The sequence below is a fragment of the Ascaphus truei genome, chromosome 3 (assembly GCF_040206685.1).
Source record: "Ascaphus truei isolate aAscTru1 chromosome 3, aAscTru1.hap1, whole genome shotgun sequence".
Taxonomy (NCBI): Eukaryota; Metazoa; Chordata; class Amphibia; order Anura; family Ascaphidae; genus Ascaphus; species Ascaphus truei.
This window is the reverse complement of record NC_134485.1, coordinates 258950939-259023027: the sequence shown is the minus strand read 5'-3', so window position 1 is coordinate 259023027 and position 72089 is coordinate 258950939. Positions and strand designations below refer to the sequence as shown.

Here is a 72089-nt window from a genome sequence, read left to right as displayed (position 1 = left end):
ATTTGCCCTTAAAGCTTTAAAATAGCCTAATGCCACTTCTGTGACAAATTAGTTAATTTGTGTCCACAGCAAATTAAATAATTACCAACTTTGACTTTGCAGCACACATATGAGGCCTCTTTACAAACAAGCAGCTGAACTCTGCTCTGAGAAGGTGAAAACCTGTTTCCAGTATCTACAATTTTGTATTGATTTCTTGATACAGTGAGACTCTATAGCTGAGATTAGAGCTCTCCCTGTCCCCAACAAATACACGAGAATACAGAACATGAAGAGAAGTCCACCTTTTCAAAATTGGAAATCTGAAGTTTACATGTCAATTGCTATTAGATTTGGTGCTTAATTTTGAAATATGGCACTGTATCTGTCAAATTGTGAAACGTCTTTCTTTTTTTTTTTACTAGTTCATGCAGTACTCATGAAAGGTTTCAGATTGACAGTGTTGGAAATTGAACTTGAATTCTTAGCAGAGCTGAGAACATTATAAAGAGTAGCCACAGCAGGAGAATCCTTTTCCTCCCAGTGTGAAGCAATTAGCTGTGTGGAAAGTAAAGGAGATGTTATGTATTGCCCGTAGTGATGGAATTCCGTGTGTGAAGATGTAAATGAAAATTGCAGAAAACAGCAAGATCGACATATCAATATGAACAGGTAGTTTCTTTGGATTACTTTAAACCATCCAATCAAAAAAAAGAAAATGGTTTAAAAGAATTCATTGTTGTTGTCAATCATAGGTTGTTGTCAACAACTGAAATAGGTACACTATTTTCATGTGGAAAAATAATGTCGTGAGTTTGGTGGATATTATCAAATGTTAGTTTAAAGCAGCAGTTCAAGCAATATCCTAAATGTATGCTTTTTTTTTTTTTTTTTTAAATAAATCAGTTCTGTACGATGAGAAAATACTTGTAGCATTTAAAGAAAAAAGAAATTTGTAATGTTTCTAATGTGGAAGCATTTCAAAAGTGACAGCCCCTTCCCCTTCTGATTGGCTCTGGCTCTTAAGCTCCGCCCTCTCTCTAGCAGTGCACCAATTGTATCTAGTAACTGCCCAGTCAATCATATTCCAGGACTACATTGACCACAATGCTGTTGAAGAACTGAATTAAATAACCGGGAGCAAGCGATCGATTACAGGAGAACTGATCGATCTGCAGCTTAGCTAATCACTTGAGTGTGCAGATTATATTGATGCACATATTGAATGGGGAAAAATATATATATTTTTAAAAACGGCAGCTTGAACAGCAGCTTTGATGTGAAAAGTTTTTGCAAAGTAGATGTTTTTTGTGGAGATATTTGTGCATAGCTAGGTCTTAATGAAAATGGCAAAATCTCCTGATTTTTATTCAAAATCGCACTTTTTTTGGTAATGGTGCATGGCAAAACTTTGGGTTTATTAAAGAGGCCCTAATGTATTATTATGTATGTACTGTACTACAACTTAACCGTCTGCAAGTCGGTGTCTCTTCTCAATTAACCCAGTTTTCATTAGGTATGTTAAATTATGTCTGGTGTAATTAGATTCCTGTGGGTGGGTTCAAGCTAGAACTAGGTGTATACAGATGCAGCCAATCTTATTGCAACAAGTGGTGCGCTGCAGCGGGACATGCCCAATGTACCCGCGGGAGAAGCAGCCATTGTTTTAAATCCCCAGCATGTGAGGGCTCATGGGTTTAAGGAGGATGGAACCACAGGCAGGAGTAGGTAGTAGCAGGTAGTCCTTGAAGGAGTCAAGAGGCTGCAATGGCTGTAAGCCTGTCTGGTCCAGGGAATGCCGAGTTGAATTTGGAAAAGCTGAGGTTGACATTGGTGGTGGTGGCTCTTCTGATGAGCTTATGGAGAAGCATCTTGGAAAGGGTGAGGCAGAGGCTTGCCCTCCTTGCATTCCAGATTCCTCCCCTAGTTTACAGGCATCACAGTGGTGCAGTGTTCTACCGAGAGGGCATACTTCCAGTTGCCCAGCCATGGCTCATTGACCTTCTCAGAGGTGGTCCAGTGCATGCTATGTCATGCAGCAGTGCATAGGGGCAAGTGTGCAGAACGCCTGGGGGTGAGTGATCTGCCATTGCATTTGCATGTGATATGAGTAAGGAGGGAGAAGGGGAGAGAGAAAGCTCTTGCATCAATCTTGGTCACTGATAAAGTACGTTGCAAAGAGGGATAAATGTATATAGAATTTCAAACAATGACTGAATCCCTATAGATATGCAGTCTGTACTAGCATAAGTAAAAGTAATGTATATTTGAGTTAGTATAAAATAAAATAATTTTATTAAGTTAAATATCAAATTAAAAATAGATGATGATTGGTGGGGATGAAATGTGACCAATCATACGGATATGGACAATGACAAATACACACAAAAAAATGAAATAACTTAGAGAGGTACTACACTCACTTTAGGGCTAAGTGGGTGTGTATACAGGTAAATTACCCAATTACAGTATACTTAGATCAGGATACTGCAAGGACAAGAGTCTGTATGACTGAATGCTACCAAATGTGTAGGTGACCCCTAAGAACTGCCCAAGAGTGGTATAACTGGCAGACACGGGGTGTATCCCCAAAGCAATGATTACCAAACAACATGATTACCAAAAAACAGATCCTCAAAGCAATGTTACCAAACAACCTGGAGAGGCAGTTGTAAGGATACCCGATACACAGCTTCTCTAGAGTTGATTTTATCTATCATTTAGTGTGGTGTCACAAGGATACATATAGTTGTGGCAAAATGGGTGTGATAGAGTGAAGTCATCTGAGTCCTTCATCCAGCACTCAGAAGGTTAACTCAGTAAGAATAACTGGAGTCATGTGGGAGGGTCCACTGCAGGAAAGACTGCATGGCTAGTACCACATTAGAGGCAGAGTTGTCAGTCACCATTGTACTCTCCAAAGTCGTGCTCCACAATGCGTTGAAAAGTACTAAGCAAGGCATTGTGGGGCGTGACTTCGGAGAGAAGAGTGGTGTAGGGTTGGGCGATATCAATGTCTATCGTGATAAATTTGTTAAAATGTCTGAAAATGGTCTTGTACATCTAAATAAAATGTGTATCAAAATAAATACATTTTACTAGAACAAAGGGTCCTTCATTCCCAAACAATTTTCATGTCTGCACTTCACCTTTCCTCACCTACACTGCTCCCAACACCCTAAAATACCAGTCATACCCTACCCCATCACTCTCACCTTGGGATACTCCCTCCACATACAAATTTCATTTATAATAAATATGTAAAAAAATAGATTACAGATTTTTTTAACATAAGAATTGTCGAAAATTTTGATTTTATTTTTTCCGTTTTCATAAAGGGTTAGAGTGATGGGAAGAGGGGGATGGAAGCAGTGTATGTGAGCTATGGTGCAGTGCAGGCATAGTAGGGGGGGGTGGGGGTTAAAAGTCCCAAAGGGGGAGGAAGGCATTAAGTGTGTCATGCGGAGGGTAGGGGGATGGAGGGCTTAACAAAAGGAAAGTGAGGAGGGGTTCCTACCTTTCTCTACTGCAAAACCGACAAAAAAGGACAAGTGCTAACCAAGGGATGTCTAGATATCTAAGCTATATAGTGCATGGGTGCTGCAAGATGTAGACAAGCGGTGTGCAACTGTGGGGCACGATTTTCTTGGAGGGTTAGGGTGCACGGCCCTTACAGAGGCCCTGCGCTCTTCCCTAAAGTATTTACATTAAATGCCGGGGGACCGCGCGAGGCCTTTAAGTTCTCTTACCTCGTCTCCGACGGCGCGTCAGCATGCCGTCAAATGACGGCACGGGGTCACGTGATGGGGCGTGCAGGCAGGGGAGCACAGAGGAAAAGGTTTGCACACCCCTGATGTGGACAATTCCCAGTCCAGATGAAAATAGTTGGAGATATATCAGCGCAACCTCAAAATAAATAACAATTGATATGATTAAGTAAGTCCAAATTTGGAAAGCTTTCAGTATTAATGGTGTAAGTGTATATCTCACCATTAATACTGAAAGCTTTCAAAATTTGAACATACCTTACTATATAAAATGTTCTTTTATTTTGAGGTTGCGCTGATCTCTCTCTTGAATAAGGGTAATTTAGTTAAACCCTTTGGCCAAAGTGTTATAAGCCTGCAGCCACTTCACATTACATTGGATATCTTTGTCTTTTGTTGTTTGACATTTGGCCATGCTCAGCACTCCTTATGGACACACACACACACACATGGTGGGTTCTGGTGTTAGAGCTTGTTGGGATTGTGTGTTTATTAATCTCCCATATCAGCACTCCAGGAAGAGGTTATTGCGATGTTAATTATAGGCTAATGCTGTTAAAGTCCGGGCATTATTGAAATATCTGCTCTCTGATTGGAATTTTACCCAGTCATTAATTTAGTAATGGCCCGGAATTTTTGGTACCCTGCCAAACCTGTAGAGGGTGGAGGAGGGCTGTAGAGTTTTTTGTTGGTGTGTGTCTATCTTTTTTTATGAAAATTTAAAAAGCCAACATGTAACCCTATAATAGTAATAATACCCTCAGAACAGGGTATTATGCCACTAATGCCCTGTTCAGGGATTATTAAATTAAATAATTGATATATATCGCTCAACACCAGAGCAGTGACCAACAGCCTTGCACATGGGTACAAGTGCACAATCTCTCCTGTGATGAAAGCCACATGTACAATTCTGTATGAGGCCAATTTAGATGAGTCCCAGCAATTTTATAGACATTTAAGACACCTATATAAGTGTAAACTTGAGCTTTGAACACATCTCACTTCAAAATTAATTACCTCTTCAACTTTAGAATAAACTAAATACTGTATAATACCTTATGTTGTTTTCCTGTCATGTTGTTTTGAAAATCGGTTCAAGTTTGATCACCAGCAAGGACACATACATTCCCGGTCACCAGACGATAAAATGATTTAGCTGAAGAGCAGCCATATAATTCTCTACAATAGATTACATTGTTGACTTATTTTTTTGTTTTTAAAGAATTCTAAGAGCAGATACATATGTAAAATCGATCACTTTATTTTAATTGATCACATGATTTAATAATACAAGTCAAATTTTTTAAAAATTGCTTACAAAAATCAAGGACGAGTTAACAGGTACTTTTAGAAGAACAATATACTTGGAGATAGTTATGATTTATGTCATAATTGTTTAAAAACAAATATAAAACTTAAATTTTACTTAAACATTTAAAAGTGCACTTAGAATGGACGGTATTTAAACTTAAATATATCTTTCAAGCACGGCCTGCAAGAATATTTAGTTCCCCGAAATATGTATATGCAGGATGGTGAGGAATATATATATATATATATATATATATATATATATATATATATATATATATATATATATATATATATATATATATATATATATATATATATATATATATATATATATATATATATATATACATACACCACTATAATTATAGAATTAAAAGCATCTTTTTTGCGCATTGTTACTAATAAGTTGAAGTGTAAGCAAATCCAAGAGCAAGGCATTGCTTTCATTTAAAAAACACCAAGATAAAACAAAATGGTGCAAGTTACATCAAATATTGATTTTCATTCTGGAGTCTTCCCTTTTTCACTGAATCAATCACCCATGACTCAGACACAATTTTAAATTTTTTTTCAAAAGTCCTTCTCACTGTTTTAATTTCTCCCACTCGCGATAAGTCTTCACCAACAACTACATGCGACAGCCCTTCTTCTAGGTGGGTTACTACTTTTGCTCCATGAAAACGCAGCTCCAATACTCTTATGTCTATAGAGGAAGTATTGATTTTTGTGCTGGGATCATTAATAATTGCAAAATTGTCTACATATATCATACTCTGGCGGAAAATACTGTGAGAAGTGTTGTCCCATGAGTAACGCTGTTCTAAGTCAGCAATCATTTCCAGGGGTATTTTCTCCTTGATGTTAGACATTCTGTTAAACACATCTTTTAACTGATGTTCACTGGTATCTGTGGCATAACTGTCACCATAGCAGTCATATTCACAAGCAAAGATTTCTTTGGTGGATGGACTCATGTGAATCATATGGTGAGGCTGCCATGGTACACATGATTTATTTTCAAAGCACTGCAAGAGCCATGCTGCATCAACAACATCATGATTATCTGAGGAGATAATGTTTTTCACTCTCACGTTCTCATATCCTGCAATAACACAGTATGTGTCTTGCCCAGGATTTTGTACCACTATACCTCCACATGTAGCTATTTTGTTCTCTAGATCAGATTTTGAATGGTCATCTGTTCCACTCATTATGCAGAACTCTACATCTTCAAACATTGTGCTCTCTTTGTGTATGTTACTAAGGTCAGGCCCTTTCAAATGTGAAACAATTCCAACAACTTTCTTGACCTTTGGTGCAGTTTTTCTTTTCTTATCGTGTGGCTCATCATCAATATTTAAGTGTTTGGAAGCCAATTTCCCAGACGCTCTCTCTCTAAATTGTTCCAAGTCATTCAGAGACATGCATTCATACCATTCCTTGTCTGCTCTTATCTTTTCAATGCGAGGAAAACGTAGTGTGCAACCAGTTTTGTACATATCGCTGGCAATAATCTCTGCTGCTTTAATTTGTACAATGACAGAGTTACATGGCTGAATGCATACTTCAGGCTTCTCTGTTCCACAAAGAACATTAACAGGTGGATTTCGCTTCCGGTATGGCTTCCAGTGGGGTGCCAACTTTAAGCCAAGATCATACAACTCCTTCATCGTATAACCAGAGCCAACACGACAGACTGAATGAAAGACTGATGGTTTCTCACCAGGAGGTGGAGTCTCAGCAACTGCGCACAAGAAATGAGACATCATTCCGCCACGTAAGCCCTTTCCCCAGTAGCCTCCAATAATTAGAAGGTCTAGCTCATCCATTAAACCATTCACATACTCCGGTTTGATTTTTAACCATCCTTCCCCACGTTTATCTGGTTTATAGATAGACATGGGGTCTTTAACCATTATTCCTTCTTCCCTATTGTCAATTGCTTCATTTAATGCATCCACAACATTTTTTTTCGAACTGGCTTCTGTTTTTTCAACAACATGAATTCTGCCTGGAATTGGGGTAAATACATCACCAAGATTCTCATATCTTTTCCGAAGTGTTTCACGAGCCAATTTTTGATCATTAAACATTAATACATCAAAAACACAGTAGCATGTTTGCAGTTCTGAATCCTCTACCATTCTCTTTATGTCAAATTTGCTTCCTTTTTGCATAAATGTTTGAGTGTTTGGATTGTAAGCCATCATTTCACCATCGAGAATGCATTTTTGCACATTCGTTGTAAACGCATTATGAATAAATGGAGTCAAAGATCCTTCATGTTGAGATGCACCGAACTGCTGAGTATAATCAAATCCATTGCGAGAAAAATACTTATACACATCTCCATTTTTGTGCATTTGCATACGCTCACCATCAAGTTTTGTTTCAATGTAAAAACTTTGGTTGTTCATTTGCTTTTCTATATGTTGGATATTAGCGATAGCAGCAAGCATTGGTTTGAAAGCCGAAAACATTGAAATAGAAACATCGCTGAGACACACAGAAGGATCATGCAGCTGTAGGCACACTTTCTCTAGATCAGTTGTCACATTGTGCAGCTCAGTAGCATCAGGATGGAAGATGGAAAATATGGTTTGCTGGCTAATACCAAGTTTCATGTCTTTTATAATTATTCTGATAAGCCACTTCTGCTCCAGAGCAGTAGTATGAGTAATTAAATGAAGGAGGCTTTTTTCTATTTGGTCTTTCTTTCTTGCTGCATTGTTGTTAGCAATAGAGTCTAAATGATCATTTACTTCCTGTGTAGACAAGCTTCCGTGTTTTGGGCATCTGGACTTTAATACAAAATAAGCTATTGCAGCAAAATCTCCAGCATCACTATGTGAACCAGTGGGTGTCCTGTAATTTAAAAGCTTTACAGCATCTTTACCGTCTTTTGGCAACCCTAAAACCTTAATATAAAGCTTGGCAAGCGTAGTCTCTTTGATTCCATAAGCCATTCTCTCTCTTTCAAGTTGCGGAACAACAAGACGCATTGCTGCGTAGAAAGAGTCTGTAGTTTTCGATTCGTTTTTATGAAAGGCGTCATGAAATTTCCTCCAAGAATCTACAAACTGTTTAAAAGTCTTAGTTTTGTCAGCCCTGTTCTTGCTGTTTTGAACTTTTTCTAACGTAGAACACAGGTCAGCGAATGGTACTTGTGATGCCACTGTTCCTTTGGCCATAGAAACGGAAGACATTGTTGCAGACATCAAGATCTGTGTACGCCTGAAAATGTTTAAAATGAAAATTGCATTATTTCAAAGAAATTCTTACAATTAGATAACACTTTTAATTATCTTCAAATAATGAAAAACAATAAACAGTAAATGAAACAGCATAAATTAGGCACATTTGAAATTATGTGCATTTTCAGGGAACACTATTCGGCCAAGTCTTAAGCACAGTTTGCAAGCAAGAGACATAATTCATGGCCTGGAAAGTCAAGTGTCACCGCATATAAGAAAATAGTAAATTAAAGATTTAGTTATAAAAAAAATTTCTTCAAAAAAGCGTCTTAACTTTTAACGTTCGATTTCAGGACTGCATAATCATACAAATGTATCCATGGTCAAATCTTAACTGGTTAAGACATTGAGCAATAACTTTTCACAGGTTTTTTTTCCCTATAAATCGATGTGGGGGAAATCGATGAAAGGAGGATGCATAAATCTACAATGTGCTCACATTTACAGGTCTGGTCAATTACAATGATGTAAGCAACATTGAGCAAGTGCAAAGAAAGGCAGCAAGAATGATGCAGGAATATTTACTATATGAACAGGTGACATGATTAGGTCTTATTAGCCTTGGAAAGAACACTTGAGAAAGATAACAGTATAAACAGAGAAATTGTACTGAAACTGTCAACACAGGGATCAGAGGGCAGCTTTTAAATTCAGGCATCAAAAAACAAAAAATATTTTTCACTCTTGTAAGCTCTTCGGAGCAGGGACTCCTTTTCCTAAATGTTACTTTTATGTCTTTAGCACTTCTACCCTTGGTGTTATTTATATAATTTGATTGTCATGTATTACTGCTGTGAAGCGCAATATAAATAGTCATATATAAATACATACTCTGCACAATCAACCTGCAGAAATAATTACTATCCAATGTTGCGACAGAAAACTGCATACAGGCAAGTAGGTTTAAAAGAACACAAGACATTCATTGAGTGCAAAGTGCATAAACACACAACACTTACAATTTTCACACAGAGGTCAAAACACAAGGAATAAGGGAATATGTTACACTGTAGAAAGCAGATCAAGTAAAAAAACAACATAGTGAATAAGAAAACCCAATGAAAAGAGAAGCGCTTCCAACCCACTAGACAACACAAATACACATCAAAACAATATAAATACATCATAATATCGACATGCAGCAATGATGAAGGACATTTGTTCTTATCCCACACATCAGACATATCCCACTCCAAACCCTCAGACCCCTCCCTGCATCACAACACCTTAGGATTCCCTGTTCAAAAGTTATATCAAATAATAATGCAACAGGTTATTACCCTCATTCAATTTTATTTAAAAATTAAATGCAACATTCCTATTTTCTTGTGTATGTGTATTACAGGTGGTGTACTTAATTTTGTGTTGTTTCATAAAGTTGGGACAGGATCACTGCTATAGGAGTGGAAAACTCTTCCCTTACCACCTCATTCCCCCTCCCTTCACCTGCCCTCCTGTTTCCTCAGCCTCCCTTCACCTGCCCTCCTGTTTCCTCCCTTCGCCTGCCTCCTCAGCCTCCATACACCTGCCCTCCTGTTTCCTCCCTTCGCCTGCCTCCTCAGCCTCCATACACCTGTCCCCGATTCCTCCCTTCGCCTGCCCTCCTGTTTCCTCCCTTCGCCTACCCTCCTGTTTCCTCCCTTCGCCTACCCTCCTGTTTCCTCCCTTCGCCTGCCCTCCTGTTTCCTCCCTTCGCCTGCCGTCCTGTTTCCTCCCTACCCCACATATCCTGCGTTACCTTCTTGGCACGGTGCCTTAGCTTTCTTCTTGGGTAACCGGCGGATAAAACGCGTCACTGGGCAGCTTAGTCCCTTACTCGACTGGGGCCCGACGTCACACGACGCTAATCACTCGGGCGCCATGTTTGATTCGGTAAAACGAAGAAAGCAATATCAAATCTAAAGGTGTTTATAATCATTAGCGGAAGCAAAATACAATGTCAGCTTTTCGCAGTGCCCTCTAGTGCCTGTTTATCATTATAACAGCGCTGTACAACCCATAATGGCCTCATCATGTCCGGGCATGATCAGCGCGGTCTGTGATACGTTCGCGGGTGAGGGAGCGCCGTGCGTAAGGCGCGCATGATGCTGACGTAACGCGTTTGTTCCTCGCGCGCCGCGTGATGATGCAAAGCTTGATCCCGGAAGAGGAGCGGGCAGTGTCTGCAGAAGAAGGCATACAGTACAGCGATGGAATGAGAGGGCGCGTGGTGCCGGCCACCTGAGCAGCGCGAGGACACTCGCTGAGTAAGTGCTGAGGGCACGAGCCACTGTGCACGGGGTCCATGTCATTTACCACAGGAGGCGCCATTCTCATCCAGGAAGCGATTACACATCACCTGCCGTCTGGTGTTAGGGGTATAACATATGTTAGTCTATTTTGATGCTAATCTGTCCATGATTGTACTCTGTTTCATACCGATGGGTAACGACTGTCTGAGCAGGTCCATTGTGTATTTCCTTGTTCCAGGTATAGCAGTATAATGATTTATAGCTAATCCTTTTTGTGGTGTTGGCCAAGCTCTATGTATTAGCGTATAGTATTTCTACAGAGCTACTTGTATGCTTCTTTTAGCAAGTGGATCTTAAAGGTGGATAGTCTTGTATTGAGGGGAAGGGCATTCCAGAGGTGTGGGGCAGTCAGTGAGAGAGGTTTAAGGTGGGAGAGGGCTTTAGATACAAAGGGGGTAGAGAGAAGACATCCTTGAGCAGAACGCAAGAGTCTGGATGGTGCATAGCAAGAAATTAGGGCTGAGATGTAAGGAAGAGCAGAAGAGTGTAAAGCTTTAACAGTGAGGAGGAGAATTGAATGTGTGATACAGGCTTTGATAGAAAGCCAGGAGAGCGAATTCAGCAGGGGAGACGCTGAGACAGATTTAGGAAAGAGTAGAGTGATTCTGGCAGCAGCGTTTAGGATAGATTGTAGGGGAGACAGGTGAGAGGCAGGAAGGCCGGACAGCAGGAGGTTACAGTAATCGAGACGGGAAAGAATGAGGGCCTGAGTCAGAGTTTTAGCAGTCAAGTAACAGAGGAAAGGGCGTATCTTTGTTATATTGCAGAGGAAAAAGCGGCAGGTTTTAGTTACGTTTTGAATGTGAGAGAGTCGAGTCTGACCCCTAGGCAGCGTGCTTGGGCTACGGATTGTATTGTATCTTTATTTATATATGGTTGAATGATAGTACTTCCAAACAGTAATATGGAAGGAGGTAGTAAGGCCAGCTTTGGGAGGAAATGAGGAGCTCTGTTTTTGCCATCTTTAAGTTGGATGAGGGCCATCCAGGATTATATAGCAGAGAGACATTCAGAAACTTTGGGATGTTCAGCAGGTGTAAGGTCAGGGGTTGAAAAGTACATTTGTGTGTCATCAGCATAGAGGTGATATTTGAACCCAAGAGATGTGATTAGGTCACCTAGAGAAAGTGTGTACAAAGAAAAGAGAAGAGGTCCCAGAACAGAGCCCAGGGGTACCCCCACAGAGAGATCGATAGAGGAGGAGGTGTTAGCAGAAGAGACATTGAAAGTACGATGGGAGAGTTACGAGGAGATCCAGGTTAGAGCTTTGTTACGAATACCAAGAGTATGGAGAATGTGATGGACAAGAGGGTGGTCCACGGAGTCAAATGCTGCAGAGAGGTGAAGTAGTATGAGCAGAGTGTAATGACCTCTGTCTTTGGCAGCATGGAGGTCATTAGTTATTTTATTCAGGGCTGTTTCAGTCGAATGAGCAGTGCGGAAGCTAGATTTTGTCATACAGTGTTTTAATGGATGATTTGCCACTAAATGTATAAGGAAAAAGAAACTGTGTTTTTATACTTGGATTAAGTTCTTTCAGCACTTTTCAGGTTTAAAGCTGGAGTTAAAGCCACTATCCTATGTAGGGGTGTTTTTTTTAATTTATTTATTTTTAAATCAGTTTTGTACTAAGAGAAATTACTTGTAGCATTAAAAAAAACCTGTTAAAGACATTTTTAATGTATTCTAATGTAACACGCATTTTTGTTCCTATAGCAACCATTTACAAAGTCACATCCCCTTCTGAAACAGCATCACCTTTTTGAGCCCTGCCTGCTTTAGCAGTGAACCAATTTTATCTAGTGCCTGTCTGGTCACATGATCTTCCTCGCAGAACTTTGGCTGTTAGTGCATCAGAACAGGACCCAAGGTGCATTTAGTAAACCCGGATAAATCTTTTGCTAAGTTGCTAATCGATCGCTGATCACTTGTCAGTGTATAGATTTTATTAATGAACAAAAAACTACAGCTTGAACTACAGCTTTAAAGAAAGTGTTTGTTATACTCATTTCTGTATATTTATGTTGTGTTGTTTTCTTCTTGTTTTTCAGAATACCCATTGAAAACAAACTAACATAGGTTGCCACAATGGAAAAGTACTGGGTTTTTTGGGCTTTTGCGGAGAGGTGGTTATTGACCATAGCATCCTGGTCTTGGGGACTGTGCAGAGTCTGTCTCTTGCCCTTAATTTTAACATTTAATATGTACGGAGGTGTGATCTTGCTTCTCCTAATATTTGTTTCTATAGCTGGAATACTATTTAAATTTCAGGATGTGCTGCTCTATTTTCCTGAGCAGCCTTCTTCATCACGACTTTATGTTCCAATGCCGACTGGAATACCACATGAAAATATATTTATTAAAACAAGAGATGGGGTGCATCTTAATCTCATCCTGCTGAGATACACTGGAGACAATTCCACCTTTTCTCCAACCATTATTTATTTTCATGGTAATGCAGGTAATATTGGACACAGGTTACCAAATGCTTTGTTGATGCTGGTCAACCTTAAAGTGAACTTACTATTAGTTGATTACAGAGGGTATGGAAAAAGTGATGGAGAGCCTAGTGAAGAAGGCCTTTACCTGGATTCTGAAGCCATTCTTGATTATGTCATGACTAGACCAGACATCGATAAAACAAAGATTATCCTGTTTGGACGCTCTTTAGGTGGAGCAGTAGCTATCCATTTAGCATCTGAAAATGCTCACAGGATTTCTGCTGTAATGTTAGAAAATACATTTCTTAGCATTCCTCATATGGCCAGCACTTTGTTTTCTTTCCTCCCGATGAGATACCTACCTTTATGGTGCTACAAAAATAAGTTCCTGTCTTACAGGAAAATTTCCCAGTGCCGAATGCCCTCGTTGTTCATCTCTGGGCTGTCGGACCAGTTAATCCCTCCTGTCATGATGAAGCAGCTCTACGAACTGTCGCCATCACGGACTAAAAGATTGGCCATCTTTCCGGAGGGAACGCACAATGATACATGGCAGTGCCAAGGCTATTTTTCTGCACTTGAACAGTTTATTAAAGAACTGACAACAAATCACTGTCCTGAAGAAATGGAAAAGTCGTCAAATGTGACAATAATATAAACGCATATTTCTTCCTCTTTGCACTCTATTGTAGGCTTTGTTTGTGAGATGTGATTTAAAGAATCTAATTTGTACTGTTTGTTACCTGAACTTAAGCAAAGAAAATAACATTTAACTTGGGAGGTGCATCCATAATGTAGCTGACCGTTTCTTTCAGGTGCATCTCTGTCCACATTTCTCTGGATTTGCAATTAAACAAATGTTCAGTGCATGCACTGTTTTATCATATTGTTTACTTTTGATGGGGAGATTCTGAATAAGAGTTGGCTTTAAGCAGCTTTGCCACTTAGTATATGCTGAAATGATAGTAGAACTAAAGCACTCACAAATGAATAGCCTATTTATTCCAAAATGTAACACATGCTCAGTGACTTTTCAAATGTAGAACCGACATCCAAAAAGTCACTGCATCCATCATTAAACCTTCAACTTGTGCAGTATGTGCCACAGGCATCAGCATAACTAAAACAAGTCATAATTATAAAATAGCTCTGATTAAAATCTCTAGCGTGACCATAATGTACAAGCCCTGCAAAAAATATATATATATTTTTTCAAGATAGGTAGAACTAAACTTCAGAATATGGGTACCATGGGCAAAAAACGTAAAATGTTGAAATGTCAAATTGGTACTATCGCTTCAAGTAAGTTTACTGTACATACTTTAAATCTTTTCAGTGTAAAGTGGACCAGCATTGCATTATAGAGCTTCGGTCAAAAAGAATTAACAAGCTCTTTTTTTTTACAGCATCATTTGTTCTCTGCTGTAATGATCAGAGTGGTTTATTATAACATTGTGTGCTACTCATTCAAGACGAATGTTATTGTGCATGGTTGTTTTTTTTTTTTTTTTTGTATTTTACTGTGGAATGCACATTGGAATGCTAAAAGTGTACCTGGGACAGTCTGGGTAGGCGAAGTCTAGCTGTCTTCTGATCAATCCATTTCTCTTCACAATGTGTTTTCAGCCCAATATGTTTTGTCGTAATGACATCTATGTTTCTTTTTCAATGGGTGTTATTCTAACAGATTTTAAGCAATAGTTACTTCTAAACAAAGAGTTCACATTAAGGATTTTTAAGACTTTTGGCAGAATATGATTTTATTAATTTTCAGAATTCTTTGCCAATGGTCTTCAAAACGTTAAATAAGAAGTTGGTAAATTATTCAACTCTGTTGCATTAAAACTCTGCAAGAAACTGGGCCTTTATTAGTTGAAAGTTATGCTCTAATTCTTGTTTATACAATGAAACATTTTAAATCATGTCCTTATTAAACTAAATGTATCAAGATAAAATGCCAGATACAGAAGTATTATGGGTGAAGATGACATCGTACTCTCAACCAATTGTAAGGGCTTATACATAATTGTAAGAATGCTCACTTTGTATAAAAGTTGTTTTGAACACCAGTTTTATCCGTGTGAAGCTGTAAATATTTAGAATAAACTATTCATGGTTTTGAAATTTGATTTAAAAGCAGTTTGTGGTTGGTATGTTTTTTGTTTATCAAATTGTAATTCGCTATTGAAGGTACACAACTAGATGTGTATAAAGAATGGAGTGTACGTAAATACACTTGTAAAATGTTTAACAGTGTATCCTGTTCGGGAATATTGGTGTTTAATTTTTAACCAAGCATTAAATTGAGAATTAGCAGTAATGGTACTTGGCATTTTGTATCTACGACAAAAGTACAGAGAAACTGAAAGCACTGGTATATCTAAACCTATAAAGCCCCCCAGTTGCCAAATAATGATTTTGAGCAACAAAAAAAACACACTTATAAAAAAAAATTTGAGTGTCTCTCCATTCGTTGTAGATTTAGAGCTGAGGCACCTCTAAATTTATTTTTAAATCTCTGGACAAGCCTGCCCTTCAGACCTCACATCCCCTCGCTTAAAGGCATACACACTTGCCCTCCTTTTTACAAGCTAACACCACACACTTCCCGCACCCTCTTCTTGCACACTACGTTCATAAGCACAAACTAGAAGGTAAACCCTTGCTCAGCCAATGTAATATTACCTAGTGAAGTGCACGCTAATGGGGGGGGGGAGGAAATAAATAAGCAAAACCTGAGAAAAATAACCCCCCAAATTGGTGGCATTCATTACTGTTAATGTTTAAACAGCGATAAAATAGTGAAAAAAATCTGCGCTACCGATTGTGTGTGATATATAGAACAGTGTATAAAATATTAACCTTCAACCAAATGAATACATGTGTTAATATTGTTGAGCTGTATATAATAATATGATTAATATTGTAAATTCATGTGATACAATAAAATACCTAAAAAAACAAAAACCTTATAACTTAAGATAGTCTGCTGTTGTGTCACTTCAGAGGGCTCAACAACCAATAGAACTAATAGGGGGAAAAGAACAAATGGCGCACAACTGTCATCGTGTAGTAAATTCAATTATATTGAAAATGAAGTGAAGGTGATAATCGCACGTACATCAATATAGACAAAATCGGGCACTACATGTATTTAGGAACATGTTACCAAACAGCATTCAGCAGCCAGCATGTCACCTCATCTGACAGACCTCAAGAGGTTAACTCAGCAGCAGCAGATGGAATCCAATGTTGGTGGACTCCCTCTGGGTGACTCCTTGTGGTTAGATACACTTCTAACCTTGGCGTTAGGAGGCAAAAGTGTCCCGCTGTTTTTTCCAGGCGTCCGCACTTACAGAAAAACCGGCGGGTGAGAGATCAGCTCCTGCACAGCACCGGATCAGATCTCGGCTGTATTCCCACGTGGTGTCGCCTACTGACATCACTGGACCCGTGTCCACAAATGTAATTGCCATAGCCATCCCTGCCTGCATTCACCCCTTTACGGACAATCAATACATGCTCAATGAAGTATTGATTTTACGAAACGCGTAGGAGTTTATGATGGACAACATTTGAGCCTGTATTGATTGCCATATCATCCCATCCTGCATACATCCCTTCACGGACAATCACGTTTGGGGATGCTGTTTGGTAACGTGCCTAAATACATGTGCCCGATTTTGGCTATATTGATGTACGTGCGATTATTACCTTCACTTCGTTTTCAATTTAATTGAATTTATTACACTATGAGAATTGTGCGCTGTTTGTTCTTTTTTTCCCAATGTTTAAACAGCAACTGTTTATACTTTAAAACAGATGAATTTCATTTACGAGCAGTTTTGCAGAAGGGAAAGGGGCAGCTGACAATTATTTTTTAAATGGCACAAGACAGGTTCGTTATATACTGCCATCACTACCATACCAGCAGTGAGTTTTAAAATAACGTTTATTAATTCATAATTAACAATATTTGGTGGTAAATAACTAGATAATTAGTTGCAGGTTCAACCCTATTAACACCCAGTGTCAAATATAAGTGAATAATTATCTTAGGTGGCACCTTAACACAGATGGGCATAGCATTTCCACCCTAATATGCAGACAAAAAGTCTTGTGTATTTGTTTGTGATTGCTATGAAATACATACAAAACATTGTTCCCAGCACTCCTAAAAGACAAAAGAAAAATGGATATGAGCCAAAATAGTTTAATGAAAAATAGAACACATACCATCAAGGGGTATGGAACAATATAGAAAAAATATATATGTAAGGGAAAAGGGGAGGAAAAACCACAATGGGGAAGGAAGGGTGAGAGGGAGAGGGGGGTGCAAACAAAGATAATGCAGGGGAAGGTGTGCAATGTTTCGGGGTTGGGACCTCTTCAGGCCCGTTCCCAAAGGGAAATAAGTGTCCAATGGTACTTCCCTTAATACCCTGTAAAAAAAACTCCCTGAAACCAGTAATACACTAACGGAGTGAATCCAGGTGAAATAGGGGTAAATACAGGTGAAGAACAGTCAATGTAGTTGAACAAAGTCCAGCGCCACAAGGAGATAATGAATATAAACACTGATCTACGCAGGCAAAATGTCAAGGATCCTACTATGTAACTACCTAAGCTGATGCACACTCAGAGTTAAGAGTTTGTATCTGATCAAAAACTGCTGATAGCCTCAATGTCAGCTAATGGATTGTAATTCCACCGACCAGTTCAAAGTGCAGCTCAGATCCGTGGGGTGGCTTTCATTCTCCGTGGGGTGCTTTGAAGTGCGTATGTGAGAGCTGTCTATTTTTTCTTGTTTGCTATGAAATACAGTTCCTATTTTGCTGGCTTGAATCACTTCAATGTTAGAATTAAGTAAAACCTAGACTACATTCAGCACACACAGGGGACAATTAAACAAACTAAAACGTCACTTTTATTTTAACGAAGTTGTTTAAATCTATTAGTAAACCCTGACAATTATAATTAAAATCATGGGGGTGGCCAGAGTGATGGTGAGTTAATTTTCCAGTAGAGATGGGCACCTTTTTTGGGGGGCGAATTGGAATCCGTAGCGGATCAGCCGGTTCCTTTTGGTTTGCGGATTTCAGCGAATCAATCTCAAGGGCGATTTAGCATTATGCAGATTTTTTCTTCTTCTTACCATTATCCTCTGCGGATTTTGCAAATCGTGGACGGATTTGTAGAATCCAATCTACGGATTCAGCAATCCGTTGGCGAATTCTTACAAATCCGCCAACGGATTGCTAAATCCAAGGATTGGATTCTAGAAATCCATCATGGGTTCTATCCAATAGTGTTTTTGATGAATCTGTGCGGATTAAAACTGTCCAAATCCATTGGTGGATGATTTTATAATGTGAAACATATTTGGGGGGATGTGAGAAAATCCGGGAAACGGGTTTGGCCGGATTCCCCCATTTCTACATGCCATCAGCCCATGCTAGTGAATGTACTGTAATAACGCCAAAGACTAATGTAAAACTACAGGCACAGGCGGTTCTTTTTCTTGTATAGTGCTGACCGTATGCAGCGCTGTGCATAGAATGTTTGCAGGCACAGGTTCCTGCTCTGTAGAGTTTACAATCTCTATTTTTGGTGCCTGAGGCACAAAGAGATAGGGAATTGCCCAAGGTCAGAAGGAGCTGACACCGGGTTTGAACCAGGCTCCCCTGCTTCAAAGGTGGTGTCATCGTTTCCAAAGTCAGCGCCTTTACTCACGGAGGAACTCTTACATCTCCATATGAATGTAGATAGTTATACTGTTGCTTTAAGCAACAGTTAATTATGGATCTATTTATTGTTTCACCAGCTAGGCCAGGGGTGCGCAAACTTTTTGCCCTATGCTCCCCTGTCTGCTCTCCCCCACTGCTCCCCCGCCCCTTACCTTGTCCCAAGCGTCAAATGACGCCGTGGGATCATGTGACCCAGCATTGCCATGGCCACGCGTCGCCTAATGCCATCTGAGTCAGGTAGGGGAATTTAATTTAAATGCTTTGGGGAAGGGAGTGGGGCCTCTGTAAGCTCCCCGCAATCCTGAGCTAGACAACCCTGACATCTGCATATACCCTATTCTGAGCATAGATAGAAAGTAGATAACAGGGTCCCTAATTTGAACGCCTAACCTTCTTCAACTCTGTGGTATAACAAATGAAATTGTCTTTCTAAATTTATATTATGTTTTTTTTTCTCGATGAGCCGAGTAGGATTTTACACATTCTCTCTCCCCTCTTGCGATTTCTCAGGACAGATGGTGACGGTGGCAAGGAGACCGGCACGTGTTTAGTGTAGGAACTTCACTGCTAGTGTAACAGTGAAACTTCATATTTGCACATCATGCTCCCATTTACTCTACACACCCAAAGTCACCCCCCCCCCCTTAACACAGCACATGCACCCTATTTCTTAATCATAAACACCATATTGACCCTCCTTACTTACACAACATACCTTACTCAACCCCCCAAAAAAGTACTAGCCTCACTCGCCCTCCTTGCACAAAGCCGTCACCACTCCTTCCCTTAGCATATGGTTTCTGATTGAGAAACACTGGTATTGAGCTTTCAAAACCTCCTGATTTTTTTCAAATGAGATTTACGTCGGTTCTTTGTAACCTCTCTAGCTTTTTTTTTGCTAAAGTTAGCTTTGTTGTCAACATTATGTATAGCTTCAATGTATCTAAGGATGTGCTAAAGCGTGTGATGACGGCGTGGACAATGAGACAGTGCTCGAACACAGGATATTTAAAGAAGTGAAGAACATATAGTTCACTAGTGGCACAAATAAATTTCTGCACACTATATATATATATACAAATGTAAATACAACTGTATGCTCATCTTCATTTCTTAGGCAGGTCTGCGACCCCGCCTTTCACCATTATCACCCAGCACACAGCACTTCCACTGCAGCAAGGGATTCTGGGAAATGACATGCAAATGAGCACACAGTGCCACTTTTTGCTTCAAAAACCATTTTTAACATGGTTCCCTATAGGCTTAAGCTTGCTGCATGGTTACAGCTTTGAGCACAGCCAGGGTTAAGGTGCATACCCAGAAAACCCACCCACATACAGCTGTTTCGACCTTAATGGGTCTCATTAGTGTGGGGTTGGTTAACTGGGTATGAAAGAAGCTAAAGGATGGGGCCTACCATAATACTGAGTTAAGTTATGGTGAGTAAAAAAAGTGACAAAAACCCTCCACAGCCAAGCAAATATGCAAATGTGAATACAACTGTAGGCTCATCTGCATGTCTTCGGCAGGTCTGCAACCCCGCCTTTCACCATTATCACCCAGCACACAGCACTTATACATATATACATACATTATATATATATATATATATATATATATATATATATATAAATATATATATATATATATATTATATATATATATATATATATATATATATATATATATAGCGCTTATTATATGCTCATCTAGTTTTAGTTCATTTTACAGTATATTTAAAGATGAATTTCTGAAAATGTTATAATTGAGCCCCTGAGGAAGCCGGGCACCGGTGAAACGCATAGTACTAGTCGCGTTCATGTTGCTAAGCCAGGGAGGAGATTGTCCAGCCACATTCTTTATCCCCTGATTGTCACCTGAGGAGTCTGAATTCCACGTGGAGGACGGTCGAGCAAGGGGACTGTACTCATGTTGCTGGAGCTTGTGAGCTCATAAGACCTTTGTTCGATGCACAGTTTGTGTGCATTTATTTTATTTTTCTTATTTACATAAAGTATTTTATAGAATTACGCTATGTTGGCATCTTATCTTTTTCACACATAAACGTCATGGAGGAATATCCCAATCCTTCCATATGCCATATACCATATACCATCACCTGAACATCCGTTGCTGGTTCTTAATTCTGAAAGGGGCTTGGAATGTGAGTGCATTTGATTCTTGTGTACTAGCTTTTTCAATTTTTGTGATATACTGTGTTGCATTATTTTATGTTATCTTTTTTTTCGCACATATTCTAAGAGCTGCACCCTTGTTCTAATCTGTGTTTTCCTGACCCTGTGGAAAGGTCCATCTGGAGCAGCACCTCATTAATATGGGTTGTATTAATTATATGCACCCCTTATTTTCACTTAAATACATGTTTTATGCACTGTAAATAAGTTACACTGAAATACTTTGTTCTGATTACATTTATGTATAAACTCAAATACAGTAGGTGTTTTCTTATGTTATTAAGGTTGAATGGGGGCTGAGCTTACTGGGCAGTTGGGCTAGCCGGGAACGGTTTGGGTAACCATTTTATATAAAATTTTGAATTTGCAAGTTTATTAAGCAGAATTAGGTACATAAGTAATATCTTATGAGTAGTTCTAGTACGATAGCCCGTTTTCGAGGATGAGGAGCAAGCGGATCCTTGTTATATGGGAGCGGCTAAGTTTGAGCATCTGTTAAAAAAAAAATTTTTTAAGTATTGTATGTCTTTATTTATTTAGCGCCAAAAGTGTACTCAGCGCTTTACAAAAAATACAGTACAGGGAATTATAATAATACAACAAGTGCAGCAAAAATCAGACAATAGGAAAGGAAATCCCTGCCCCGAAGAGCTTACAATCTAAGAGGTTTGTGGGGAAACTTACAGAGACAGCAGGTGGGGGAATAAGTGCTGTAGATGGCAGTGCTTGGCCACAGTGGGTGGTATAAGTGACTGTGGGACAGTAGCCATGAGTGCAGGCTATTGGGATGCTTGATGTGTGGGGCAAGTTTTAAGGTTAGTCAGTGTTAAATGAAATGGTTAGCACCATTTACAGGGGAAGAGATAGAAAAGGAGGCTATGAAGAATGGTGGAGCATGGCTCTGTAAACTGCTTTTGGTGGGAGGAGGAGTTACATCCTGAGGCCCAAAATGTGTTGGCTACTAAGCATATACAGCCCCGATATCAAGGCCACTTACAAGATTGAGTCCCAGGTTGGATGTGGCCATGAGCAGTGAAAGTGCTTGACTGAGTAAGGAGTGGAGCGTTGAGATGACAGAGAAGTATGGAGGTGAGCCATGGGCTGGATCCGGATTCAGATCAGCAGGAAGAGAATCGAGGAGGCCAATGGTGGGTTCAAGGGTCCAGCGGAGTGGGGTAGCAAACCTAATCTTGGCGATAGGACAGCATGGAAACGTGATGAGCCAGCAGGAAGTAGGTTGCAACTAGGAGGCTAGATGGCTGGGAATGAGGCTGAGCAAGAGGGATTTTGAAGAAGGAGCACATATTAGGTGCATTAGAGCAGGACAGTAACCTGGTGTTTGATCATCCAAACAGCACATGAAGTAAGTTGTTGAGAAGAGCTGCACCTGGAGCTACGAGAAGTGAGCAGGGAAGAGAACCATTGCAGTAGAAGTGAAACATGAGCTGGTGAGTGAATTAGCTAGGGTGTGGAGGGGATCACAGTGTAGGATCGAGAATCTAATTGGTATGGTTCAGAGCAGCTTAAGGCCTCGGTCCCGCTGCGCTCGTTGGCGCGGGCGGTGGGTCGCGAGTTCCCCACCAGCAGGGGAATCCTCGCGAGCCGGTCCCGGTCCCCCCTGGCTGCACAGCTGACTACACGCTGTAGCGCGTCAGCCGCTGGAGACACCAGAGAATGGTGTTTCCTAGCTTTGACGCGTGACGTGTGTGGCTGTGAGCCAATGGGGAGGGGAGGCTGCGGGAGGAGGAGAGGCTTCGGGGAGCGGGGAGGAGTGTGGAGTGAAAGCAGGTGAGTGCCTTTCTCTGTGTGTGTGTCTGTGTGTGTATGTGTCTGAGTGCGTGAGTGCCTGTCTGTGTGTGTATGTGTCTGAGTGCGTGAGTGCCTGTCTGTGTGTGTGTATGAGTGCGTGAGTGCCTGCCTGTGTGTGTGTGTGTGTGCGCGCGTGTGTGTGTGTGTGTGTATGAATGAGTGCCTGCGTGTGTGTGTTTAAACTTACCTTCCAGCTCCAGCCCGAGTCCGTGGAGGGAGGGGGGGGAGAGTAGCGGGTCCCTCCGCTCAAGCCACTCCCCCCCTCCCTGTCAAACCGCCCACCTCCCGATCAAACCTCCCACCTCCCGCTCCGGCTCCCGCTCCCTACAGACCGCAGATCGCGGTCTGTGTATCTCAGCGCACCGCCTGTCAGCAGCGTAGGTGCGCTGACTCTGGGAGCGGGGCCTTAGCCTAAGCCTGGTAGTAAGCGAGGTGAATTAGTGAATGTATTAAAGGCACTATTAAGCAAATGACATTTGGATTTGCCTGCTATAGGCACTAGTTTGGTGGCTAGCATGCACATTTCTGTTAGTTCAGATAAGGCGGTCAGGGATAGTTTGGAAGGTGTTTTGGGTATGCCGTCATTGTTACTTGAGAGTTTATCAGAAAGAAGCGTATCTGTGCAGTTTAAGCCCTCTAACTTTCATGTGTCCAGGCAGCATGGTTTATACCGTAGAACAATAGAACTTTCCTTGTGAATTGTAGAATTTTGCTGGCGTACTGTGTTTTGGAAGGTATCTTTATCCCAGTTGGATAACATGTAAAAATGCAGTGGAGGGTTATTACTGTAGCTGGCTAAGGAGGAAAGCTGAATAGTGTCTCTTAGAATGTGGACTATAGATCCTGAGATGATTCAAGTTTTCACAGTACCTTCATTTTCCATAGCATTCATCCAAACACAGACAAAATTACATTTAACATAAAACTTGGTAGTATAGAGTTTTGCTGTCCTAAAATGTGTATGTTCAGTAAAAAAACAAAACAGATGCCTGGCAATTCTGCACAAAAATAACTACACCTACATCTGTAGCCAGGTCCCCCTTGCCGTACTGACCCCCCTCCTTCTGGTGCGCGAACCGCACGTTACTTAGAGTTGCGGCCGGTCGCCAGGGACGCGATCGGGCCGGTTGCCGGGGACGCGAGCGGGACGGTTGCCGGGGACGCGATCGGGCCGTCGTTAAGGCCGCGATCGCGTTGCTGCGGTCCCGGCGGTTCGAGGAGCAGGGCGCCGCCATTGTTGGATGCGTTGCGCATGCGCAGGGACTAGGAGCGCCGGGAGGACTCCAGGGAGATCGCGCATGCGCGAGAGGGGGCAAAGAAAGCCCGCGAAGCCCTAGCCTACCAGGGAAGGCTCTTGAAGAGGACTACAAGTCCCATGAGCCCCAGCAGTGCCCCACGTGACGCCAGGGAGCCAATAGGGCTGAAGAATCTCCCTGGAGAGGAAATTGATACATTTCGCGGGCAGAGAGCACGTTGGCAGTTGATGACTGGAGCAGCTAGGGGAAGGAGGTAGGGTGCAGGAGTCAGTGACTCCCTGCACTAGGCCAGCAGTCCCCTAGGCCCCAGATAGCCCTGAGTCATCGTAGCTGAGTTTTGTAAGGACAGGCCCTAGGTTAGGGACCCTGCCCCATTAGCTATTTGGCAGTAGGGACACAGCGGACGCTGCGTTCCTGTACAGCGACGGGACTCAAGTCTACCCTTACGGGGATTGGACTGCATTCAGGGTGGGATCGCCCCTGACGGATCACCACGCGGGTGGACCCGGGATATCGTGTGGGAGCTCGTCGCGATCCTTTGCGAAGCACGTTGCAGGTCCGAGCACTGGAGTGCTCGGCAGGTAATAGTCCAACATCAAGTGCACCAACAAGGCCTATCATCAGACATAGTGACTGCGCAGTCACACACGCACATGTATATGACTTGATAGTGTGAGACATTGGGGTTACTGGACACGGGGTGGGATCATTCCGTGGGAGGTGGCGCATAAAGTGTTGGTGTCCGCCGTGGCACATAAAGTGTTGGCGTCCGCCGTGGTGTCCGAGTGTAGCATCCTGTACGACGCGGTAGTAAGTGTCTCCTCTGAGAGAGGGACACCAGGTAATATGGTACTGATGAAATATGTTTGCCCCGCATGCTAGTAAATGGTATTAGTTAATATATGTCATTGCGTATTGGTTATTTGTATATGTCCTGCGAGGAACTACTCCCCCTCTGGTGGGAGCCATCGCAGATGGAGGCGCTGCACTGAGTACCGTAATACTCGTAATATAATTGCCCCAGGTTCCCCGTGGCGGAAGTTCAGCTCTCCTGCGAGCCAACAGGTAAAGCACCACACACCGGGTAACGCTGTATGTTCTACTCACCCCCGATATATATACATATGCGATTGGGTGGGGTGGAATACCCGTTACATTTTGAGGCGCTGCTGAGATTTCAGACCTGTGGTGCCCTATTCAAAACAGTATCACCAAAGATCAACACCATGGTAATTCCTTCACGTCAAGAGGTCCACGCGTGGGCTACCACCGTCCGTGAACCACCTAGACACATTGTTGCCGTAGGGAACGTCCCAGCGTTAGTGGCGGAAACTGACATCCGGGACTCACTGAGAAAGCTCTTAGGGCCAGATATAGTATGGTGCCGTGGCAGGGTGTTCGACTCTACTCATCATAGGAGTGCCCTACTATTCACTGTGGGGAGGGACATATGCCTCGAGACGGCCCCGCACAACCTAGTAGCCCCCGAGTGCCCGCCTGAAGGATACCCCCTTATATACTCAGACAACCCAGTGATAAGGGAAATGTTTTCTTTGAACGCCTTCCCCCAGGATCCAGACGAACCGTCCACCAGTACTTGGACACCACTGGCACCAAGGTCAAGTACCCCAAACCGGGTGGACCGTCCCCAACCCAAAGTCTCCTTTACCCCAAGCGCCCTCCTGGAAGCCAATAGTTGGGCTGACAGTCCTCCCTCTCCACCCGACACCGTACCCCGCGAGGTAAACCCCAGGCCTATCAGAGAGAGAGCAACGAACGAAGGTTCCATAATGGGGGTGACGCTACCCCAATTCGTAGAAGCCCTCACCATGGCATCCCAGTCTCAAGGCTACCGGAAACTTAAGGCCTTCTCGAGAGTACTTCCAATACCCCAGGGGGAGGAAGGAATAGACCTTTGGAGGGAGAATGCAATAAAAGTAGTAGAGGAGTGGTCGTGCACTGATACTGTAAAGCGGCAGCGTATCATGGAATGTCTCAGACCTCCTGCGTCTACCATGTTGACCATCCACAGAGACCAACACCCAGAGTTGACGGCGTTGGAAATGGTGGCGTTCCTGTTGGAAGCGTACGGACTAGCAGAAGACGAAGAAGCACTCTGGACGAAGTACTACAATCTTTACCAGAAGGAGGGGGAAGACTTGTCGGCTTTTATCCACCGCCTACAGCTGGTCTTGGGGATCCTACTCGATCGTAAGCTGGTTCTCGCCTCTGGGATGGATAAAGCGCTCCATAAGCAGTATCTACGGGGGTCAAGCCCCACTCACCCCATAGCCAACATGCTCCGCAGCAAAATAATGGACGGGGGCCCCTATAAGTTCACCGAATTGCTGCGCCAAGTGAAAATGCAGGAGGCCCATGTTATGCTACACTCTACCGCTAAACCTAAGAACCCCTCCGCCTCAAAGGGAAAGGGCTCTATGGAAAAGAAGGAAGAGTCTTCTACCCCGTCCAAGGGGTACAAGCCAAGGACCCCGACAAACAGCCTTCCCCGCCCACGGGATGTTCCGAGCGCCGCGAGGTTGTGTGCTATAACTGCGGAAAGAAGGGTCACATCCTCCGTAACTGTCCAGAAAGAGAAGGTCACTCAGAGGAGCACCCTCCTGATAGAGGGAAATCAGCCCGATCAATGGTCTGCAGTGTACTCGGGACCGAACCTGACCCCGAACCCCCTCACCCTGGGCCCAAGGATGCTCCTTCTAACACGGACCCCAGTGATGATGCCTCCAACCGGGCAACCTATAGCCCCATGGGCCCCGCAGCCATCGTGCGGGTGCTACTAGAAGGGATCTATGCGTCGGCCCTGCTGGACACGGGATCACAAGTGACCATCATATACCGTCCGTTCTATGACCAGCACCCCCTGAGGACGGCCGATCATATGAAAGTACGGGGGTTGAATAATGAAGACTACCCCATCGAGGGAGTTGTAAGGGTGCAAGTGGAAATAACCCAACTGAACACCGGCAAGAGACACCCCATGCATATAACTGCCTTGGTCTGTCCGAAGCCACAAGATCAGTATAAGTACCCGATCATCTTGGGCACCAACGCTGATATAGTACAAGAGGTGATCCGAACGTATCTGAAAGAGACTAACGAGTTGTCACTAGCCACCTCTCCCCTATATCCAGTTCTACGAGAAGAGTGTCAACAGGTATATGCCCTGGAACGTCACGGGGATCTCTACAACCGTCAAAGTGGACTGACGACCATATTACCAGGGGGAGTGCAAAAGATGGCCGTCTGGTGTTGTTATCCCGAATGAGATGAGAGCGACCAGCTGTTCTCTCTGGAGAGTACGCCTGAAGAAGAAGAGGTTCAGAGAGGGTATAGGGTACTACCTGAAGTGAGGGAATGGACGGCCCAGATCCCTCTACGAACCCACGTGTATGTGCAGAACCTCTCCTCCTTTCCAATGGAATTTGATGCCAACCAGAAGTTGGGTGGCATATATCCGGTCAGTCCTGTAGACGCAACGTCTCAGGTGAATGCGGCAGCAGTGAGTGAACGGTTGGCCGGTCTGGACTTCAACTTCGGCGAGTCAACGTTGCCCGCCGAATGGAAAGAACGACTGATCACCCGGTTGAATAAACGACGGAATGTATTCTCCACGAGTGAGATGGATGTGGGTTGTAGTCGCAGCGCCCAACATACCATTCGACTGAGTGATGCCACTCCGTTCCGGGAACGCTCTCGTCGCATCGCCCCACGGGATGTGGACGACGTGAGGAACGCCATACAAGACATGGAAACCACTGGGATGTTGACGGAATCTCGAGGGCCCTACGCTTCACCCATAGTGGTGGTGCGGAAAAAGAACGGATCCGTGCGACTGTGTGTAGACTATCGAACTCTGAACAATCGTACGATACCGGATCAGTACACCCTACCGCGCATTGAAGAGATCCTGAATGCTCTGAATGGAAGCCAATGGTTCAGCGTGCTCGATCTACGATCCGGATACTATCAGGTTCCTATGAATGCAGAGGATCAAGAGAAGACAGCCTTCGTCTGCACCCTTGGGTTCTACCAATTCACACCCATGCCCCAAGGTATATGCGGGGCCCCTGCTACCTTCCAGCGACTGATGGAGAAGACAATTGGGGACCTGAGCCCCCAGGAGTGTCTTGTATACCTGGACAACATCATTTTCTTCGGGAGAAGTCTGGAGGAGCATGAAGAAAGACTGTTTAAAGTAATAGACCGTCTTGAGAAGGAGGGATTGAAATTGTCCCTAGACAAGTGCCGGTTCTGTCACACCTCGGTGACCTACGTGGGGCACATCGTGTCGGCTCAAGGGATCGCCACCGACCCAGCCAAGGTGGAAGCGGTTGTGAACTGGCCGCGCCCCGAGAATGTCACCGAACTACGATCCTTCCTGGGGTTCTGTGGGTATTACCGTCGCTTCGTAGAAGGGTACTCTAGTAGAGCGAAACCCCTAAACAATCTGTTGAAGATATACCCCAACGAAACCGGAAGAAAGGCGGTATCCGCCCGCCAACCGTTTGGTGATAAATGGACGTCTGAGTGCGAACAAGCCTTCCTGAAGTTGAAGAAGTGCCTGACCGAAGCGCCGGTGCTTGCGTATGCGGATCCCGAACAACCATACGTTCTGCATGTGGATGCCAGTCTCAATGGACTGGGTGCCATCCTGCACCAGAAGCATCCTGAGGGCCTTCGGCCTGTCGCCTACATTAGTCGCAGTCTGACCCCCAGCGAACAGAGATATCCCGTTCACAAATTGGAGTTTCTGGCCCTCAAGTGGGCGATCACCGAGAAGCTTCACGACTACCTTTATGGGGTAGCGTTTGAGGTAAGGACGGATAACAATCCCCTCACGTACATCAATACGTCGGCCAAATTAGATGCAGCAGGACACCGATGGCTGTCCGCCCTCAACAATTACAACTTCTCCATGAAGTACAAGCCGGACCCCTGAATGTCGGAGCGGACGCCCTCTCCCGAAGACCCGGGCTAAGTGCTATTCCAGATGACGAGGAATGGGAAGAACTGCCCGGGCCCGCAGTGCGAGCTATGTGTAGCATGGCCGCCATCATCGACGACCAAGTGGCGTTCTCAGAATTAAGAGTGGTCGATTCATTGGGATGTCGGTCGCAGGCTATCCCAGCTGCCTTCTGTGACCCAAAGGGGATGAACATCACGCATGACAAGGTGTTGCGGTGGAAAGATCTAGTGGACTATCAACTACGAGATCCTGTTGTGAGTACCATCAGACAAGCCATTGCAAAGAAGAACCCAGCCCTTCTGAAGCGTGCCCCAAATGACGTAGTGGCTTTGCTCATGTGTGAATGGGACAAATTCGAAATAGACAACTGCTTACTCTATCGGGTGGTGCCCTACCACAACCACCCGGATAGGCGACAACTGGTCCTCCCTAAGAACTTGCAATACATGGTGTTGAAGTCCCTGCATGACGAGCATGGACATCTCGGTATAGAGAAGACCTTTGGGTTGGTCAGAGACCGCTTTTTCTGGCCCAAAATGCGAGAGGCCGTAGAACGCCACTGTCGCTGCTGTACTAGGTGTATCCAGCGCAGGACCCTGCCCACCAGAGCAGCGCCTATGGGCCATCTAAAAAGTTCTGGCCCCATGGACCTGGTGTGTATGGATTTTCTATGCATTGAGCCTGATAGTCGAGGAATATCCAACGTGCTGGTCATCACAGACCATTACACCCGGTATGCCCAGGCCTTCCCCACTAAAGACCAGAAAGCCATCACGGTGGCAAAAATATTATGGGAAAAGTATTTTGTGCACTACGGCCTTCCCAACCGCCTTCATTCCGATCAAGGGCGGGACTTTGAGAGCACATTGATCAGAGAACTGCTCAAAATGCTGAACATTGCAAAATCACGAACGACCCCGTATCACCCCAAAGGCGATGCGCTGCCAGAATGATTCAATCGAACCTTACTGGACATGCTCGGAACTCTACAGAGCGCGCAGAAATCTGAATGGAGTCGACACGTGGAGGGCCTAGTGCATGCGTATAATTGCACCAGACACGAGTCAACTGGCTTTTCCCCATACTTCCTCAAGTTTGGGCGAGAGGCGAGACTGCCAGTGGATGTGCGTCTTAGAGTCTCAACGGATGGGGTACATAATGCTACTCATTTCAAATACGTACAAAGACTCAAAGACAGTTTACAGCAGGCCTATCAACAAGCTGAAAAGTCCACAGCTAAGCTGAATGCAGGAAACAAACGGCGATACGACCATAAGGTCAAATATCGGGAACTTCGTCCTGGGGACGCTGTGTTGCTTCGGAATTTGGGAGTCCCAGGAAAACACAAATTGGCCGACCGATGGAAGGACGGTGTATATGAAATAGAATCCCAGACGCCTGGCCTCCCGGTCTATCGTATCAAAGACACTGACGGCCGGGTAAAGGTATGGCACCGAAATCATCTTCTCCCCATTCCACAAGTGGAAGATGAAGAGACAGAGATACTGGCCACACCGCTCAACGGTGAGCCCGACTTATCAGAGCTGGGTCAAGAGACTGTTAATAACGAGACCCACTCTGAAATTCCTGAAGATCCTATGGAAGGACCCTCTCAAAGGGACTGCTCCACAGAAGGGGCATCTCCCGGAGGAGCTACGGGTAAAGGGCCCCGTAGGCCAACGCCTACTAAAGTGTCACCAACAGGCCAGCCTTTGGATCCATAGAGCCCGAGCTTTGTGCCTAACAGAGACTATCCAGAGACAATTCTCCCCTCAAGGGAAGAGGCTGAGCCTCAGGACTGTGTTTATTACTCCCCCGAGGGAGTTGCCGAAGAACAGCTCCGTAGGAGCCAAAGAGTCAGGTACCCTCCAAATCGGGTAACCTATGATCAAGTTGGGGCACCCCATTATTAGGCTCAGCAGTGGGCTCGCAGCAAAGTACAGTCAGTTATTGTGATGTTCAGTGAAATGTACAATCTGATTTAGAGCTGAAATCACGGTTGGTTGTTGAAATTTTCATTATATAAGTCTGTTACGCCATTTTCATTATATAACTTCTGTATATAGTTATATTGCATGGTGTCCCAAGCGAGGACGTTGGGGATTTTACCAGGGGGAGGATGTAGCCGGGTCCCCCTTGCCGTACTGACCCCCCTCCTTCTGGTGCGCGAGCCGCACGTTACTTAGAGTTGCGGCCGGTTGCCAGGGACGCGATCGGGCCGGTTGCCGGGGACGCGAGCGGGCCAGTTGCCGGGGACACGATCGGGCCGTCGTTAAGGCCGCGATCGCGTTGCTGCGGTCCCGGCGGTTCGAGGAGCAGGGCGCCGCCATTGTTGGATGCGTTGCGGATGCGCAGGGACTAGGAGCGCCGGGAGGATTCCAGGGAGATCGCGCATGCGCGAGAGGGGGCAAAGAAAGCCCGCGAAGCCCTAGCCTACCAGGGAAGGCTCTTGAAGAGGACTACAAGTCCCATGAGCCCCAGCAGTGCCCCACGTGACGCCAGGGAGCCAATAGGGCTGAAGAATCTCCCTGGAGAGGAAATTGATACATTTCGCGGGCAGAGAGCATGTTGGCAGTTGATGACTGGAGCAGTTGGGGAAGGAGGTAGGGTGCAGGAGTCAGTGACTCCCTGCACTAGGCCAGCAGTCCCCTAGGCCCCAGATAGCCCTGAGTCATCGTAGCTGAGTTTTGTAGGGACAGGCCCTAGGTTAGGGACCCTGCCCCATTAGCTATTTGGCAGTAGGGACACAGCGGATGCTGCGTTCCTGTACAGCGACGGGACTCAAGTCTACCCTTACGGGGATTGGACTGCATTCAGGGTGGGATCGCCCCTGACGGATCACCACGCGGGTGGACCCGGGATATCGTGTGGGAGCTCGTCGCGATCCTTTGCGAAGCACGTTGCAGGTCCGAGCACTGGAGTGCTCGGCAGGTAATAGTCCAACATCAAGTGCACCAACAAGGCCTATCATCAGACATAGTGACTGCGCAGTCACACACGCACATGTATATGACTTGATAGTGTGAGACATTGGGGCTACTGGACACGGGGTGGGATCATTCCGTGGGAGGTGGCGCATAAAGTGTTGGTGTCCGCCGTGGCACATAAAGTGTTGGCGTCCGCCGTGGCGTCCGAGTGTAGCATCCTGTACGACGCGGTAGTAAGTGTCTCCTCTGAGAGAGGGACACCAGGTAATATGGTACTGATGTAATATGTTTGCTCCGCATGCTAGTAAATGGTATTAGTTAATATATGTCATTGCGTATTGGTTATTTGTATATGTCCTGCGAGGAACTACTCCCCCTCTGGTGGGAGCCATCGCAGATGGAGGCGCTGCACTGAGTACCGTAATACTCGTAATATAATTGCCCCAGGTTCCCCGTGGCGGAAGTTCAGCTCTCCTGCGAGCCAACAGGTAAAGCACCACACACCGGGTAACGCTGTATGTTCTACTCACCCCCGATATATATACATATGCGATTGGGTGGGGTGGAATACCCGTTACACATCATACTGTACAATGCAAGACAAGATACAGAAACCAAAATACTAATGCATCCTGTTAAATGTGCAGAGTTGTAATGTATGTTTGTGTTAGTCGAGAGTCAATGGAACACAGCCAGACTTTTATTGTCATGAATAAAACGGGATTAGAGCTGGGCCAATTATTATTATTTTTATCAGTGCAGGTATTTTATTTTTAATGAACTGCAACTAGCAGAATTTTGGTAGCCATGTCAGTCTCTCATGTTTGCATAGCTTGAACCTTAACCAATGTTTTCCTCTAGGAAACAGGTGCAACCTGTCTTGGCTACAGAATTGTGCAAACAAAATAGGAAGAACAAACATAGTGTGGTCAAAAACTTTCATTCTGTAAAACCACAGTTGTTAGAAAGAAACGAAAGTAAAAGTTTAGGTGACGGACAGCATACATTGCAGTAGATCCATTTCCATTATAGCTGCATTGATGTTTTTAAATGCACGATTTCATGATCAGTCTGTCAATAAGCTGCACAGATGTTTTGTACTCATACGTGTACATAAGACAATATAAAATACTTCAGATTGCATGATTTGTCTAAAAAAACTGTCTTGAAGTATTAGTTTTTTTTTAAGATAAAGTGTTATGATTCTTTGTGGAGGGGAGAATCCTAAATCAACTCTGAAGTATAGTAACTGTGTTAGATGGGGGACAATGTCACTAGCTACAGGTATAGCTGGCATTATTGTACCCGCTGGTGCATTCCAGCAGGTACAATAGTGGGTTAGCCCCGCCCTTTTTTCACAAGCGGCGAATGTCTGGACAATGGAGACTGCTCCTGCTGGCACATTCTGTGTGTGTCCCGCTGCAAATTGCAATAACAGCTGCTATATCTGTTTGTTTTATTTCACTGCTCTGCATTCAAGAAATAAAATTTAGTTTACTTATCCATATTCAGAATTAAACTAATTGGCAGGAGCTGGCTAAGGTGGACAACAATATAAAAATTAGAAGCCAGACAGATTTTTTTGGAGCCAGTGTGTGTGCTAGGGAGGGGGCTCTCATAGCCCTTCCTCCCCATACACCTTATCGGTAGTGTGAATGAGAGACAGACAGACACACTCTTATCAGGCCCACCCTTGGGGCAAGTGGTTGTCTTGGGCCCCTGCGCCTCCGGGGGCCTTGCGCTCCTTCCTCTCCCTCATCCTGTCGGTGCCAGGATCCAACTTCCACCCGACTGGAGGAGGGAGCTGGTAACTTTACGGACTGGCAGGACCGCTTCTCAACCCAGGGGGTATGTGTGTTGAGAGGGGAAAGTCTTACCTTCTTCCAAGCTAACCTCCTCTTGCAGCGGTGCGTTGTCATGGGGAACCACGTTGTCACATGATGATGCATTGCCATGAAAACGAGACATCTCATGACGGTGCGACGCTGCAGGAGGAGAGCCACTCTTCAAAGACTTGCCCCTGATTACTTCCACCAGAGGGTCTCGCTGCCAGCATATTACCTTAGCCCTGCAAATGTTAAGGCACCCCTCACTCTATCTCAATTTCCCCCTCTCTTACTTAATTCCCCTCTTCCTCTTCTCTCACTCACATTGATTCACATTGACACACACTGACACTCAGGCACACACACTCTGACACACACACACTCACTCCCACTGGCACAGACACTTAAACTCCTCCCCTTCCTGTCACAAATTAGCAGCACTGGCAAAAATGAGAGCAGAGATGGACATAGTCATGCAGCGCTCCGTCCTCCCCTACCTCGCACCCAGCCCCTCTCACCTCCCACCATACTATGTGGCGCAGTGCTGACTGACATAAATTTCAGCTGCAACAAGAAAAAAATCTACTGTTATAACTCACTGCAACATTAAGAAAGAAATCCTTTAGAAAAATCCAGGTCCTGGTTCCCCAATAGTGTAATTCTGGCACTTACTATATGTTGTGGCACAGCACAACCTATCCACATGCTAGAAAAGCAGGATAGGCTGCATGGTTGCCGGTCATGGCTGTAACTGACCGGTCGATCAGCGCTGCTCTACAACCTAGGCACCAGGATAAGAAATGTGGGCACCCGGGATATTTCCTAAGGATGTGTTGCTAAATGTTGAGGGAGTTGTATGTTGATTTTTTTTCCTGTTGCTTAAGAAATTTGTGTGTAGCCGGAAACCCCTAGCCCCCATACCTCTGGTGCGGGAAAGGGGGAGACTATGGCTGCTCTGCCGTGGCGCGCAGTTGCCGGGACTACGGGCGCATGCGGGGAGACGCCAGGTGGAATTGTGACTGTTAGTGGGGGCACTCCGGTACTCCGCGTTGGTCCCATCTGCAGGGGATCTCCATCTTGGATTGTCTGTGCATGCGCAGTGACAGTGTAGTGGCGGTGGCCATCTTAGAGTAGCTCTGCAGGGGAACTACAGGTCCCAGCAGCCCCAGGGACTGGTTATCATGTGACACGCAACAGCCAATAGGGCTCCCCGGATCTCCTGAGGCAAGATAGATACATTTGGGGTGCTAGGGACTCGCACACAGTCGGGAGCAGGACGGCGACTGAGCAGGTAGTGTCCAGGGAGCAGTGCTTCCCTGGACTAGGCCTAGAGTTGCCCCACAGGCCCTAGTTAGGCCCCGACCATTTTTAGTTTGTGGCTGATACAGGGAAATGCCCCAGATAGGGACATTTCCACTGTAGCCTTATCTGTGTTAGGCACCAGTGATAAGATGCCACCCGGTGACATGCGGCCTGTGGTCTGGGACCAGATCACCACTTAACTAAGAGACTCTTGCGGTGAGACCCTCCAGCGGGAGTTTACCCCACGCAGAGTCGGGTCGGATGGATCAGATTAATCCTTTGTGTTATTTGACGATACCCGGGTACTGGAGTGCCCGGGAAGGTATCGCATATATGTGCACCAACGGTCCGCAGGGCTAGCGCTACTCTCTACATTTTGGGTGGGGACAGACATTGGGGGAAGGACATCAGGGGTATTGGTACTACGCACCCTATGTATTTTGGGGACACTCAACCAGTGTTATTGTATTGTGTGTGTGTGTTATACTGTGTAGTACAGGTTGCTGTATCCTTTGTGTAGTAAACCATTTGATATATACCCCATGTGTGTTTTTACTATTGCTATTGGTTCCTGTGAGGGGTGTATCCCGCTACGCTGGGATCACACATTTTTTATGTGCCTATATTCTTAGGACACTGTGTAAGTGTTCATTTTTTATTCTTGTCCATAAAGTATATTATTTATCTCAGATCACACTATGGTTGTCCGTTTCTCTTCACCCCAACATCGTGATCAAATTGACGACATCATCTAGAGTGCCCATATTCTACATCAGATCGCACACAGTGTGAGTTCTCATCTTTCCAGACAGAATCAAGCAAATTCTGTGCATGCAATGTCTTGCATATAATGTAAACCCTGTTCATTTATGTAACTGTATTTGTAACCATGTATTATTTGTCTTAACTCTGTGCCCAGGACATACTTGAAAATGAGAGGTAACTCTCAATGTATTACTTCCTGGTAAAATATTTTATAAATAAATAAAATAAATAAATTAGCCACTGATTTCTGAAAATGCCATCTTTACATTGAGACCATGTGAGTTTCCATCTGAAATATTATCCCTCCATACATCTCTCAAATTTAAAAACTTTATTTGCACTATGTTGTGTTTTTATTTGTTTTTTTTATGAAACATTGATTCTTGTGCTCCCCTACCTCCTGGAAAAACATATCTACTGAAGTGGAGTCTGCAGACCGTCCACTAAAAAGGTTTTTAGAGCAGCAATTATTTTACACGAGTATTTCACTTTTATAATTATATAATCACTATTATTCACTCTATAATCACTTAATAATATTGTTTATTGTTATATAATCTTTATATTGCACATATTGCACTTATTCACGTCACTATTTGCGCCCACTCATAATTTTTGTTTTCACTTCTGTTAGCCAAGCAGGTAATGGCAGCACCGGTAGTTCCTTTAGTGATGGGAAAAATGGGATACATGTGTAAATGTCACATTGGCTGTCATATCGAAGCGGTCCAACAAATATATTTTACATTTGTATTTCTTTAGTAATTATCAAATATTAAGCATTTGACACCAAAAGTTCAAAAGTATGTGTGCTACACTACATACAGTAATATAATCATGCACAGAACACAGTTTTCTGGAGTTTGAGGTTAAATAGGCTAGAGCAAGGGAGGCCAACTTTTTTTTCAGGCGAGCCAATAAACAGGCACATATTTTTGGGTGAGACACTGTCCCACTGCCCCTTTACATCCAGTTTCTGCCCCCCCCCCTACTCTCTCCCCCAATCCCCCTCCTCTCTTACTCAATCCCATTAATCCTCTCTCACTTAATTCACCCTTCCTCACACTTATTACCCCTCCTCCCACTCCTCTCTCACTCAATTCTCCCTCTCCCTCACTCAGTTCCCCTCTCTCTCACTGAATCCGTCTTTCTCACTTAATTCCCCCCTTAATTCCCCCCTTAATTCCCCCCTTCTCCTTTCTCACTCAATTCTCGCTCTCACTCAATTCTCCCCCTCTATCACTCAATTCCCCCTCCTCTTTCACTCAATTCCCCCTCCTCTCTCACTCAATTTCCCCTCCTCTCTCACTCAATTCCCCCTCTCACTCAATTCCCCCTCTCTCTCACTCAATTCCCCCTCTCTCTCACTCAATTCCCCCTCTCTCACTCAATCCCCCTCCCCTGATAATTTTATCTTGGAGAGGTGGGGGAGGCCTCTGTTCCCACAGCAGACAGTGCCAAATATCCATGTGTCACAGCGGAGGGAGGGAGGGATGGGGTGTAATTGAGCCATTCCAAATGCTGGCTGACTGGTGGGCCATGGGTTGGCCACCCCTGGGCTAGAGCATTTTACAACTAATACTGAGTTAGTAATATACGGGCTGTTTATGTAAGGCAGCAATGTAACCAAGACACAAGTGAACAATATAAAAACAGTAGGTGGCATGCATGTTCTTTCACTGGTTTCAAATGTTACTTCCGTTTTAAAAAGAAGAAGTACTGTAACTAAAGGCTAGTAGTTGGCTTGTACCCGCACAAAATATACAATGACACAATTATGCAGTATTAAAGGAAGCTGTTTAAAAAAAAAAAAAAAAAGAAGAAGAAGGCTGAATACGGGAAATAATTTGACATAACCCAAATAAAAGACAAGACAGACGGACTTGAGGAACTGTACAACGAACATGGGTTAAATCATCCGGACTAACTCCACAAAAGGAGGAAACAGGCTACATATTTCTGTAACCTTTTTGGAAGCATTCTATTCTTTCTAGAGATTTCAGTCACTAATATGGATGACCAACGACACAGAAAAGCAGCGAAACATCTTGTTTCACTTTAAGCACAGTAGCCAATTGGTTCAGAGATGAAAACCAGAAACTATTTTCCACCCATCATTCAAGAGAAAAGAATATATCATTCTTACCAAAAGGGAATTCTCTCTGCGGTATTTCTTCCTTTTACTACACTTCTGTTCTCTTGCCTAACAGCAGCATCAATTTACAATATAATTGTTTTGAAAGCAGAACTTGCAAGCCTACGAACTGAGCTGAGGTCCTACAGAAGCTTTGTGGCAAGTCCGCATCCCCTCTCTCTAGTGATGTATAATGACAGCAGTGGAGCAAACCGTGGCAAATATACCCCCTTGAAGGAGACCCAGCAGGTTAGTTTGCTGCCAGATCCTGGCAGAGGTGGGGAAGTCGTGTATCATATTCTTTGTCTACTGTTTTCCACTGTAGTAGCAACCAATAGAGTGCAGTGAGTTTGACGTCTCCAAAATCTATAGACTTTAGGCTATTTAAAAGTCGGAGTGCATTTCCAATGCTAATCAGCTCTAAGCTACAGACTGGATCAAGTTTATACTGCTGTCACGAATATTTCATATTACTGTGCATTTTGGTCCATTTTTTTCAGCCATGAATTCATAGCCCTTCATTCTTTAATTTAGCCCTTCTGTTCTTCTCCCACAACCAAATTATACAGTAGCATTTGCCCTTTAGTCTCATCCAATATATTTAAATTTGTGATTGCACTTTTATATTAAGTCAGTTTGCCATTTACAGAGAGACACGCCGTCAACGGGCCATCAGGAAGGAAAAAAAGAAGTGGACAATTTATTATTAAAGAAAACCAGATCACGAAGGTTCGTCCCTGGAGATGATGGACAAGGTAGGTTAATATCACCTTGCTTGGATTGTAATGCGTTTGTCAAAGTTTGAATGCTTTCCTTTAGTTGTTGTCTATAGTGAAAACTAAAACAGGCAGTCCTCGTTTTACAACGCTTCGTTTTACAACGAATGGCTTATCCAACGCTATGCAATGCATACCTATATTCATTTTTACAACGCCAAAACGGCTTATCCAACGCTCTTACGACGCTTTGCAATGTTTTTTGTGTATGTGTGTATATATATACACACATACACATAAACAACGTAGCAAAGCGTCGTAAGAGCATATATATAATATTATATTATACTATATAATATATTATTTATTATGTTATATTATATATATAATACAGTATATACACTATATCATTTATATGTGTGCTGCATATCTTATTGCCTACGTAAAATATTTGGTGTATTTTAGTGTTAAAAATGCCTTTAGGAACGGAACCTTTCATTTAAACAGTGTTCCTATGGGAAAACGTGTTTCGCTTTACAACGTTTCGCTATCCAACGCCATTTTGAGTAACGCATTGGGTCGGATAACCGAGGACTGCCTGTAATGTAATTATTTCATAGGGGGGTTCCCAGTTTACTTCCACAAACTTACAAGTGTTGGCAGAATTTAGCATGAATAAAAGTGGCTTTGTTATGGATTCAAAACACATTATGGCATTGGTCCCTCAATAGCAATACTTAACAAATGTACCACCTACACCTAAAATAGTAATAACCTTAACTCCAATTCTAGCCAGGTTATAAGTAAATGTGTGACCTCAATTTTTTTTTATTATAAAGTTTGAGAAATATTTCCCTTTTAAAATCCTAATTATACTGACCTTCTCTCCCTGTTTATGAGGGATATTCCCTGAAAAATTGCTTTAATGTCAATAGAAGATTGTAGCCATGCCTGGTTTGGCTACCAGTCTGCCCTCTGTCATGTAAAACCTGGTAACAGTGCAGGAAGTGACAGGACCAATCCTGGGGTTTCCACGCAGAAGCAGCTCCCTTGAGTGACAGGGGAGGAGTGGGACTAGGCCTGTGTTCTTCCCAATCCTGGGTTCAGACCTGGTACCTTCTTCCCTTGTACTTAAGGGGCTGCACCACTACATTTAATCAGTGCCTCTCCCCGCTTGAGAGAGGCTGGTAACACACAGAGGTGTCTGGCATCTTCTGTTCCTCTTCCCCTTGGGGGAGAGTGAGTGATACCATTCCCCTGGTCTTGCAAGAGGGCTAGGGAAGAGTAACGACTGCTTCAGGGGCCATTGACCTAGAGTGTAGGTCCATGGACCAGCCAGAGGTTGAAGACCTGTGCGTGAGCTGTATTGGGCATAAGCTTGTTTTATACTGTGCTGAAGCAGTGGAATAAAGAAGTTCCGGTTTAATATACTCCAGCCTAGTGTGCAATCTTTCTGGAGTGAGTGGAGTAGTTCTTCTGCAGCAGATTGCCTTCATATATCTGGAGCCTGCAGCAGATGGAGGCGCTGTACTGTCAGAGATAGAGACCAGTGATGTACCCCAGAAGACTGTCCTGTTTTCCCTAACAACATTGGCGGAGACTCATATCTACTGTGAGCGTGCAGGTATGCACCACCACACACCGTGTAATGGCAGAATCTCCCAGAGGGTGGGGGAAACACCGTTACAAGATGAAGATATCCTGCATTTTCCTACCAACAGTTTTCATGTTGTTGGCCAGTGGTGTGATCATGTGCATTTTCTTAATGGTTCATTCACCATTCTGTACAGTAGGGTTTATTTGAATTAATTTTAAATTGTGTTTTTTTTTATTTCTGAAAAAAGCACCACAAGTTATCATAACTGATAACTACTTTTACAAAGGTGCGATACGGGTTATTGATCCCACATTAACAACCATTGATTTGGATGCAAAGAAAAAGAACAAAAAACAATGTTATATATCTATACTTTTAAATTTCCCATGTGAGAAGTGGGGCTTAAACTGTCTGGTGGGTATTGTCTAAAACCTACCTATTAAATGTGTACATGAAGAGGGAGACCCAGTGGCATGTAATGATATTTGGGGGTTTATAAAGCAGTAACTAATTTGAAGGAGTGAGACAAACCTTTATAATAACCAGCAACAGCCATCTTGTGGAGCACAGCTAGTACTAGTTACATCACATATCAACTCCCCTTGCCTCATTGCTAGAGTTCCTCTCTGAATCCCCTTATTACTGACACTGTTCAGTATAAGGGACCCATTAATAAATGATATAATGTACATGTACATATCTCCACATATCCCTACCAAGAAGACAACAAACCCAAGACAAATTCTATGCATATACAAAATCTAAGTATGCTGTTGTACAACACATATACAGTACAACTGTATTTGACTCTGAAGTCTTGACAGCTGTTTCTTCTTTTATCTTTAAGATGCCTTGTTATGTTAACAATTTTCAATGAGTCTATTAGGGCTCATCTGATGTCCCTTGCTAATCTTTCCATATTACATAATACTGTATAATGGTTCGACCTGCACAATACTGGGTCTTCCTTAGTAATAAAGAATAATTTTTCCTATGCGGTAGAGGTGTGTGATTCGGGAAGATAAACTCATTGATTTTTCAATTGGTGTGCTGATGCTTATATTTTTCCGTCTGCATTGACGTGGATATCAGTTATAACCCATATCACATCTTGGTGAATGTCTTGTAAATTACTTACTGGACTTCAGGGATCATGATCTAAGAGGCTATGGATAAAACATACCAAACTGCTGTGTGCTGCTTGCTGGAATCGGGTACAGTAGGGCTGCACCTTCAAATTAAATTATTTTGCTAGCATCAAGAGTACTTGGCACATTTTAAGATATAATCACTGATGAGCACCAACATTAGCCTAATTCCAGTTCATCAAAAATGTATTTGCACATCTCTTGTCTTGAAAGATTTCTTTTTAGTATATCAATGCATAAATCTTTTCATTTTTCTTTGAAATAAAGCTGCTATCATCTAAAAACAATTCACTTTTCTTGTCCAAACGGAAAATAAATTGAGCAAAAACTCTAATTATTTACATACTAATAATCCATACCATTTTATGGTGTTTCTGGAGAAGTAAAAAAAGACTGTTGAGGTGTTAGATACTTTAAATGCACCCCAATCAGAGTGATGCCACATGCTAACTGCATGTTTCGTGAGTCTACAGTATATCCCCTCTTATTTCTGGGGTGTAATACCAGTCTTTAAAGTTGGTTTATGTGAAGAATTCTGTTAAACATAGTATGATTGCAATCCAGGAAAATGTACATTTTTTTGTCACATTCTGTGTACATGTGAATGGCAGACAGTTTTTGAAGTACAGTAATAAACATGTTTTCTTTTAGTATCTGAACTTTTAAACTAGCCAATGTTGGTTGTTATTTTCTATTGTATATGTATTTTTTATATGCTATTGTTTCCATTTATGCTCTACTGGGTCAGCATTTCATTTGGGATAATATAACATGTTTAAGATCAACATTTTGATAGATAGTGACGTCATTTTAAACCGATACGGAGTTACTAATGTTGTATATTAAACTGCTTTCTCCCAAGACCAAATTGTTATTGAATGCCATTGCTCCTTTTAACAATTAATATTTTTGATTTTCAGTGCTGCATTCCTGTTTGCAGCTGATTGCTGACAGTGCAAGAAAAGTTCAAGACAAAGGTAACACTAAATCAATTATTTGCTTGCAAGCAGTTTTCTTCCTTAAGATTACATGATTGAAGGAGTGGCTCAAAGAGTAAAGGCATTGACTTGTGACCATGGGCAAGTCATTTTATCTCATTGCCTCAGGCACCAAATCTTTTAGATTGTAAACTGTACCAGGCAGGGACTGGTTGTGCCAGCAAAATTCTTTACAAAATAGGACCTAAATCCTGAGAGGGTGTTCCTAAATTTCCATTATATAATACCCAGTCAAGGGGTTAATAGACAGAACAGACCATATATAATAAACAAGCTGTACAAGTCCTGGACATAGCCCAATGTTGTGTGGCGTATATGAGGTAACTCTGTCACTTGATACCTTGATGAAGCTCTCCGGTGTAGCGGGGGGTGGGGGTGGAGGGTTAAGTTTAAAATCCTCAGCCGATACACAGCATCTCACTGCATTATATAACCACGGTTTCTTCTTCCAACATTCCTCCGTATCGTACCCCCATTCCATCAGATTTGATTAGACCACCGCAACACCACACTGACTGTGATATCCAAATAGAGCTCTCCGATGTAGCGGGAGGTGGGGATTGAGGATTAGATAAACAATTCTCAGTGGATACACAGTGTTTCACTGCATTGCATGTTCACGGTATCCTCTTGCCAAACTCCGCCGTCTCGTAACACCGTTCCGTATGATGTAATCCCACCACTGCAACACCACACTGGCTTGTAATATAAAAGACAGCTGAAGGTAAGTGGAGTATACTCAAAACCATATGTCTATCTGTTCTGACAGCGTGCATCCGTCCCAATAGATCGAAGTAATGGACAAGAGCAAGGTAGGGTAGGAGCACTGCAGTGCTATGCAAGAAAGAAAAAAAATGATTACTACATTATTTTAGTGTATTCTGATTCACTGTCAAATAAATGGACTTTTTGGACAGATGCAGTATTGTTTACATTTGTTTTGGGCACAAGGAAACAGCAGCTTAACTGAGCCTGACCAGTGCCCAATCGCAGCTTCTCCACACCCAAAACCCAGTACACTGGTTGCCCTGAGGGAATTAACACAGCACGGGTCCCTGCTTCTGAATTGGACTCTGCTTTAGTCTTACCGGGCCGTCACCAGCCTGGAAGAGCTGTGTAGTGAGAGCAGAGACATGCGGTCCCTCTCTCTGGGTCTCCTCACACATCAATTACAGCCGATCTCGCTATTTTTATGATTTTATAATTATGGTAGCAGCCTGGTAGGATTAATGCAGCGGGAGTCTCATTCCGAAGCAGGGACTGTGACGGGCTCTCAAATAAAGGTTAAGCCCGTTTTGGTTACTCCTGATCTGAGTATAAGGGTCCAAGAGAGTTAGCTCTTGGTCCCAGTAACATTGTACCATTCCAATGTGTTATATGTAATACAAGTATTTTTGGTGTTTTTTCCTTTCCGGTCATGCCAGCAAGCAGGGATTGCTAGGGTGTGAGTTTCAAGGGGCGGTTTGCGGAGGAACCATTGACATAATGTGTCTTGGAGGTTGGGGTCTGGAGTTGTCGGTTCCCCAACCGTATATAAGGTTGAGTGGGGACTCTGAGAGTCCAGACTGAGTCCAAAAGATGGTGTGTGAGGAATAAGGCAGATAGAAATAAGACTCCAACATATTTCCCTGTCTGTCCCCTGTTCCCCAACACTCAGACGTATAGTGAAATATACTTTATTAAATGTAAGGTGTTCTTTACATTCGGAACCAATGTCCAAACAGGCTGCCCAACCTAACCCATGGTTAAGGGTGAGTCTGCTTGACATCGGAGTTCAAAGCAGGCAGAGGATGCCAGAGGTGAGAATAGCATTTAGTTAGTGGGGAAAGGCGGAGTACCAGGTCCGGAGATCAATGGCAGTCGTCTGGGCTGCCACTTGCTCTGCCAGACCTGGTGGTGCCTGTCCCAGCAGGTGGCATTGAGATAGCCAGGGAGAGAGGTGGCAGGCTTGCGCATGTCCCTTGGCTATTTCAGATTTCCCGCTGACCCGGCTTTTCTAGCCGGCTTGGCTCTGATTGGTTGCTTGGGAATTTTCCCACGCGTTGATTGGCTGTTGAGTTTTGTGAATGAAACTCAGAATACTATATGAATCTGTGAGCCAATCAGATTGTAATTCTTCGGTAGTAAAAGCGCGGGCTCAAAGTTGCTTCTGCGAGAATAGTAGAGCAACCGGCTTCGATTTCAAGCCTGAAAAGCCTGTCTACCAGAGTCTAAGTCCCGACTTTTGCGCCCAAGTTCTCAGAAACGATCATAGCGGATGCGGCTGTGATTTTATGTCGATTTGAGTTCCAGAGGATCTGTAGTAACTCGTGGTCAGGAGGGACCAAGTTCTCAGAAGAGAATGTACCGGTGGCGTGTGGAATTTCATGCCGATTCGAGTTCCAGGAGATTTTGGGCTTAGTCCCGGTCAGGGTAAAACTTGCCCAAAGAGTTCCCTGCACCTATGAAAGTCTACTTTTCAACCCCAGTCCCAAAGTAAGTGTTTCTTTTTGTCTGTATTTTGTGTATCGTGTGTAAGTGAATTTATGCGAATAAACTACAATTTATGTCATAACCTTGTTTTGCTCAATGTATGATCCCGGCAAAATGGTGTAAATAACCTGGTCTCCCGTGACAGGAACAGGGAAATTATTTTCCCCTGGATTTGCATTATCAGACCCATGTATTTTGCATGTTACATATTTTGGGTCCCTACATTTTTATTGTGTATTCTTTGGTTCAGCAGTGTTCATTTAGTATGTGTTTAGGTATATTTTAATATTATTTTTGTGTTTTGTATTGCTAATAAAATCCATTTTGTACTTTCACATATTTTTCGTCTGCTTTCAACAAATCCTCTTTTTTTCTTTTTGTGTTTATATATATATATGCACACAAAACTCAAGCAAAAAACAGATGCTTATCCCATACAAATAATGTAGAGATAATAATTAGCAGAAGGATGTCCGATAATAGGAGACAGCACACTGAGGGTTAAATCCAAAACAAAGCCTTTATTGTAGACAAGAGAAACCAATGTTTCGGTCACCGTAACGGGACCTTCTGACCCTGAGGAAGGTCTCGTTACGGTGACTGAAATGTTGGTTGCAATGCCTCTCTTGTCTACAATACAGACTTTTTTTGCATTTAACCCTCAGTGTGCTGTCTCTTATTATCGGACATCCTTCTGGTAATTATTATTATCTCTCTCTCTCTCTCTCTCTCTCTCTCTCTCTCTCTCTCTCTATATAATTTTATATATATACATACATACACACACACACACACACACACACACACACACACACACGGTACTGCGTGTGTGTGTGTGGGTCTTTTTTTTTCATTTGAATATATTTTTTAGAATCTATCCCATATTTTAGAAACGGTATAGGTCATATTCACTTGTGTAAGCATTGCTCATAATATGACCAGACATATTTCCTCTATTCCAGATGACTCAAGTATTATACCATGGCTGCTTAGTTTTAAACGAGGAACTGCTTTGGAAGAAGAAGGAAATAAAATATTAATCAAAGAAACTGGTTACTTTTTCATATATGGCCAGGTAAGAATATTATGCAATACAGCTTTAATAGGGCTAGTGATGGTCTACAGTTCTGCAGTGGGTTCCACACTTTTGACAATAATGGAATGAATCAAAGTGATTCTTATTTCAGTAATACCACAACTAACAAAGGCTAATCATTGTATTTGCTCAATACTGTAATGTGCAGTCACTATGATAAATATTTTAATGAACTCATATATAACAAAGTATTCTCAGTAAACTTCAGGCACTATAAGTCCTCAACTTTTATTTTAGTTTGGTAACGATAACACCAAGGAGACAAAGGGCCATGTTTATTAAGCAGTGCTATGCCACAGGACACCGTTCAGCGAAGGAAGACACTTTAAGGCTCATTCATTAGTATGTGTCATAAAGTGCCTTTGGTGCAGGAAGGTGTCTTATGTAATAGCACTGCTTAGGCAATATGGGTCAAGATCATACTGTATGTCAGTGGCTGCAATTCATGTCAGCGCTTGAGCAGAAAGTGTTTTATTTCAGGTGCTGCTGCCTTAGAACCAGATTGTTGGTTGTTCTTTTTATTGTCCAGTTATCCTAAACATGTCTTTGTGCAGTAATGCTACTGTAGCCTATCTTTTTGACTCATTGGTCTAGATTCACTGAACTGTGATACATCAGTGGTAATATTGATAAGTATTGCAAAGTATGTAACACCAATATTAGTTACCGCTGTATTCACTAATGTAATTGAATCTCATGATATGCAACTTACTGCATTATATGGATGTGAAACAAATCGGGATAACATGACAATGACAATCTCAATCAATACAGTTTCATGTCAGGAGATACACATAAAGAAACATGGTTGTTGCTAGTAGGAATAGCAATTAATTGTAAGAGACTAAAAGGAAGCTGTTACCATAAAAATGCAGAAACAATACTGTAGATATATTAAACCATTTGGTAGCCAAAGCGGCCAGCAAAGACTGCAGTGTAAACCATGTATGTTACAAACACTGCAGGGAAGGGTCACTGTGGATTGAGGCAGTCAAGATTTCTTCGGAGTGGACTTTTACAGTCCTGAAGGACGTGAGTATTTAGGATTAGTTTTGAGGGGCAAAAGACATAGAATATTAAATTGTGTAGTACTGAAGGAGTAATTTGGTGGTATGAAGATTGCCTTTGAAGCACCTTCACCTTCAGTTTCACTGTCAACTGTCTGAGGTAATTAAAATCGCTTTATTTCCCTGTGCCAGATGCCCCAAAAATGTACTGTAAGCATTTTGGTGCCTGCAAAAAATATGTACTATATGTAAATTGATTATAATTATTACCCAATGACACTCAAAGGGATAGAGAAAGCTGTTATCTTTAGTATTTGTTTTCATGTTTGTTACCTGCAGTAGATGCCTTCTATTCTGCTTGAATGTTTATAATAATAATTTTATACAACGCTTTTCTCCCAATAGGACACAAAGGGCTTCACAATTACAGTATAGTGCGCAATAAGCAAGCCCATCCCTAGGTGGTAAGCAAGTAAGGCACCGCCCAGGGGCAGCGGCGGGAGTAGATGACCACGGGAGCAGAGCTGTCAAGCGGGGCGGTGGTGGGAGAAGAGGATGGAGGACCGTCAGAGTGGCAGATGAGTTGGATGTCATGGCAGGAGAGAAGCAGGGCAGCAGAGGAGGAGCACATCCCAACAGTCTGACCCAGAAGTCTGCACTGACTTTCGGTGTCTGCCTCTGCTACAGCGCCCTGCTCCCCAGCCATCCTCCTCGCTCTGATTGCTGCCCTGCTTCTCTCCCGCCATCCAACTTCTCTGCCTCCCTGCATCCTTTATCCTTTCTCCCGCCGCCCTCCTCTACTCCCGGCCGTGGTCCTCCTCCACTGAAGCCCGCAGCCACATTAAGGGGGTGACAAGAGCAGGAGGGGAAGCTGAGAAAATGTTATCAAATAATATATTGTATGTTTAAATGGGCCAATAGGAAGCTGTATTTGCAGTCAAAACGTTGGGTTTTTCTGCTGTATTAAACTACTTATTTTGAAGACCGAGTGCCTGGACTTTTGCCTTCTACATATGAATCCTTGGGGACATTGCAGGACTGCCTCCTTTTGTCCATGGGCACCAGCAGGTGATATCTTTCTATACAGTATTTTTGTGTGCCAGACTAACTCCTACCAATAGGAAGCTGTGACATCATGCGTTATGACTTCCTATTGGCACGCATGACTGGTACCTGAGCATGACATACATACTTTCATAGGGGGTGCATGTATCTCAGGAATCAGGGGGTCCACAGAGATTAACTTAAAGCGGTCCAGCTCCAGATTTATGCCCTACTTCCTACCTGGGGGAAGGAAAACTTTTGTGGGGTTATTTTTTCTTTTTTTAGAGGGGGGGGGGGGGGGCAGGTTTAATTGTGCACATACCCTAGGGACGGGCCTGCCATTAAACAGCATTGTACATAGGTATTTTACAGACACAGTCCCTGCCCAGATAAGCTTACAATTTATGTTTTTGGTTTCTGAGGTACTAGGATTTGAACCAGGTTCCCTTGCTTCAAACTCGCTTCAGCCGATGATGATCATTGTATACTGTACATTGCCTCATGAACCTTGTATATTTAGTATTTTTACTTGTGACTCCTTTATTGGTGGCAGTCAAACTCTAGTGAAAATGACAGACCTAATTTTGTGGAAACTATTAATTTCCATGTAAATGTAGATATCCATTAAAATATTTGCATACAAAAGAGTGAAATAGACTGGTGAAAAGAGTGAACAACTACTATGCTTTGTGTCTTGCAGGTTTGGTATACAGATGAATTATTTGCAATGGGCCATTTAATACAGAGAATAAAGGCCCACAAAGTGGGGAATGATCCCAGTTTGGTTACATTGTTCAGATGTATCCAGAACATGCCACAGACTCATCCAAACAATTCATGTTACACGGCTGGTAGGTATCTAAATAAACAGAGCTACAAAATAATAACTGTTTTAATATATGGCAAACAAAGGATAGGAGGGGGAGGGGGCAGGGGGGTAGGGAATGTGACCCTCGTTACTGCTCAGTACCAAACTTGGTATATGGTGCTACAATCTGGAGTGACCATGAATGTGACCAAGGAGAAAAAGAACCTCTCAACGAGAGCACTCAGTACAATAAATGTTAATGACTAGAGGGCCCATAGGCTCTGGGTGAATACCTCAGACATAGTATGATTGGTGTGTAGTTATTGTATAAAAATATAAACTTTATTCAGAGCTATACTCCAATCTAAATAAAATAAAGGTTTAATGAGGAAACAAACAGATTGTCCTCTCTATGTGAAGACACAAACTTTGACGACTTAAGCGAATTAACACAATATTTTTATATATATATATATATATATATATATATATATATATATATATATATATATATATATATATATATATATATACAGCTAAACCCCGTTATAACGCGCCTCGTTATACCGCGATTCGGTTATAACGCGGTTTTCCCGTGGCTCCCGTTTAAAAAAAAAAAAAAAAAATTTAAAAAAAAAAATTTTTTTTTACATTTTTTTTTTTTGCACACTGCACACACTGCACACACACTGCTCATTTCTCACACTGCCACACTGCACACACACTGCACATTGCTCACACTGCCCACACTGACACACACTGCACACTGCACACTGCACACACACTGCTCATTGCTCACACTGCCCACACTGACACACACTGCACACTGCACACACACTGCTCATTGCTCACACTGCACACACTGACACACTGCACACACACTGCACACACACTGCTCATTGCTCACACTGCACACACTGACACACTGCACACACACTGCTCATTGCTCACACTGCACACACCGACACACTGCACACACACTGCACACACACTGCTCATTGCTCACACTGCACACACACTGCTCATTGCTCACACTGCACACACTGACACTGCACACACACTGCTCATTGCTCACACTGCACACACACTGTACACTGCACACACACTCCTCATTGCTCACACTGCACACACTGACACACTGCTCATTGCTCACACTGACACACACTGCACACACTGACACACACTGCACAGACACTGCACACACTGATACACTGCTCATTGCTCACACTGACACACACTGCACACTGCTCACACTGACACACACTGCTCACACTGACACACACTGCACAGACACTGCACACACTGATACACTGCTCATTGCTCACACTGACACACACTGCACACTGCTCACACTGACACACACTGCACACACACTGCTCACACTGACACACACTGCACAGACACTGCTCATTGCTCACACTGCACACACTGACACACACTGCACAGACACTGCTCATTGCTCACACTGCACACACTGACACACTGCTCATTGCTCACACTGACACACACTGCACACTGCTCACACTGACACACACTGCACACTGCACACACACTGCACACTGCACACACACTGCTCAGACTGACACACACTGACACACACTGCACAGACACTGCTCATTGCTCACACTTACTGCACACAGCTCTCACAATACACTCACATGTCAGCAGCCCACCCCCCCCTCACATGTCAGCAGCCCACCCCCCCCCTCTCACATGTCAGCAGCCCACCCCCCCCTCTCACATGTCAGCAGCCCACCCCCCCCTCACATGTCAGCAGCCCACCCACCCCCCCTCTCACATGTCAGCAGCCCACCCCACCCCCCTCTCACATGTCAGCAGCCCACCCCACCCCCCCTCTCACATGTCAGCAGCCCACCCCACCCCCCCTCTCACATGTCAGCAGCCCACCCCACCCCCCCTCTCACATGTCAGCAGCCCACCCCACCCCCCCTCTCACATGTCAGCAGCCCACCCCACCCCCCCTCTCACATGTCAGCAGCCCACCCCCCTCTCACATGTCAGCAGCCCACCCCACCCCCCCTCTCACATGTCAGCAGCCCACCCCACCCCCCCTCTCACATGTCAGCAGCCCACCAGCCCGTTTTTCACATGTCAGCAGCCCACCAGCCCGTTTTTCACATGTCAGCAGCCCACCAGCCCGGTGGAGGTTGGAATAATGACATCACCCGCAGGGGGCGGAGAGCGGACGGCTTGATTGACAAGAAGAGGGCTGTGGGCGGGGCGACTGAATGAGGCCAGGCAGTAAGAGTGCCCGGATGTGGGATGCTTGTTCTGCAGTCATTGGTGCCATATAGGAGGAGGTAAGTGGGCGTGGCTTGCATCCTTTACCCCCCTTTGTCTCTATGGCAACTCCTCCTGCCCGGGTGATTTGCAGTGCAGGGTGGGCGGAGGTGAGTCAGAGCCGGGCGTGGTGGACCCGGCCGGGGAGGGGGAGCCTCACGCTCCGGGACCCTCTCCCAGCCTCTCCTCCCCACCCCTCTCCCTCCTTCCCGCCGCTCACCAGGACTCAGTGACCGGAGCTGCAGCTAACCCAAGTCCCGCAGGCTGTGCGAGGTGCTGGTATCTGTCACACCCTCCCTGACCCCGCACAGCGGCTCTGATGCTGGGCGTAGCGGTGATGACGAACAGGTAGGGGACCCTGCATTAAAGCCTGAGAGAGATTAGTGTCTCCTCACCCTGCCCACCCCTTCTCACCATCACACACACACACACACACACACACACTCACACTCACACACTCTGTCTCTCTCTCTCTCTCACACACGCACGCACACACACACTCTGTCTCTCTCTCTCTCACACACACACGCACGCACACACACACACGCTGGGAGGACACAGACACGTGCAAAACCAGGGGGCTGAGAGGGAGGACGGATGAATCGCCGCCATTTTTTAATTTTTTTTTATTTATTTAACTTCCTTCCCTCCTCACACCCGATCAGGAGCGCGGCGGCCATTTTTTTTTTAAATTAGCGCGACCCCGTTACTAACGCGGTGGACTCGGGGTGGACCCCGAGCACCGCGTTATAACGGGGTTTAGCTGTATATATATATATATATATATATATATACAGTGCTTGACAAATTACTCAAAAATCTACTCGCCAAACCAAAAAATCTACTCGCCACCTAGCCCCGCCCCCAGCACCTCCCCTAGCTCCACCCCCTCCCCTAGCTCCGCCCCCATACCCGGTTAAATTTTTTTAAAGTAAATTCCTAGTAAAACATTCTTTTTTGACATAAGTTTATTTATTGTATTACATTTATACTTTACTACAATTAGTCCTTGTTACGTGTGTGTGTGTGTGTGTGTGTGTATGTGTGTGACTATTTTCCTGCACCCATTAACCAGTGGCTGGACGCCCCCTCTTCACAATATCTAAAGCAGCAACCCCCCTGGGATCTTACCTGATCCGCAGTCCCTCAATGTCCAGGTACCTCATTCCCGCAATGTTATATGTTGGAGGGAAGGTGTTCCCTACCTGTCTTCTGGGTTAGGGGGGGGTTCCGATGTCTCCCGTGTGAAGCTCCAGAGTCAGATCTGGAAGAAAGCAGTATCGGTTATTTCGGTGTAGTATAGGGCTGTTAAGATATATATAGCGTAAATAAGATATCCAGATCCAGAGTGTGGGAAAGAGCGAGACAGAGAGAGAGAGAGCGAGACAGAGAAAGAGAGAGAGAGCGAGACAGAGAGAGAGCGAGACAGAGAGAGAGCGAGACAGAGAGAGAGCGAGACAGAGAGAGAGCGAGACAGAGAGAGAGCGAGACAGAGAGAGAGCGAGACAGAGAGAGAGCGAGACAGAGAGAGAGCGAGACAGAGAGAGAGCGAGACAGAGAGAGACCCAGAGACCTAGAGAGGGGGGGAGGGGGGGGGTGACTGGCTGGAAGACTGGGTGGAATTACTGACTGGGTAACTGGGTGGAATTACTGACTGGGTGACTGGGTGGGATTACTGACTGGGTGACTGGGTGACTGGGTGACTGTGTGGGGGTGGAATTACTGACTGGGTGACTGGGTGGAATTACTGACTGGGTGACTGGGTGGGATTACTGACTGGGTGACTGGGTGGGATTACTGACTGGGTGACTGGGTGACTGTGTGGGGGTGGAATTACTGACTGGGTGACTGGGTGGAATTACTGACTGGGTGACTGGGTGGAATTACTGACTGGGTGACTGGGTGGAATTACTGACTGGGTGACTGGGTGACTGTGTGGGGGTGGAATTACTGACTGGGTGACTGGGTGGGATTACTGACTGGGTGACTGGGTGACTGTGTGGGGGTGGAATTACTGACTGGGTGACTGGGTGGAATTACTGACTGGGTGACTGGGTGGAATTACTGACTGGGTGACTGGGTGGGATTACTGACTGGGTGACTGGGTGGAATTACTGACTGGGTGACTGGGTGGAATTACTGACTGGGTGACTGGGTGGAATTACTGACTGGGTGACTGGGTGGGGGTGGAATTACTGACTGGGTGACTGGGTGGGGGTGGAATTACTGACTGGATGACTGGGTGAGATTACTGACTGGGTGACTGGGTGGGATTACTGACTGGGTGAGATTACTGACTGGGTTACTGGGTGGGATTACTGACTGGGTGAGATTACTGACTGGGTGAGATTACTGACTGGGTGAGATTACTGACTGGGTGACTGGGTGGGATTACTGACTGGGTGAGATTACTGACTGGGTGACTGGGTGACTGGGTGGGGGGTGGGATGACTGGGTGGGGGGTGGGATGACTGACTGTGTGATTGGTGGGGGGTGGGATTACTGACTGTGTGACTGGTGGGGGGTGGGATTACTGACTGGGTGACTGTGTGGGGGTGGGATTACTGACTGGGTGACTGGGTGGGATTACTGACTGGGTGACTGGGTGACTGTGTGGGGGTGGGATTACTGACTGGGTGACTGGGTGGGATTACTGACTGGGTGAATGGGTGGGATTACTGACTGGGTGACTGGGTGGGATTACTGACTGGGTGACTGGGTGGGGTGACAGGGTGGGGGGTGGGGTGACTGGGTGGGGTGACAAGGTGGGGGGTGGGGTGACAGGGTGTGGGGTGACAGGGTGTGGGGTGGGGTGACTGACTGGGGGGTTACCTCTGGTGTCCTGCACACACATGTTCTCTCTCCCCCATATACACACACACACACACACACACACACACACACACACACACACACACACACACACACACACACACACACACTCTCAGTCTCTTTCCCCCATACACATACACACACACTCTCTCTCAATCTCTCTCTCACATACACATACACACACACACACAGACACTCTCAATCTCTCTCTCACATACACACACACACACACACACACACACACACACACACACACACACACACACACACACACACACACACACACACACACACACACACACACACACACACACACACACACACACACACTCTCTCTCAATCTCTCTCTCACATACACACACTCTTTCTCAGTACCTCACAGTATCTCAGGAGCGCTGGAGGGGAGAGAGGGGGAGAGAAACACCCGGCTACTATCTCCCGCCCCGCGCGCACAGCGGGAGAGCACCGGAGGGGGGGGCGATATCTCCAGACCCGCGCGGACAGCGGGAGAGCACCAGAGGGGGAGGCGGTATCTCCAGACCCGCGCGGACAGCGGGAGAGCGCCGGAGGGGGGGGGCGGTATCTCCAGACCCGCGCGGACAGCGGGAGAGCGCCGGAGGGGGGGGGGGTATCTCCAGACCCGCGCGGACAGCGGGAGAGCGCCGGAGGGGGGGGGGGGGAGCGGGAGAGCGCCGGAGGGGGGGGGGGGAGCGGGAGAGCGCCGGAGGGGGGGGCGGTATCTCCAGACCCGCGCGCACAGCGGGAGAGCGCCGGAGGGGAGGGGGGGGTTGTATCTCCCGACCCGCCCGCACAGCGGGAGAGTGCCGGGGGGGGGGGGGGTGTATCTCCTGACCCGCCCGCACAGCGGGAGAGTGCCGGGGGGGGGGGGGTGTATCTCCTGACCCGCCCGCACAGCGGGAGAGCGCCGGAGGGGGGGTGTATCTCCCGACCCGAGCGCACAGAGGGAGAGCGCCGGAGGGGGGGGTGTATCTCCCGACCCGAGCGCACAGCGGGAGAGCGCCGGAGGGGGGGGGTGTATCTCCCGACCCGAGCGCACAGCGGGAGAGCGCCGGAGGGGGGGTGTATTTCTCGACCCGAGCGCACAGCGGGAGAGCGCCGGAGGGGGGGGGCGGTATCTCCCGACCCGCGCAGACAGCGAGAGCACCAGGGACCGGGGGCAGGATGTATCAGTGTATATATAAATATTTTAAAGTGCATTAAATTCCCCCCACCTCAAGCATCTGTTCAAAATCCTCCATGACCGGATTAGTGCAGGTCTTGTAAATTACAGGAGCTGGCACAATTATACAGAAGGATATATAGAGGAGGAGGCGCAGCAGCAGACACGCGGGCCCCCCCCCCCCCCCCCCCCCCCCCATATATCATTACTTACCCGTGAAGAGAAGGAAGGGCGGTTTGAAGTCCTGGCAACTCCATCCCGCTCACAGCCAATCAGCTAAAGAGATTTTTTTTTTTTTCGAGCAGGGGATTTTTTTTAATTTTTGAGCAGGGGAAAAGTTACTGGCCACGAGCCAATATCCGATCGCAGCTGGCGAGTTGGCGACCGGATTTGTCGAGCACTGTATATATATATATATATATATATATATATATATATATATATATATATATATATATATATATATATATATATATATATATACATGTAGAGGTATCAGTACCGTGTTAGCCGAGCTTCAATAATCAAAAAATAAATAGATGATACCATTCTGTGGCTAACGAAATGCTTTTATTTGTGCGAGCTTTCGAGATACACTGATCTCTTCTTCCGGCGATGTTACAATGAATGAAGCAAAAGGTACAGTATACTTAAAAACAGTGTCTCTTGGAATGTTATCTGTGCTGTTCCTTCCCCCGGTGTGGATGTGTTTTATGGCTAGAGGTGTCAAAAGGTTAATTGAAAGCAAGTAAAGAAAGAGTGTGTATGTGTATCAGTGTGAATAAAAATGAATGGAGAGCCATATATATATATATTTAACACACATTCCCAGATAGCTCAAACTCCCACATCCACCACATCATGAATATATATTTATGCCAAAATGAGTGCTACTGAGCGTGGCAAATGTATACGTACAACAGAAGACACGGGTGCCCAATGCTACATCAGATTGACAAAACATATATGGTAATGAGTATAAAGTTTAAATACTTGAATAATAATAATAGTAATTACTTGTTTTTTTAGTTAAACCCTTTGGCCAAAGCGTCGTAAGCCTGCATACCAACGTCAAGGTAAACCAAAAATGCAGATCCTACACTACACTGTGAACCCTTCCTGTTACCTCTGTATGAGGGGAAGGATCTGCAGTGAGTCCTGTCCATTTCAGCCAGTTGCCAGAACCTCCCAAGTTAAAAAGGTGGGGAGGGGCGAGCTCTGGGGGGAGGTGCCACCTAACCTCCATAGACTGTTACCAGTCAGAAATTGATTAACACACATTCCCAGATAGCTCAAACTCCCAATCCACCACATCATGAATATATATTTATGCCAAAATCCACCACATCATGAATATATATTTATGCCAATATATATTTATGCTCTACTGAGCGTGGCAAATGTATACATACAACAGAAGACACGGGTGCCCAATGCTACATCAGATTGACAAAACATATATGGTAATGAGTATAAAGTTTAAATACTTGAATAATAATAATAGTAATTACTTGTTTTTTTAGTTAAACCCTTTGGCCAAAGCGTCGTAAGCCTGCATACCAACGTCAAGGTAAACCAAAAATGCAGATCCTACACTACACTGTGAACCCTTCCTGTTACCTCTGTATGAGGGGAAGGATCTGCAGTGAGTCCTGTCCATTTCAGCCAGTTGCCAGAACCTCCCAAGTTAAAAAGGTGGGGAGGGGCGAGCTCTGGGGGGAGGTGCCACCTAACCTCCATAGACTGTTACCAGTCAGAAATTGATTAACACACATTCCCAGATAGCTCAAACTCCCAATCCACCACATCATGAATATATATTTATGCCAAAATCCACCACATCATGAATATATATTTATGCCAATATATATTTATGCTCTACTGAGCGTGGCAAATGTATACATACAACAGAAGACACGGGTGCCCAATGCTACATCAAATTGACAAAACATATATGGTAGATAGGGCCATTTAATACAGAGAATAAAGGCCCACAACGTGGGGAATGATCCCAGTTTGGTTACATTGTTCAGATGTATCCAGAACATGCCACAGACTCATCCAAACAATTCATGTTACACACGGCTGGTAGGTATCTAAATAAACAGAGCTACAAAATAATAACTGTTTTAATATATGGCAAACAAAGGATAGGAGGGGGAGGGGGCAGGGGGGTAGGGAATGTGACCCTCGCTACTGCTCAGTACCAAACTTGGTATATGGTGCTACAATCTGGGGTGACCATGAATGCGACCAAGGAGAAAAAGAACCTCTCAACGAGAGCACTCAGTACAATAAATGTTGATGACTAGAGGGCCCATAGGCTCTGGGTGAATACCTCAGACATAGTATGATTGGTGTGTAGTTATTGTATAAAAATATAAACTTTATTCAGAGCTATACTCCAATCTAAATAAAATAAAGGTTTAACGAGGAAACAAACAGATTGTCCTCTCTATGTGAGGACACAAACTTTGATGACTTAAGCGAATTAACACAATTCTGATTGTTGATATCTATAGGACATGCACCGCACTATTTTATTGTATTTGGAGTGCCAGCTGCCTCTCTTTTATATATATATATATATATATATATATATATATATATATATATATATATATGTGTGTGTATATATATGTCTGTGAGTATATATATGTGTGTGTGTGTGTGTGTGTGTATATATATATATATGTATATATATTTAGATTCATACATATACATACACACATAAATGTATATACACATACATTTATATATACACATACATGTGTATATATATATATATATATATATATATATATATATATATATATATATATATATATATATATATATATGTACACACACACACACATATATATATATATATATATATATATATATATATATATATATATACTTGAATAAAGGACAAAACATAGAACACAGATAGAGCCCAGTGCTACATCCAATGACACAAATACACAGTAAAGTACCTTAATATATATATATACAGCTCAACCCCGTTACAACGCGATCCGTTACAACGCGATCCGTTACAACGCGAATCGCTTATAACGCGATCCAAGCGTAATTTTCGTAATTATGAATACTTTACAACACGATTATTGGTGTCTTAAATACTTTTTTGTACAATGCATACAATGGTACATTATTTCTAACGCAATCTGCTTATAACGCAATGTGATTCTTTGGACCCCAAGCACAGCGTTATAAGGGGGCTGAGCTGTATATCTAAAATAAAAACATTTGAACATTTTGTTTTATTCTTTAGCCAATATATATATATATATATATATATATAGTTGTGGTTACTTTGGGGGTTTTATAGGAGCTTACTGGGTATCTCTGTTCTGGTGTGTGTGTGTGTGTGTGTGTGTGTGTGTGTGTGTGTGTGTGTGTGTGTGTGTGTGTGTGTGTGTGTGTGTGTGTGTGTATCCTACAGCCTTGAAAATTGCATAGCCAGTACAACCAACCTCGCACTGATGAGACCCATTAAGGTTGAACATGTCTGTGAGTGGTTTCTCTGGCTTTGCATCTGATTCCCATGCTGTGCTTAAACGCTGTGTTAACAGTGAGCATTAGCTTATAAGGGTTCCATGTAAAAATGGATTTCAGGCAAAAGTGACATGGTGTGCTCATTTGCATGTCATTTCCCAGAATCCCTTGCAGTGGAAGCACTGTATGCTAGGTGATAATGGTGAAAGGCAGGGTTGCAGACCTGTCAAAGACATGTGAATGTGCTCACAAGTGATATATATATTTGTGAGGGTCCAGGAGGGCCGAGGGGTCCGCGATGGTGTGGGGAACAGGACAGACTTTTCGTGAATTCTACTTGCTTCTCAGGGTGTCCTTCTCCGGTGGGCTCCAGGGTTTCCAGAGACAGAACAGACTTCTTTCACATCCCTGCCTAATAGACTGTAGACTCAGGCAGGGGTATACAAAAAGTGATGCTTTATTGAGACATCCACTGTGGATGATGCGTGGCTCTCTGATAGCATTGAGGCCTATGATCTCTCAGTCAGTCCATGAGGGACTGCCTGGCATGTTTCACTCCCAGCCGGGAGGAGCAGCACACACCTCATCTCCCTAGGAGGGGTGGAAGAGAACACTCTATAATTTAGTACTTCCTTTCTCAGACACCAGAAGGGGAGGGCACAAGGTCTGCACCACTATTGGCTATACACAGACCCTGTCACCACCACTTCTGCCACTCAGTCAGCCTGAGGGGGGGGGGGTCAATGCCCCTAGGATAGCCTGCCACAGTCTGTAGCTACTAAGGACTTACATGACAGGAGGCAGAGAGGCAGTCTCTGAGGGAATATCGGTTGCAGAAAATTGTAGTTTTTAAAACTCCCTAAAACCAAAAAAATCCACATTTTGTTTCCAATGGAATTTATTTGATAAATGTTGCTTATTTTGTTATTTTGCTCTGTTGTGAAATAACACCCTAAGTATAATGTATGTATTTATTTTTGCTGTTAAATCAATAACAACACAGTACAGTATCTGACAATTCACTTTTGATTTTGTTTTTCTTTAATCAGGAATTGCAAAATTGGAAGAAGGGGATGAGCTTCAGCTTACAATACCACGGAACAAAGCAAATATTTCTCTGAAAGGAGATGGCACCTTTTTTGGTGCAATCAGACTTTTGTGACCTGAAACAAGAGTGCATAATACTAAATATCAGTCTACTTCTTTGTTCTGCCTATTTCAGTACAGCTGACACTTGTTTTTACTTTTTAACCAACTTTTTTTATCCGGTCCAAGGAGTTGCAATCAAAACAGGAAATCTCATAGCATGTGAAAGTAATGTCGTCTCATTTACCAGAACAACTTGTTATTTTAAGCAATCCAGTAACGATATTTTTAGTAATTGCATGCATTATTGAGACAATGTTACATTTTGTGTGGTTGCCATGCATTGATAATCAAATAACCATAAGGAATGCAAGCATATCATTGAAAGTCTACTTAAACACTTAGGAAACTATATTGGAATAATTAGTAGTAATTTAATATGTTTTAACGTGAAATCTTATATGGGTTTTCTTTTTAAATAAATCACGTCTGTAGTATTAGATACTTGCATTTTTTAAATTATTATTCAACTCTTAATTACATTTTTAATAAGTTTTAACGCATTCTTTGATGTCTATAGCAGATTTTAGCCCATCTGTCAAGCAGTACAAGATCTCTGTAACACTTTACTGTTTGGGATAATTTCTTGACAATATTCCCAGCCGTTCGCGCTGTAAACTGTAATAATAGATTCTGTTACCTTAGTAATATAAGAATACATTGTAGCTGCTGAGTTACACTGATTGAATCAGTCACTAATGATGTTAGTAATACCATAAGGATTTTTTTACAGATTTATAACGGGAGCACAAAATGATTGTCAGTTTAGGTAAGAATGTAGACTTATACATTGCCACAAGCTTTACATATACACATGAGAATAAAAGGGAATGTAGTATTTCTGCATTAAAAATGAATGTGCAGGACGTCGGAGCGAATGGGAGTGTTTTAAAACAACTCAGTGGACTCCGCTACATAAGACTTCACTTCTAACCCTCCAAAACTAAGAATTGGATCTTTAAGAGTACCTCAACCAACATGGGAACCAACAGAGATGCTGTCTACGAAGGAGAAGAAACTTCAGCCTCTGGAATTGACCTGCTTCTTCCTCAAGAGCAGCCAGCCAGTAGCAGATACCAACAATGGCGGCAGAACGTGGGTGCGCATGCACGTGCATGAGCAAGTGAGGGATTCACCTGTGTCAGACCTGGAGAAGCAGAGAGTGGAAAACACTCAAATCACCCCAAGAGCTCTGACTATTCAAAGAGATGCAGAGAGTCTTTCAAACAGCACGGGACAAGGTTTTGGCTGAATTTAAGTCAGATCTGACTGTAAAGACAACTTAGCTTGAAAATAAGATGGAGGAATCCCTGCAGAGCCAGGGCTCAACAGAAGATGAGGTTTTCAGACTCAACTATGATATGAGAAACTTGAAAGACAACATTGACGATTTGGAAAATCGTGAAAGAAGGAAGAATTTCAGGGTAAGAAACATCCCCAAAGCAATCGATTTTAAAAGAATTGCAACAGTACAAGACTATTTACTCAAATAGACCCCTCCTTACAAACAAACGTCCTACACATGGACAAAGCACATTTATAAACCCTCAAAAAAGCAGAGTGGTAATTTTGCAATTTCACTATTATACTAATAGGAGAAAATACTAAAGGGATGCAGGAACCAAGAATATTTAGGCTTAGAATCCTCAAAGTTACAGATATTCCAAGACTTTTCCAAATCCACTATCTTGAGAAGAAGAGGCCTTCACCCAGTTGCAAAAGTCCTCAGAGAAAACGGATTCATTATAGATGGGGAATTCCATTCCGCCTAGAAGCAGGCAAAGACGGGATGCAAGCATCGCTGAGATACCTTGAGTAGACGGAAGCCTTTCTAGAGGCCCTAGGCCTGCATCCTCAGATGAGACCAAAAGTACATAGATCTCCACGAACCGGGAGCGCATCAAGAGAGTCACACCACGGAGAGGGACAAGAAAGAGGTGACAGACCGGAAGAGCCTGAGATGATCCCCCAGACTTGAGTGTGCAAAAGAAATAGTCCTTTTGGAGGAAGAATTGGTCAGAAGGTGGAAGTAGAATGCAGACCCTTTGCTGCCATTTTACAGACTTTTGAGCACCTGAAGGTCTTTAGGGCCTGATAGGGGAGCCAGGGGGCTCTGAAACAAGTGTTTACTACGAGTCTTAAAGACACTATGATTAATAACTCTGTCAATTATCAACAGTTCCCACAGGTTAATGGGGAGTTTATATATTAATGTGCCGCTCTTTTCTACGCTAGACTCAAATTTATAGAGGGCATTGGGTAATGTGAAGAACTGAAAGTACTTAAAATGCTTAGATTAAAATATTAGCGGCAGAAGTTTTATGCAGGGGTGGAGAATATTTAGAATAAGAGATAGGGACAGATAAATATGTTGTAATATTGGTTTATATTGACTAGGTCTAACTCTCAGTAAGGGATGAAAGTTAAGAGTTTGAGGAATGGGAAAGTAGGAGTCGGGGCAAGCAGAGTTGGGGGTGCCTCATGGACCCTTAGATTTGGGCCCTTTGCCCATCATCTTGGTTCAGCAAAGGACCAGCCATTAAAAAGTGTCAAAGTGGCCTGTGTCCACCTTTCCCCTAACCCTTTTGTTTCTTTCATTCCTAACCCTTTTTCCGTTTCCCATTGCCTGCTTTCCCAGTACCACTTATGATTCAAGGGTGGAGTCTTCTCTGGACTGTTAAAGTGGTGCATAAAAACTTATCGAGACCAGGTAATGGCACAGCCATACACAAACTGTAGGACACATGAGATCACAGGAAGTAAGATAGACTCAATAACAATTCCATGACTAATCAACTTCCATTAAAAATAGTATCACTAAATGTCAAGGGATTAAATTCAAACAAAAAAAGGGACTGACCCTTAGGGAATTAAAAAAAAAGGCTTGGTGATATTTTGTTTCTTCAAGAGAAGCATTTTAATAGTCAAGATCCTTTTAATACCTATTGGGTATTACTCATCTTATACAAAGAAAAAAAGAGGAGTAGGCATCTTAATGAAACATGATGTTCTTTTTCAAATGAGAGAAATTAAGAGAGACCATAAAGGTAGATTCCTCATGGTAAATGGTCTTCTATCCGGTGATAATATGTCTCTAGTCAACATTTATGTCCCTAACGATCAGCAAATTGAGTTTCTCAAATCGACAATAGAAGAGATTGGGGAAACCCAATCAGGAACTATGATAATTGTGAGAGACTGCAATATGATCCAAAATCCTGACTTGGATAAGACCACATCACCAAACAAGCGACCCCCCAAAGAAGCATACAACAAAGCAAAAAAATGTAGGAACCTGACAAAGGAATTCACACTAGAAGAAGCCCAACGCATTAAAAACAAGAATGAAAGAGATTATACATTTCATGCCCCCCCCCCCATGATTCTTATTCTAGAATAGATTATTTATTTGTCACATCTAATCTTCTTGAAATATCAGTCTTACAACATGGTCTGACTATGCATCAGTGGAACTGGTCTTGAAACCTCACTTTAGTAGGCCTAAAGTTTTTCAGTGGCGATTGAACGACTCGCTATTAAACCATACAGAGTTTGAGAAGGAGATAAGGAATTCGCTAGAGAGCTATTTCCTGAAAAAGGTTTGGTTGAATGCCTGGCAACCCTCTGGGAAGCACATAAAGCGACAATTAGAGCGAAGTTCATTTCAATAGGAAAAAAACTAAAAACCTCAATCAAGAAAAACGAACAAGTAAAATAATAGAATTGGAGCAGGAACATTAAAGATGCCCCAACAAAAAGATTTATAAATTGTTACAGGCCATGGAGGACTTAAGAAGATTAAAGCTGGAAGACACAGAACAATCCTTAAAATGGACCCAACAAACTTATTATGATAAGGGTAATAAGACTGACAGGCTGTTGGCAATATATGTAGGGCAGGTCATAGCTAGAGCTTAGGTCTCGGCTATAAAACAGGGAAATGGAGAAGTTACGTATAACCCATCACTAATTGCCAAGGAGTTTTCCAGATTCTACAATAAACTGTATAATCTGGAGTTGACAGACCCCAATACTAAAAAAAAGTGACTCTAGAAGAAATTTACAAATATTTGAAGGACTGCGATCTTGCTATGTTGTCTATAGAAGACCTGAAAAGTATTAACGCAAATATAAATATGATAGAACTGGTAGAGGCCATTACGGCTTTGAAACTCTCTAAAGCCCTAAGCAGTGAACAAGCATTCAAATGTCTATAATAAAAAGTATTTAAAAATTCTTGCCCCATATTTGTTAGATTTATTTAATAGTTTTATGAAGGGAACACAAAATCCAACACAAATGTCAAAATCAAATATAGTTTTTATCCCAAAAGAAGGCTAAGACCCGATGAGTTGTGCCAGTTATAGGCCCATCTCCTTCCTAAATTCAGATCTAAACATTTGTAGTAAAGTCATGACAAACAGACTCAATCCAATTCTCCCTCGACTAATCCATAACGACCAAGTCAGCTTTATAAGTGAGCAACAAGCTTTGGATCATACGCGGAAGATCATACAGTAGATATAATAGATTATATAAATTATGCCAGACCTAAAGCGATGTTGATAAATGTGGACGCTGAAAACATTTTCTTGGATTAAATGGGATTTCCTAGATTGAACAATGGAGGCGTTTGGCTTCACGGGCCCATTCCTGAGAGGGGTCCAGGCTTTATATAATTCGCCAAAGGCAACATTACAAATGCCAGGAGGAGAGTTAAACTTAATATCGGGAATTGAACTAGACAGGGTTGTCCGCCGTGCCCTCTGCTGTTCGCTTTAACGATTGAGCTGCTATCAACCACTATTCAGAAAAACCCTAATATACAGTGCATTCAGATTGGAGGAAACCATTTTAAATTGTCTCTATTTGCCGATTATATCATCCTGACAGTCTCCAATCCACTGGCGTTTCTCCCTAATTTGCAATTTGATATTCTCTCTGGGTACAAAATAAGTACAGCCAAGTCTGAAGCCCTTAACCTAACACTCCCAGAAACAGAAGTTAAGCAAATTAAATTGAACTTTAGCGATCACTGGAATAAATCAAGACTAAAATATCTGGGACTCTTCCTAACTAAAAATATCAATCATTATATAAATATAATTATCCAGAGTTATTAACCAAAATCAAACACGATCTTCTAACAATGAATGGATATCATATTTCTTGAATAGGCCGTATCATCTGTAAAGATAAATATCCTAGACCAGGTATAAAGAAGCTGCCGCTCACCTATATATATACACAATAGAGTGAGTGGCTATATAGGGGTTCCCCTAGGATTGAATGTTTCCAAGCCCTCTTTAGTGAATAGTAAGTGCACATAGGTTCTTTTTTGTCCTCGGACACCCTCCCTTTATGAAGATAAATATCCTGCCAAGGCTGTTGTACTATTTTCAAACACTTCCGATCCCTATCCCAATAACACACAAAGGAACTACAAAACAAAATTATGCAATTTATATGGGGTAACAAAAGGCCAAGTGTAGTGAGGTCGGTCCAGCTCTCACTTAGGGAAAGAGGGGGTATGGTGGTTCCAGATACAGTATTAGGAAATGCTACCTGGTTTCTCACCTTATGTAAATAATTTTTTGGCATTCAAGGACAGATCTTTATAGGTGGGTAGATTTAGAAAGTACTTTTAATAGTACAGCAGCACTACCTGCTCTTTTATGGTAAAGAAAACAAGCAACCAAATCAAAACAATTTTTTTTTATTCCGCGGTCATAACATTTACACTTAAAATTTGGCAACGAGTCTAATCATAATACCATAGTTATGTATTGAACAAGAAAGTTCACAAATCCGGCGCTCAGAGAAATATGAAGGAACTGCACAGCATCACCGAGTATATCCTGGAGAGGGGGAGTGACCGAGTTATGGGCTAACCTCCAGAAGTATCGAGCGTGAGATAGTTAAATGTCTTTTGTGATAAATTTGCATATATGCATTACAGCATTGAAATCACAGACTCACGGTTAGCAGGAGGGCCCAGCGGTATCCCCACAGTGTCCGGAGGTTCTTCCGTTCTTCTTAGCCAAGATCCCAAGTGTGACTGCTCTGTCACTCCGGGCAAAAGGAAATGGATAAGATCTTTGTCCGGCTGTGTTGTCAGCAACCTGGCATGCTACCGATGACGTCTCGCGTGAATGTAGTGCTCCTCCCAAGGGAGAAAGAATCGATGCACCGCCGGAATAACTCGTGCAGAGGCTGAGGGATGTGACTTACAAAAAGACTTTATTGCGGCATAGTGGAGCTCTGGCGGATCCTCTGACGCGTTTCAGCCACGGGGGCCTTTGTCAAAGAGTGATCCGCCAGTAGTAAAGGAGACCGATATAGTGAGCCAAATCAGCACACCTGTGGAGCAACGAAGTACAGGTGTGCTGAGTGATTCAACCAACACAGGAGACATATCAAATACAAATCAACACAAAGGTTTAAAAAGCTGGTCTCAAGCATATATGAATACAAGTGGATTAAAACGTGTATAACAAAGACATAAATGAGACCAACATAAATACAATAAACATATTAAAATAAATAGAGCTACCAAACCAATGCTGAACATAGTATATAATATAACAATAGTGTCATGAAATGAATAAACTAAGACAAACAAATTGCTATAATAAGATAAGGATGCAAATATGAAACAAATAGTGAAGTGAGGATGTAAAAAATAATAAACCTAATACTATTTGTGAATGTAATAATAATAATATTAAATATATAATATAATGTGATACATAATAATATCCATGACATGGATAAAGTTTAATCATGCAGAAAATGTTTCAATTCCCATTCAATGTTGAGTCCTTTGGGACAAAGAGTATCTAATGAGAAGATCCAGAACATCTCCTGTTTGTTAAGGGAGTTTTGTCTGTCACAACCTCTAATATGAATAGGTGTATGATCTAAGCCAAAATAACGAAAATTATCTATACTTCCTTGTGGACACTCCGTAAAGTGTCTAGAAACTGGATATGTGGTATCTTTTTTAATAATAAGTCTGACATGCTCTGAAATTCTTACATGAAGAGATCTAATAGTTCTACCAACATATTTTTTGTTGCAACCACAAGTGATAACATATACAACAAAACTCGTGTTGCAGTTGATGAATGGTCTAATTTTGTATCTACCTTTAGGGGATTTAGTATGTATGCTTTTTGTTGGTTTTGCAAAACGACAACATCTGCAAAAACCACACTTAAAAAACCCTTTGGGGATAGTAGATGGAGGTTTGTGATAGTGTGTTTGAAAAAGACTCCTAGATACTGAGGAAGCCAAAGTATCTGCCTTTTTAAAGGCAAATCTTGGACCATGTTTGGTAACTTGATTTAGATCCTGGTCTAATTTCAATATATCCCAATGCTTGGATACAATTTGGCGAATGTGATATGCCTGTTTATTCAATTTAGTGATAAACAGAGGGCTGTCCCTAAAGGTGTTTACCTTCCATTTTTTATACTTAACAAGGTCAGTTCTATCCATAGAGCGGGCATTGAGAAAAGCTTCTCGAATGTCTTCTTGGGAATAACCCCCAGCTAAAAATCTAGAGGATACCCATGACCCCACCCACCGCCCCACTCTGGGAGGAGGACTGCATTAGTGTCTTAGTGTGGTGCTGAGGCATACCTGCTGGTTCAGGAGAGCTGAGTAGTCGCGATGGTAAGGGGCAACAGGACAGGCTTTTGGGTGGTTTCGGTTCTTGCTCCTTGGTTCAGCGCCTCCAGCTGTGATGGGCTCCTGGAATGCAGGATGTCAGCTCCCTCCACAGCACTCCCTACCCCTCCTGCTCAGGAACTGACACCCAGGCAGAGGTATAGTGAACAAGTAGATTTATTGAACATGCTGCATCAGCTCTTCACACAGCATAGTTGTTGTAGTCCAACATCCCAGGACTTCAGGATGGTTCTTGCCCCGATAGTATGGGGCCCTTAAGTCTTGATGGCCCTCAGGCCCTTAGGCCTGAGGTGGGCCAGCTCATCTACGCCATGGGAGAGTCTTACAGCCCATGCTCTCACCTTCGCAGGCAGAGCAAGACTACTCTAACTTTGCAACACCCACTCGTTAGCTTCAGGAAGGGGCGGGATCATGGACTATACCCATCACTGATAGGCTTACATGGGCCATGAGTCACCACCTTACTTCCATCACTTACAAGTGGATGGAAAGGGGGGTCAATGACCCATAGATTAACCCATGAAGGCCCTGAACCTACTAGGGATTTACATCAAAGATACACTGTAGGAGAAAGAGAGGTATTATGGGACATACCAAGTTACATATAGAAATACAAATACCACTAGACCCACTTAAAATGGTTCTGGCAAAACCAATAGAGAACATGTACCAACACACACATAAATGATGTCACACACATTGACGGCAACAAGATGCTCGATTGCAGGGACCTGAAAAAAAGACTCAGCCTCCCTATAGTAGAGAGGTTTTACAGAGAGTGAAGGAGGTCCCAACAATGGAGAGATTAACAACGTTCATAAGACACAAGTCCAGAAATTCCACAAAGTGTGGGAACCTGGAACTCCAGAGAGAGATAAGTGATTTTGTTTTCCCTTGGGGGAATATGAATATGAAAAGGTTTAGAAGTAGACTGAAAGTTGGAGGTTTTGTAAAGAAGATGAATATTGCAAGACATGTGATGGTACTATGTTGTATTGTATTCTATTGTATGTCTTTATTTATATAGCACCATTAATGTACATAGCGCGTCACAGTAGTAATACATGTGGTAATCAAATAAATAACAGATAATATAAATAACAGATCATGGGAATAAGTGCTTTAGACATAAAAGTAACATTAAGGAAGAGGCGCCCCTGCCCCTAAGAGCTTACAGTCTAATTGGTAGGTAGGGAGAACGTACAGAGACAGTAGGAGGGAGTTCTGGTAAGTGCGTCTGCAGGGTGCCAAGCTTTATGTATCATGTGTTCATGTGTTCAGAATATCCACAGTGCAATTCATATGCTTGTGTCTTAAGGTGGGTCTTAAAGGTGGATAGAGAGGGTGCAAGTCGGGTACTGAGGGAAGGGCATTCCAGAGGTGTGGGGCAGTCAGTGAAAAAGGTTTAAGGCAGGAGAGGGCTTTAGATACAAAGGGGGTAGAAAGAAGACATCCTTGAGAAGAACGCAAGAGTCTGGATGGTGCATAATGAGAAATTAGGGTTGAGATGTAAGGAGGGGCAGAAGAATGTAAAGCTTTAAAAGTGAGGAGAAGAATGGAGTGTGAGATGCGGGATTTGATCGGAAGCCAGGAGAGGGATTTCATGAGGGAAGATGCTGAGACAGATCTAGGAAAGAGTAGAGTGATTCTGGCAGCAGCATTTAGGATAGATTGTAGGGGAGACAGGTGAGAGGCAGGAAGGCCGGACAGCAGGAGGAGGAGGAGGTGTTAGCAGAAGAGACACTGAAAGTACGATGGGAGAGGTAGGATGAGATCCAGGATAGAGCTTTGTTCCGAATATCAAGAGTATGGAGAATGTGAAGGAGAAGAGGGTGGTCCACGGTGTCAAATGCTGCAGAGAGGTCGAGTAATATGAGCAGAGTGTAATGACCTCTGTCTTTGGCAGTATGGAGGTCGTCAGTTATTTTAGTGAGGGCTGTTTCCGTGGAGTGAGCAGTGCGGAAGTCAGATTGTAGAGTGTCTAGGAGAGAATAGGTGTTGAGAAAATGGAGCAAGCGAGAGAATACAAGACGTTCAAGGAGTTTAGAGGCAAAAGGCAGGAGGGAGACAGGTCGATAGTTAGAAAGACAGGTAGGGTAATATGTACGTAATACTGTTGACGTAGTTTGTGGCAACCCCTCCTCCCCCCCCCCGCTTTAAATTTTGTATCCCCTCCAAGTTCTTTGAAAAATAAATAAAAAATAAGTTACATTATTTTTTTTAATTAGTGTGCAAGGCCAGATGGCCCTTTGCCATTTTCAGTAAATTCTGGTGAAAAGTGGCAACAATTGAACCTTCATGAAAAGTTATAAAAAAAGGAAACTTTGATAAGAACGAAAAACTTTTAGCAAAGCAAACTTGACATTTGCACATCTTTTGTTATGTTGGTGTGTGATATATTGAAATAAATGAAATCAATAGAAGGAAGGAAGATTATATATAGTTTGTGCATCTACTAAGTATGACTGCCCTCTTCTGGTTAAGTATAATAATGTGTCTTTCAAACACTGGCTTGTCGGGTCCTGACTGGAAGAAACTCATGATCTGGAAGATGATGAAATAAACATTTGTTTTTACTAAGGATTGAGGCCTGTCTGGTACTCCAGTCCTCCTTATGGAAATGCGTGCACTCCTAATGTGCTAGATTTATTCATTGTGTTTATATTTGACAGTTTGTTATTGTTCATAATAATAATGATAATATTTTTGTTATATTTATTTATAATGTATATAGAATATATGAATACTCTGTGGAGGATATCTATCAAAGGTAGTAAAGGGCATTATGATGATTAAAGGTTAAGTTTCATGTTGTGTTCTTTTACAGTATGTCAATATGCTGTATCAAGACACTAAGCCAATTTGTTTTATATGTCGGGTTGTGTATTTCATTTATATAGCACCAAAAATCCATCAAACACAAAAGCTTATGATAGGAAAAGTAATCCATGCCCCATCTTCTAATCTATGTAAACTGTAGTAGCGCTTTAGCTATATCTTTGTTCCTGCGATATTATAAGAGAAGTCTCATTGACTTCAAATGTGTGTTTTTAGATTTTACTTGAAGGTGGGAGAGAAGAAATGTGGTATATACTTAAGGTTAACAGAGTTCAACAGGTAAAGGACAGTGAGAAAAAAGGTTGTGGGTGAGCGAAAGCATTATACAGTAGGATTGAAAGGTGTGGAAAGGTTATGTTATAAGCAGGAAACAAGAAAGGGTGTGGTGAACTTTGAAGGTGAGAGAGAATTATGTAGGTGATATGGAATTTTATCGGAAGTCAGGAGAGGAATTTAAATTGAAGATGAGAAGAGACTGTTCTAGGAAAAAAATGAAATATATTTGGAGAAATGTGTGAGGCAGGAAGAACTATTAGTAGTTGATTACAATAGTCAAAACTGGAAAGGATAAAGGCATACAAGGTTGATTAAAATGTTAGCATGTTAGTGTAGAGAAGGGCCTGTCTTAGCAATGTTTTGGCAGAAGAAGTACTAAGACTTATCCACAGCAGGATTACAAATGAGGGAAAGGGAAGAATCAAACAACTGAGCAACAGGCTTTGATGACTGCGCAAATGTATGTATGTGTAGCTAGGGCTGGTTTCTGGTTACCAGTCTGCCCTTCTCCTGGCAGTAAGACTTGGTAAGAGCAGGCCTGCCAGGATTAATCATGGGTTTTCCCCACTCACAGCAGCTTCAGTGAGTCACAGGGGAGGCGGTGGGATTAGGCATGTGTGTGTCCAATCAGGGACTCAGACCTGGTACCTGCTTCCCTTGTATTTAAGGAGCCGCACTGCTAAATTTAGTGAGGGGGGAGAAACGTGTTACGTATGTATGCATGTATGCAGTGGTTGACAAATCACCAAAAAATCTACTCGCCACAGAAAAAAATCTACTCGCCACCTAGTACCAAACGTGTGCTGCTTGGGCCAATATTTACTCGCCCGGGGGTTAAATCCACTCGCCTGGGGCGAGCAAATGTATAGGTTTGTCGAACACTGCATGTATGTATGTAAAGCTTTATTTGTATAGTGCCATCGACTTTACAGCAGTAGCACACATGACACAATAGGAATAAGCACATCACACATGAAAGTAGACATTAGGAAAAGAAGTCCCTGTCCCAATAAGCTTACAGTAGGAGGGTTCTATGGTTAGTGCGTCTGCCAGGGATCATGGTAAATACATTTGAGATGTATAGTGTCAGCCAGTGGAGCTACCCAAATGCTTCATTAAAGAGGTAGGTTTTAATATGTGCCTTTAAGGGGGAGAAAGATGGTGCTAGTCAGTTATTGAGGGGAAAGGTTTTCCAGGGGTGTGGGGCAGTGGGTGAGAAAGGTTTAAGGTGGGAAAGGACTTTAGATACAAAAGGGTAGACAGAAGACATCCTTGAGCAGAATACGAGTTGGGCAGGTGTATAGTAAGAAATTAGGGCTGAGCTGTAAGGAGGGACCTGTTGTGTATGCCTTAGAAGAGAGAATGAGGATTTTTAACATATATGGGATTAAATATAAAGCCAGGAGAGGGATTTCAACAGGAGAGACACTGAGACAGAGT

General features: G+C 43.4%; 3 protein-coding genes across 5 annotated transcripts; 2 read left to right on the top strand and 1 right to left on the bottom strand.

Annotated features, from left to right (window-relative positions):
* Positions 1-5394: 5394 nt before the first annotated feature.
* Positions 5395-10397, bottom strand: LIG4 (DNA ligase 4). Its single transcript, XM_075590722.1, has 2 exons — positions 10056-10397; positions 5395-8297 (listed from the first exon to the last, which is right to left on the bottom strand). The coding sequence occupies exon 2, from the start codon at positions 8279-8281 to the stop codon at positions 5546-5548; it is 2736 nt and encodes a 911-aa protein (XP_075446837.1). The 5' UTR covers positions 8282-8297; positions 10056-10397; the 3' UTR covers positions 5395-5545.
* A 17-nt stretch (positions 10398-10414) lies between these two features.
* ABHD13 (abhydrolase domain containing 13) lies at positions 10415-15188 on the top strand. 3 transcript variants are annotated; one of them, XM_075590723.1, is made up of 2 exons: positions 10415-10563; positions 12660-15188. In XM_075590723.1, exon 2 carries the CDS (start codon positions 12697-12699, stop codon positions 13705-13707), a length of 1011 nt encoding a protein of 336 aa, XP_075446838.1. In that variant the 5' UTR covers positions 10415-10563; positions 12660-12696; the 3' UTR covers positions 13708-15188. The 3 variants fall into 3 exon arrangements, with proteins under 3 accessions (XP_075446838.1, XP_075446839.1, XP_075446840.1); XM_075590724.1 differs by having other exon boundaries at positions 10558-10674; XM_075590725.1 differs by lacking the exon at positions 10415-10563 and adding an exon at positions 10570-10685.
* A 22479-nt stretch (positions 15189-37667) lies between these two features.
* Positions 37668-60285, top strand: TNFSF13B (TNF superfamily member 13b). Its single transcript, XM_075590721.1, has 6 exons — positions 37668-38246; positions 38647-38752; positions 42379-42435; positions 45891-46003; positions 48776-48926; positions 59747-60285. The coding sequence occupies exons 1-6, from the start codon at positions 37950-37952 to the stop codon at positions 59857-59859; spliced, it is 837 nt and encodes a 278-aa protein (XP_075446836.1). The 5' UTR covers positions 37668-37949; the 3' UTR covers positions 59860-60285.
* Positions 60286-72089: the final 11804 nt, after the last annotated feature.

Coding starts and splice junctions, on each gene's coding strand:
- TNFSF13B (XM_075590721.1), top strand. CDS start 37,950: ATGAAAACCAGAAACTATTTTCCACCCATCATTCAAGAGAAAAGAATA. Junction 42,436..45,890: donor AAGAAAAGTTCAAGACAAAG/GTAACACTAAAT, acceptor CCTCTATTCCAG/ATGACTCAAGTATTATACCA. Junction 48,927..59,746: donor CAATTCATGTTACACGGCTG/GTAGGTATCTAA, acceptor TTCTTTAATCAG/GAATTGCAAAATTGGAAGAA.
- LIG4 (XM_075590722.1), bottom strand. CDS start 8,281: ATGTCTGCAACAATGTCTTCCGTTTCTATGGCCAAAGGAACAGTGGCA.
- ABHD13 (XM_075590723.1), top strand. CDS start 12,697: ATGGAAAAGTACTGGGTTTTTTGGGCTTTTGCGGAGAGGTGGTTATTG.